The following is a 68,188-nucleotide window of genomic DNA, read 5'->3' as shown; positions in this document are numbered from 1 at the left end:
GGGGCAAAGGATACAGTACTCATCATCTTCACATCCCTATAGTTTCTGGAACAGGCTGTTTACCATCTTCCCGCTAGATCTTGGCATTTGCACAGTGGTTTTGGCAGTGCTGTGGGGAATGGCCAGGGCTGCCTGGGGAACAGGAAGGCCTGAGCAAAGCAGTGGGCAAAAATGTTTTACAAGCTCCTAGTCCACATTCCCTCTGCAAATGGGACAAGCTATAGCCCACACTGTGGAACCAGCCTTGCAAAACTCCACTCACCTGGCGTGAGTAACATTTTTTGAAGGATGCCAATCCTTTTTCATGGTCAACAACATGTGAAAAGGGTGGGTGATTATTTGATTATGGCTAGGCAGGACTGGTTTGCAAGCTGCCTGGAATTATGTTGCTATAAGGGACAGAAAGAGCAATAACTTCATAGATCCCACTTTTAACTATAACAGAGGTGGTACCAAGAAACTTTTATTGAACAGAATGATTTTTCTCCTCACGGAGTGTTTAGAACTAAGCATTGCACTGTGTAATTGTAAGATGAGGATTTCTGAAACCTTTAGGTACATTTTGCATAAAAGCCAAACAACGTCCATTGAAAAAGACTTCTCACATCTTGTAGAAACTGTGTAATACCTATCATAAGGTGATAATTATGAATGTAGCAGAAGAATTTTTAATAAACCAACAGGGTTGCTTTCTTTAAATACAGCTTCAATCATCTCCAATGTTGCTAGTGCACGGAATAATAAATAATCATTAACTTCTGTGCAAGATAGCAAGTTTCGTGGGACATGTGTATATGTGAAGAGCCCCATTCTGTCACCATTTGATAGCAGCAGTGTCGTTATCTGATACGAGCAGCTTTACAAACTCTCACTGCCATGAAATCAGGTAATATTGTTAAAGAGAAACTCAAGACATGCCATTTACTGCTTTGCAGACTTGAGGAAAATTAGTTTGAAAAAACATTTTCATCAGCTCTAATCTTCTGTACACAGCATATCCTGCATCAGCAACGTCACCCTACTGCGGTCTTTGAACTGTGGTTTTCAAAATACTCATTGCTCAGTTCCTCTACCAATTTTTCTAGGCTTTTCTGCCTGTGGCTCCCTCTGCCTTTTTTTTTTTAGCAGCTGAGAATGGAGAAAGCCCCACTCCCTCCATTCAGGAGCTAGTTATGTCTTCCATTCTGTGTCCCAGGTTCTTCCTTTCTTTCCCCACTGCCCTTTTCAGTGAAAGACAATTGACTCCCTTCAGCCAAGAGAGTAGAAGTTGTGACCTCCTCCTCAGTCCCCCATTAGTGCCTGTAGAGAATGGACAGCTGGGCTTGCTTATAAATGATCTCAGCACCTTCCTCTTCTACAGAGAGTGAACATAGCCCTTCCAAAGTGCACCTGGTCTTTGCCAGCTTTAGAACCCAGTCTGCTGCTGATAGTACAGCAGAACACCTGACCAGCTGCACCAGTTCTTTTCTAAAACATTTGCTGTTCCTGAAAGTGGCATTTGCTCAGTATAAATCCATGTTACGGGCGTGTGATTGAAACACCATTCACTTCAGATCTGCTTTTTCCCTCCTGCATTCCAGCCTCCTGGGAGTAATCCTTATAAAAATAGCCCCATTGACTTCAGTAGAACTGCACTTCTGGACTGCAGTACCAACTTCCTAGTGTGTAAGCTCCACTTGCCTTGTTAAGATATTTCATCCATTTTTAAAGCACTCACAGCAGACATGGCAAAACCCTAAATTACACTGAGGCCAAATTTTACAAAAGTAGTCCCGGATTTGTGGTGCCCAGCTTCACACACCATACACCAGGTCCTCAAAGATATTTAGGCACTTACCTCCATTGATTTCAATGGAAGCTAAGGGCCTAAATATCTTGACAATCTTGGCCCTTTGACCTGAATTTCAGAGGTCCCAAGTGTCTGCAGCCCCCATTGACTTTAGCTGGGTGCTCAGCCTTTTCTGAATGGCAGGTCCAAGTTGTCTGAAACTGGGCATAAATTTCTCATAATTTATGGCAAGATAATTCTGTATTTCAGTGCAGTATTTCCTCATTGTAAACAGTGATATTTTCTGCTCAAAGGTCTTCATGAAGCTGTCAGCTAATATTCAATTTAAATGAACCCATAAATACTGCAGCTTTGAGATGGGCTGCCAGGGAGATTTAAAAGCCACTTAGGGGAAAACCACTTAGTGAAGACAGATTTTTTAATGTGTTTTTTTTTAAGCTTCTGTGCATCAACAATTCAAACCGTGTTTAAGGTTCCCACAGAGAAGAGCTATGTATCAAGAGAGAGTTATGAGATATGAGCTGCTGGTGGCACAAAAAACATTCATCAGGGTGCTCAGACCACTTTTATTTTCCTATTAAGAAATCTGTGCATGAAGGTTGTTGTGGGCTGATGATAGTTTAATTGCTGCCAGTACTTCAGAAGTACCAGTATTAATATATCACCTTCATCCAGAGCCTGTTCAAGAAAACCTTGCATTCCTCATGAAGCCATTCAATTGGTCCCTTCCCCGCAGCCATATGGCCCAATTGCCAGAGTGTAACTTTTTCCCCACGTGAGATGGGCAGGTATGTGATGTGTCCAGAACTGGTCTGTGTGTGTGTTTGCAGAGAGAGTTAGGAGAACAAAAGACCCTGCAGTGCAATAGCTATGGCTGCAATAAAGAGGCAGGCATCCTCATTCTCCTTCAGGTTCAAGGTCCTGCTGCCCGTGGTCCAGGGAGGATGTGATTCTGCCACAGCTGTCAGCTAGGGGAATCTAGAGCCCAGTTCAACAGCCACAGAAATCAGTGAGTCTTTCCAGTGGGTGTTCAGCCAGGACAACAGCCCTCTAAGTCAAGCAGTAGGGAAGAGGCGTACACATTAGCTCTGTAGATTTATCCCTGGTGATGACCTAGATGGTGATTACAATGTTATCACAGGAGAGTGCTCTGCTAATGAGAGAGAACTTGTACTCCGTGCCTTGTGACAGTGGAGCATAAACATCAGTGGACCCCTTCAACTTCAGGATGGAGGGAGAGGCATCTGGTACTAGCTTTGTTTGATCTGATCCTGCTCTTTCATGGCTGACAGCATTTAATATCTGCTTGCAAAGCTGTGAAAATCAGGAAGCATCACCACTTGCTGCCTGGAGAGATGTAGGATCCCTTATATTTATAGTGAATACTATGGGAGAAAATGTGTTTGTTCTTGGTTGAATAGAATCCTTGACAAAGAAGCATGGCTGTATTTACTGTTCTTGGACTGGATCTCAGGGGCATAGCCAATGCTCTTGGCTCATGAGGGACTCTTTTTTTTTTCGTATGCAACTTCAAGAATACTTAATTGAATTCTATCTGGTAAACCTGTGGGAGACCGTTTGAAATGTGATGTGATAATCATACCCCAGCAGTGCAGGGCATTTTGTGGTGGAAGTCAAAACCACAAACAAGCATTGCATCCTTCTTCCTACTGACCTCTCTCTTGTTACTGATTGCGGGAAACTCAAAGCAGATACAGTGGGTAAAAGTTGGGGAGCAATGGGGTACACTCAGCACAGAACACTCCTTAAGGCCAGTGTTCCCAACCTTTTTTGGCTCGAGGGCCGCAAATATCATTTTTACAACCTTGAAGGGCGACCAGTCTATCAAATCATAAAAAATGTAGTGACGTACACACCGTTAAGGACTGCAAATCACTACATATTTAAAGTAAACATTTTGTTGCTACTGTGTTCATTTTTACATTCACTATTTTACACCTACAAATTACTCTCAGTATGTCACACACCTCACAGACAAAGCACTAGTGTAGATGAGTGACACACTGTAGCATGTGGCCTGGCAGCTAAGTCGTGGTGGGTAACCTGCTAAGTGAAGGCCACACCGTAAGGCACTGATTTTTAGAGTCACTTTGCTTTCTGCTGGAGCCAAGGAAAGGGAGTGCTGATCTCCCCTCCCTCTGGCTCCAGCAGGGACCCCCAGCACCTAGGGACCCAGGCAGAGCACTTTGCCGTACTCCCTGCAACAGCCAGGGGGAGGCAAGTGCTGATCTCCCGTCCGCTTGGCTGCAGCAAGGAACCTGCGCCAGTCTTGTAGTCCCATGGCAACGTGCTCCACCTGGGTCCTTAGGCGGCGGCTCCCTTCTGCAGCCAGTGGGAGTGGAACAGTGGACCACTTTGAAAGACCCCGGGGGCTACTTTTGGCCCCTGAGCCACAGGTTGGGAACCAAGGCTTAAAGTGTTCTTTTTCAAAGCTGAAACATGCCTCCCATAATGCAGATTATGCCATTCCGTGTGTGTCTTCTGCTTTCCCTGAGCTGGGACAGTTCTGGGGCAGGTAGCTAGTCAGAACAGTCTGCAGGTGGAGAGGGAGCTCCAGGGAAAGGGCTGGGAAGGATCCATGCAGGGCTGCAGCCTTCTAAAGTTCCTAGGAATAAATTCTGGCTCACTGAGGGGGCAGGGAGCATGGAGATTTTAGCTCATAAGCAGAGGTGCTGAGATGACAGACCCAGGGAGAATGCCCCATTGCACCTAGGAAAGTGTGATGGGGGGAGCACGCCGCACCGTTTTCTTATGGGTGCTGCAAAAATGTGCAACTATGCATGCCTCCTTATCCCTCCTTCTGAGTCTGTGAATGGCGGGGAAGGGCCTAACCATAGTCCCAGTCTGGCTGACAGCTGCACATCAAGAGCCATGGGCTGGGCTAGCCGCCCCCATGCTGTTAGGGAGTTGGCCAGGCAGCGTTCTGCCTAGTTCCTGCACGGCTGGATGGAGAAGATGCACTGTATTTCACCCAGTAAGCTGGCGGAGTGATTCAGCAGAAAAAAAAAACTAGTCACAGCCAGCAAGGCCTATTCCTTAAGGCATAGCCTTTATAACAAGAAATCAAAATATATTTACACGAACAAAAATCTCCCCAGCTTGGAGGCTTCAGCGTAGGGCCATGACTCCTGGGGCAGAGCCCTACCTTCTGAAAGGCATTCCCCTTCCAGAACAGCCCCTCTCATTCCCCTTTCCTTTGAGCAGCTCTGCAAGAAGAAGAGCGGCTGAGTGGTAGTTAACCCTTTGCTCAGCCGGGATCAGCTAATGCTCCTGCTGCCCCATCAAACACCCACTTTCCCCCAGAGCGCCTGCATAAGAAAAGACAAAATATAGCTTTTATCTTACAGTCAACTGCCTATGCAACTTAGATCAAACATTTCCTCCTTAAATTGATTTCCTGGGTTAGAACATAAGACCAGCCACACTGGATCAGACCAATGGTCCACCTAGCCCAGGATCCTGTCTTCCAACAGTGGTCAATGCCAGGGGCTTTAGAGGGAATGAACAAAACAGGGCAATTATTGAGTGATCCATACCCTGCCATGCAGTCCCAGCTTCTGGCAGTCAGAGATTTAGGGACACCCAGAGCATGGGGTTACCATGTTGGCCAATAACCATTTTTGAGGTCTGTTTGTTTAATTCTGTTTTAAATCACACACAGTGCCCCTTGGAGTCATTTGCACTTCTATCCTTGCCAGGGTGAATACTCACAGCTGATTTGTATTCTGAGTTAGTCCTAAAATGGTCATGCATAATAATAGCACAGGAAAATGAGACCAACCAGTTAATTTCAAATACATAATTCTTCATAATTTGAAATCCATGGAAGTTTGGTTAAACCTAACCCTTTGCACTTTCAAATACATTATCATGTCATCTGTATCAAAATGTTTCTGATACTACAATGTGTGGTAGAATCTCATTAATTCACACTCATGACTGGGAGACGCTTTGCAAATTGGTGAGTAAAGGAACAAGCTTAACAAAGAACAGGCATACCTCACCACTAAATTTTCTTCATTTATTTTGGCAATTTTAGTTCTCTTTAATTATTTATACTTCTTTCTAAAATACAAGTAAATTTATTGCAGCATAGTTTGTAAGGATAATTCAGTGTTAGTAATTCAAGATCTCATTACAGCACCTCTTCTGCTATTTAAATTTTGCTGATAAATGGGGAGATTAACCCCTTTTTGTGTGGATTATAAAGTGTGTATATTAATGAAGGCTGTGATTCTACAAAGATGTATGTATGTGAGGGGCCAACTGTGGATTTGAGAGGTTCTAAGCTGTTTGTTGTTATGTATTAGCTATCACATTCGAGTTGAGGGAAAAACAGGTACCAGATAGAATATATAAATATATATAGGCTTGGAAGGATTAGATTGTTATCAGTGAAAGTCAATAAACATCAAATTCGCTGTACACACAAACCAGTGGAAAAACATTCATCTGTAATAATCAAAATTTACAGATAGGTAAAGTAAGAAAAATGCTGTTTGAGAACCTATTAAAGGATATTTACTTGGTATATTTTCACATGTGATGTTGAAAATGTGTGGTTATAAAGCTTTAACTTTTTGAATCTCAGTGTCTACTGTCATTAAATAATTATTGTCTGACACTCCCCTCCATAATTTCCTGCAAGTATGAACATTTAAATTGGTGAAAATAGAAACAAAAATGCTAGAAACCCATAATTTTGTGCAATTGTGAAAGTTTAAATCAATAAAAATTGAAAAAAAAATGCTTAAAATTATGCTCAATATTACCTGTCGAAATTATTATTTTTTTAAAATCTAATTCTGCCAAGCCTAAATATACAATAGTAAAATACATGTTTTCTCTCTGGTTGATTTTTGCCGTTTCTTCCGCCTGCTATCACAGCCTGAGCAAAATTTCTTCATCCACAAGAAAGGAATTTCGGGAACATCTACACTGCAAAATAATCTCAGAGCAGTGAGTCTCAGAGCTCGGGTCAACTGACTCAGGCTTATAAATCTTGTGCTACTGGGCTAAAAGCAGCAGTGTAGACATTCCCACTTGTGCTGGAGCCTGGGCTCTGAGACCCACCCCTGAGCCGGCTTTCAGAGTCCAGGCTCTAAGCCAAGGGGGAACATCTGTTCTGCTATGTTTATCCCAGTAGCACAAGCACGGCGTGCCCAAGTAAGCTGAACTGGGCTCTGAGTTGACACTTTGCTGCAGGGTTTTTTTTGCAGTGTAGACTCTCATTCTCAGGCACATGTCCTTGGCGTTCCAAAAACTAGTCAGTGCAGATTTCTGCATGGGTAGTGCCACTTTACTATTGTCTCTTGAGACTGAATCATCACAGAAATGTTAGCTTTCTGAGCTGGAAGTTCAGAACCACTTAGGGTAACTAGATAGCAAGTGTGAAGAATCGGGACAGGGAGTGGGAGGTAATAAGCGCTATATAAGAAAAAGCCCTGAATATCAGGACTGTCCCTATAAAATCGGGAGGTCTGGTCACTCTAGAGCTTTAAGTCCTCCAGTTGTAAACTAGGCCTTGCTATCACATCAAGAAAAACATTAAGCTTAAACACAGTTAAATCGCTTTTCCAAAGCTTTTGTCCTGTCAAGCGTGACTGGGGCTGCCTGAAAACTATGTACTTAGTCTGATGTTTGAATAACACAGTTTTTTTAATCTCTTTTCTTTGGCTAGAATTATCCTGTTGTGCTTGTACTTAATGTCTTGTGCTTACTGTTAATAAAGTTACTTCCAAACTGAGAGCAGTTCTTTGGCTTGCATTTTTCTGTATGGAAGAGATTCACAAATCAAACCTTGATCAGGGTCTAGGACCCAGTCTTGTTCCCATTCACTATAGGAGCAGGCACACACCCCTACTCTCCAAAAATTCTCGATCACATGAGTAAACCTTACACAAGTAGTTCTACTGGAATCAATGGTTCTTCTTCAAGTGCTTGCTCATGTCCATTCCATGTTAGGTGTGTGCATGCCATGTGCACCGGTGCCAGAGATTTTTCCCTCAGTGGTATCCGTAGAGCTGGCTCTGGCACTCCCTGGGGTTGCACACATATGCTCAGGTATGAGTTGCGCCACTGATCCCTTACCCTCTCAGTTCCTTCTTACCACCCGTGACAGTTGCTGGAACGACTCTCTTGCATCAGCAAGCCTTCTCCAGTGGTTTCACTGTATTTTAGTGTACATAGTTATATATAGTTGTTATTTCTAAGTACAGTTGTAGTTTTAAAATTAATAGTCTCTATTGATAGCAATCCCATCTGGGGACGTTGGCCCAGGGACAGGCATGCCCCAATCCCCAGACTTCATGTCGTGCGCAATTTGTAATAAGCCTAGGCCCGTGAGTGATCCCCATCTGAACTGCCTGAAGTGCCTTGGGGAAACTCACATTCGTGACAAGTGGAAAATCTTCAGGGGATTCAGGCCACACATGAAAAGGATAGGGACATTCGATTGAAGGTCCTACTAAGGGGCACGGCTCTTAGACCTGCCTCTGAGCCGTACTGCTTCGACTTGGGGCCGAGCACATCGGCGTCTGTACGGAGTGCCCCTCCAGCACTGGGCTCTTCCCAGCACCGCTCACCGTCGCCGGTGCTGAGGAAGAGGCACAGAAAGCAGCACACCACAAGAGGGGGCTTCCTGATGCCCAAAACAGACAAGAGGGAGCAGGGGACAAGGTGAGCCCTGTGCTGGGCAGCTCGTCTTCTTCAGAACTGCGGTCGGTGGCAGCACCACCGCTCAGGGTTCCAAGCCCAACCCAGGACCCACCACCAACTCCCAGGAGCAGTCAGGGCACCCGGCACCAGAGGGTTCCCTCTACATTGCAGGCGTTCCAGGCAGCCAGAGACCTCCTGTCACTCCTGATATCACCTACACCTCAAGACCCCTTAAGTGATAAGATTATTGTTGAAGGGGTGGGGGCCATCCAGAAGGAAACTGGCACTGGGACCACCAAAGCAGTGGGCCCCGATTCCACGGCATTGTTCACCGGCTCTGAACCACCTATCTCTGGCCCCTGTGCACCAGTGTCCGACCTTGAGGCATCAGTGTCCGGCCACCCAGCATCAGTCTGTGGATCCCCAGCACTGGACCACTGGCACTGGTCTCTGGAACCCTGGAACCATTCTCTACAACACAGCCGACAAGCTGAAGCAGGAACGGCCCCACCATGGTTGCCAAGGGAGGAGTCCTCCTCAGACTTGGAAGGGGAGACTACTTCCCTACCCAGGAGAAACCAAAACCCCAAATACACACCAGACTTGAGTGTGGGGCCAGCTGTGGGCATTTGGCCACCAAGACAATGGCCAATGCTCTGGCAGTACTGGAACCCGTGGGGGTCCCCTCCCAGTACCAGGACCCCACTCCCAGCAGTCGTTCTCAGTAACATCAGAGAGACGACTTGCAACAGCCCCCAACCCTGCACCAGAACCCTACTCGGGTTCAGACCACAGGACTGAGACTCTGGCCATAGCCCCGGAAGGGACCACTCCAGCAAGAGAGAAAGAACCAGCCTCCTCCCGCTGTGCTGGCCTCGTCCTCATCCGTCCCAGATGAGGTTGTTGCAGGCCTGGCAAACCCAATAAAGATTCCAGAGCCACTGTACTCCTTGGTCCTGCATACACCCTTGGCCTCTAGGAAGCATTTTAGGCCACAGCAGCCTCCCAAGGTTTTCGGGCCAGGCCAGGCATGAACCCTACAGAAAGAAGAGAAAGGGTTACAGGGCCAACCTTCCACCATGCCTTCCCAATCGGGCTCAAGCCGATACCCTGGTGAAAATAGGCCTTTTGATGGCACACTCAAGGGCGACCTACCAGTCTCTGCACTGGATCCAACTCACCTTTTATTTTTTGACTGCCTTTCACTCTTCCTCCCTCCATAGTCATCTGTAACAACAGATGAGTGGGTACTCAGTACCATAGCAGTGGGATACACCCTTCAGTTTGTTTCTATTCCTCCCTCCCAACCCCTATCCCTGTCCCTCTTCAGGGACCCTTCTTACAATCAACTTCTCATCCAGGAAGTGCAAGCCCACCTACGGGTGGAAGCCATAGAGGAAATTCCCCAAGACATGGGAGGGAAGGAGTTCTACTCCCATTACTTTCTAATTCCAAAGGCCAAAGGGGGCTTATAGCCCATCCTGGACCTGCATTGCCCCAACAAGTATCTTAAGAGATTGATGGTCTCCCTGGCCTCCACCATTCCCTCCTTGGATCCAGGAGACTGGTATGCCACCCTCAACCTAAAGGACGTGTACTTCCACATCTCCATATTCCATGGACACAGGAGATTCCTCAGGTTTGTCATGGGCCAACACCACTACCAGTTCACAGCACTCCCCTATGGTCTTTCAACTGCACCAAAAGTATTCAAAAAGTGTATGGCAGTAGTTGTGGCCTACCTCAGACATCGGGGCATACACATCTACCTGTACCTTGACAATTGGCTGATCAAGGGCCATTTGAGAGCACAGGTCCATCTCAGCAACACTGCTGTTCGAGCCACATGTCAGGCGCTGGATCTGTTGATAAACGACTAGAAATCAATATTGATCCCAGTACAAAGAATAGAAGTCCTTAGGGCAGTCCTCAATTCTGCTCAGGCTGATGCCTTCCTACCAGAGGCCAGATTCTAGACTATGTTAGATTTAATCGCCCACGTCACTACTCACCCACTTGCTGCTAGGGCACATGACAGCTTGTACCTATGTGGTGCAGTACGCAAGGTTATGCCTCAGGCCCCTGCAATGTGGCTGGCATCAGTCTACTCCCTGGGCAGACACCATTTGAACATGGTTTTCACGATTCCATCGTCGAAACTAGCATCACTAACGTGGTGGTCAGACCCGTGTTACGTGACAAAATGGATACCTTTCACGGTCCCGCGATAGATGGTGACTTTGGTATCAGATGCATCAGACCTAGGGTGGGGACCCAAGGTCTCTGTTTCCAGGAGGAATTGTCCCTGCATATAAATTTCAGGGAACTTAGAGCGATTTGCCTGGCCTGAAGAGTGTTCTTTTCACAGCTTTCGAGCAAGGTCGTGCAGGTCTTAAGAGACAAGATGGCTTCAATGTGCTATGTCAACAAATAAGGGGAAGCGTGGTTCTCAGCCCTCTGTCAAGAGGCCCTCCAACTGGGATTTCAGCAGATCCTTTTCCTCTTACCACAACTGGTCTCTTCACCAGGAGGTTGCCAGAGTCATCTTCTAGAGGTGGGGGACTCCCCAAGTAGACCTATTCAGTACCAGGCAGAACAGGAAATGCCATTGCTTCTGTTCACTGCAAGGGCTCAGTAAGGGCTCGCTTTCCGATTCCTTTCTTCTTCCATGGACAGGAGGCCTGCTGTACACCTTCCCGCCAATCCCCCTGGTTCACAAGGTCCTGCTGAAGATCAAGAGAGACAAGGTGAGGGCAATCGTGCGTGGCCTTGCCAGCATTGGTTCGGTATGCTACGAGACTTAGCAGTGGTAGCCACTCAGGTGCTCCCACACTGCCCGGACTTGATCTCAGAGGACCATAGAGCCAGCTGCTACATCCGAACCTCATCGCCTTGCACCTGACCACTAAGCTGCTGCATGGCTAAACTCCAAGGAACGCGCCTGCTCCAAGCTGGTCCAGTAAGTCTTTCTAGGTCGCAGGAAACCCTCTACCAGGGCCACCTACCGGGCTAAGTGGAAACACTTCACCTGTTGGGCATCTGAACGGAACCTTTTTCTGGCTCAGTCTTCTCTGCAGTCCATCTTGAAATATATGCTCCACATAAAGCATCAGGGTCTGGCACTATTGTCAGTCAAGGTTCACTTGGCAGTCATCTTGACCTTCTACTGTCTGGTCCAGGGCAGATCAGTCTTCTCCCATAAAATGACAATGAAGTTCCTTAAGGGCTTAGAAAGACTCTACCCCCAGGTTCACGATCTGGTCCTCCCATGGGATCTGAATCTAGTCCTGTCAAGGCTTACGGGTCACCCTTTGGCACCTATGGTGTCTTGCCCACTACTACTCTTTTCGTGGAACGTGGACTTCCTGGTGGCAATTCCTTCGGCCAAAGGGTTTCCGAAATCAAGGTCCTGACTTCAGAACCCCCTTATACTGTCTTCTACAAGGACGAGGTTCAGCTGCACCCTCACCTGGCCTTTCTGCCAAAGGTGGTGTCACAATTCCATGTCAATCAAGACATCTTTCTACCTGTCTTCTTTCTGAAGCCCCACAGCACTGACGAAGAGAGGCGGCTGCATACTTTAGATGTTAGATGAGCCCTGGCCTTCTACATCAAAAGAACTAAGACCTTCCAAAGGTCTACACAACTTTTCATCACTGTGGCTGACAGGATGAAGGATCTCCCAGTGTCATCTCAGAGAATCTCATCCTGGATTACTGCCTGTATCCAAGCTTGCTACGAGTATGCGAGGATCCCGCCTCCAGCAGCCATGAAAGCTAATTTGAGAGCGCAGGCGTCATCAACAGCTTTCTTAACACAGATACCAGTCCAGGACATCTGCCAGGCCACAACATGGTGATCAATCCATACCTTCGTGTCCTACTACACCATCACTCAACAGGCCTGGGATGGGCTAGTTTCAGGAGAGCTGTGTGGCAATCAGCATGTCCATGAACTCCTATCCCACCTCAGGGCCACTGCTTGTGAGTCGCCTAACATGGAATGGACATGAGCAAGCACTTGAAAAAGAAAAAACAGATACTAACCTTTCGTAACTCTTGTTGTTTGAGTTATGTTGCTCATTTACTTTCCATGATCCACTCTCCTACCTTTTGCTGGAGTTTCCAGCAAGAAGGAGCTGAGAGGACGGGAGGCCGGCAGCGCCTCTTATACTGGCGCATATGTGTGCAACCCCAGGGGGCATCAGAGCCAACCCTACAGACACCACTGAGGGAAAAATCTCCGGCCCTGGTGCACATGGCGTGGAATGGACATGAGCAACACATCTCGAAGAACAACAGGTACAAAAGGTTAGTATCTGTTTTTTTTTTCCTCAGGATCAAGTGACACTCCCATTATTCTCAGTAGGAAGGGATATTAAACTCCATAAAATGCGAAGTGATGAAAAGCATTATGACATACATATGTGTATCATGTACTTTGGGAACTTTCCACTTCTGGTAGTCTATTTGAAGATTCTAATGGGATGTTTCAAGTTGTTTGCTGACAAGATGGCCCCAATCCTGAAAGCTGCTTAGCATCTAGTAATAGATGCAGACATTCAGCAAGTCAGTAGTTCCCTGTAAAGGTCTAATACCTGCTAACAGTGTCATACAACAGATGTTACAGCCTCACCAGCCTGTTACACACCTTCCACTCCAGAGCCATGCCCCAGTCATCACTGGTGCTTCCCTCCACGCAGCCAGCCTGGGACCCAACGCCAGAAATCTTACGTTGCTGCCCAGAGACCCAGTCTCCTCACTGCCTATGTTGTTTGCCGTGTCATTGCCCTGAGTGAGGCCCATCATCAGCTGAGTACTCCCTGAAATACAGGAGGCAAGAAAGTGCTCCCAATCCCTCCCAAAGGTAATAGGATACGAGAGAGAGCAGGATACCCAAAAATGAAGTCAATTCATTTGTTCCTAAGCTCATAAAGGAATGAAAGGAGAGGGATGCATCTGTGAATCCCCAAGGAGGCAAGTAACTCCTATGGGCTCTGTGGCCTGCAGTAGATCAGTCATGAAGCCCTTTAGTAATGTTTGGTCACTCCTGAGTCTAAGCCCTGACACTATCTACTGTGCAGAGGCCTGTGCTCTGAATTGTCCAAGATAACAGAAGTCCAGCTCAGACTCTTACATACAGTTGTTTAAGGCAGCAAAAGTTAAAGACAGACAGAAAGAAAGAAAGAAAGAACTAGTCCACCCCAAAAGGTCAGCTGATACCACCCATGGACTGAGGTAAGATTGTGTCTGGTAAACAAAGGAGAATGGAATTGGAAATCAATGGACCAACATTAGTGTGTTGGACATTAGGCCTAATTGGTGGATGAAATAATGAGAGGATGGGCTATTCCGACTATCACCCCTGTCTGGCTTCCTTAAAAGAATTAAGACTTTGTGGGGAATCAGAACACCAGGCAGGGGAGAGGTGGCCTGGAAGGAGCAAGTTTTACCCTTATGGCTGCCACCCCCACTCTCGCTTGGGACCCGAGGATCCACTGTGACATCACTGGGCCTTCATTGTTCTGATCCTGAAAGATTCAGATGGGCCCAGAGAGAGGGACCCAGATGACATGGCCACCTCCATCAGCTTCAGATAAATCCTGAACACCTGGAATGTGAGACTATGGGTTCTTTGAGTAGTGTCCCTATGGGTGGTCCACTGTGGATGTGTCTGCAGCCCTGAAGTGTTGATCCGAGACTTTTGATGACAGTCCGTCCTGCCCACGTATGTGCTGCTCCCCGTCTGCCATGAGGCAAGTCAGCATGCGTGGGCGAACCTCCTCAGTTCCTTTTCTGCCACAGAGTCAATGACAAGAACTCTGAAGTAGAGGGAAGACTGTGGGCTGTGGAGCTCCCACAGGGACACACATCTCGAAGAACCATCCTTACTGCACAAGGTGAGTAACTTTGGCTTTGGCATTTTCCTTCCTCACCTTATTTCTTCTCTTTCCTATTGCTCTCCTTTTGCCTTCTGTTTCATAAGAGCCTGGTTTAGCTGGCCATGCCTGTCACTTTTGCCATACTGCTGTGAGCACTTGACCAGCAAGGCAGCTGAAAGCAGTGCCATAAGCCTGCAGTTCTCAACCAGGGAGCTGGGTGCCGGGAGCAGGTTTCAGGGAAACCTCAAACGAGAGCATACAAAAAATAAAAGCCATTTCACCGTGCGCTATTTGGACACATTGCTTTTTTCTTTTTTTTTTAACCAGGGGGCATGTTAATTTTCCTGCATAATATGCTGAAACCTATTGGCTTCAGCATGGCCAGCATTAAGGGGCAGCAAGCAGGGCAGTTGCCTGGGGACCCCGCACAGCAGGGCTTGGGCTCAGGCATATTAATATTTTAATATAATATTCAGTTTTTCATTTTTGTACTTATGTTAGCCTTTTCTTTTTTATATTATAGAGGTGTGTGTGTTTAACTGTATATCTCTCAATTTAATACAGCTTTTAATCTACTGGCTATGCAGAAAAATAGTTGTAGTGGCACAGGTGGGCCGAGGAGTTTTTCTAGCATGGTGAGGGGGCCTCGGAAAGAAAGAGGTTGAGAACCCCTGCCCTAAACAGCCCAAAGCTGGTACATGTTTGCCAGGGCCTGGAGTGGCTGATAAGATCATGTGTGGTGCCTGTTTCTCTCCAGCAGCAAGGTTGCAAGTAAGGCCATGTCTGTACTGACGGCAGCAAATTTGCCGCCGCCAGATCGATCTTTCTGGATCAACTGAGCGCTCAGTGTAGACCCACTCAATCAATCAGGAAGTCGACTGAGTAAAACCACCCCCTCAAGAAGCGTAGCGCTGCATCAACGGGAACGCTGTTCCCATTGGCGCAGCGCAGTGTAGACAGCACGCAGAAGGGAAGCAGAGCAGTCAACGTGAGTTATGCAAACTACTCTGCGTAGTTTGCGTAACTCCCATCGACTGCCGCCGAATCGCCAGGTGAGTGTAGACCAGGGCTTAGACTCAGCACCAAGAAACAGAAGCTGCATTTCCTGTCTTTGCTCTTCATTTCTGGTGCCTTTTCTGTGTGTTTGTCTTAAAGGAAGTATGGTCAGACTTTAGCAACAGCTCCAGCCCAGCTCAACTAACTTTTCGTCTTGCCTCCCAAAAGGACAGTTATTACTGTTTTCAATACCATCTAAAAGACTGTCAGACAGGAGTTTTCCCTATAAACATTCTCTCCAGCTAAAGGGAAAGGGATACAGTTAAAATAAAAGCTTTACTTAATTCTTTATATTTCAAAATTTTGATTGAGATTTGTAATGGTGGTTGCTGCCATGGGACTAAGCAGGCCCTGGTCTCTGTATCTGAAACCTCAAACCATATTTAACTATTTGATATTCTAGAGTGACGTGGTCATGTTAACACCTTTGCCTCTCTGGGCCCACTTATTCCATCAGAAGTAACACCGCCCTTCCTCTCACTCACCTGCAACACTGTGACCACTTTTGTGGTCCTGGTAACACTTCACAAAGTACATCTCAGTCTGCCACATGGCAAACAAATGATATCTTGGGGGTAGTGGATCCCTTGATACAAGAGATTTTTAAGCTGCTTCAGTCCATGTAAGGAGATCAGCACCAGAGATGGCATTTAGCCCACACAGCTGGAAAGCAGGCAGAGGGGGAGAAAAATATCACTGGCTGTATCTGTTCTAATTAGCATAACAAAAGTGTGACAGTATCATAATGTTTAGGCATGTATAAAAATATAATTAGTTTTAGATGTAAGGCTTTTTATAAGTAGTAAATAATGATCATTTAGAGCAGGTTTTAGTTAGAAATCTAAAATGGTGGATGTGATGATGTCATATTAGAGAAAGAAACAAAATTAAGGTCGTAGGATAAATTGAGCCATAGCAAAAAGCTAAACGGGGGGTGATATAAAAGTCATTCTTAAAAAAATTGAAGGGAGGGGTCAGTCAGGTAGGAAGGAGGATATCAAGGTTCAGTCTGAGTAAACAAGTAAAACTAATTAGTATATCAGACAACTGATTGGTCAGAGAAGACATCACCCCTCTGGGAGGGACGATGCTGATGAGTGACATTAAGAAAGCAACCAATCAGAAAGGGTCAGGAATCCTATATAAGGCAGAGAGCTGACAGGCTTGGGATGGGGGATCCAAGGATCAAAAGAGCAGGCAACAGCAATAGGCAGACAGAAGGACTTGAGATGAATCAGAGGATTTTGACCAAGAGGAAGAAAGCAAGGAAGTATAACTTTTCTTAGGATAAGGAATGTGATTATAAATAAAGCTGGATGCTTGCATTTGAATGGCCCCTTACTCCACCAGTTCTATGATTGTCTGATCAACACTCATAGAATGTTAGTTTGTAGTAACATTGTTGAATGTGTTAGTGTAATGTTACTATATATATATATATAGATAGGGGAATTGTATGTTATTTTAATACAACATTGTATTGAGGCTTTATACATATGTACACAGGATTTCTTTCTTTGTTATATTATATGTTGCAACATTGTGTCTGCCACACCATGCCTCAAAAGTATTCATAATATTACTGTATGTTCTAAAATGTGCTAGGGAAATGTTGCATTGTGTTATGATATTGCACTGCATTTTTATTATTTATATTTGATTTGTGTCACATTAGGTTACATAGTTTATAGCATCTTGTGTTGTGTTAAGTGACTTATGCCATTTGTTAAATTGTGTTGATTTTCAATTTAAATTGTATTAGAATTAGCATTTAATAGAGACACTTTGTTTTTGAAGAAATTGCAATCTGAGTGTCAATCCTTTGAATGTAGGGCTGTATCCATGTCCTCCCAAAGGTAAACCAAAGCAGGCAGGTCTAGGGAGTTTTCCATTGTTTTAAATGGAAATCCCTGGTAAACACTTGTAAATCCCCTAGGACCACCTCCTGTTACTTGCTTATAGAGTTAAGGCTTGTGATTGATCCATTAGTATACCTAATCCAATATAGGGTCTCTTGGGTCCAGATTTTGGGGTAAGACCCTGATGGATTCAGGACATGTCCTTGTCCTCTATAATGTTCCCTTTGGTGCCCTACAGTCACTTTGATTTTTGTGACAGATCTGCCCAAATGATTGTACTCAATTCTAGACTATGGTCAAGGGCCTCATGGCCTCTTTTATGACTCAGTCTCTAGACAGTCCTCTATTTGCTCTACAGCTTTGACTAGTGTGGATTGCTGGTACCAGACACTCAAGTCCTAAACTGGCTTTCTAAGCACTGCTCCATGCTATTAGTGCCGTTACCACCATTGTCTCCGGCTTGAGTCACTGAATCACCCAGTCTTTTGGGCATTGGATGAAGTGGCACTGGATGAAGTGGCTCCTTTTCCTTGGAGATCCCCATACTCGGTTCAAAACAGTAGCATTCCCAGGGCCCAATACACCAGGAATGCCTCTCCTATTAGGAATGAGGTCAAAAGTGCAAGGTTATAAGGGATTTAGAGCTGGCCATAACTGCTGGGAGCCCAACCCCTGTGGAGAATAAAAGGCTAATAAAGGGGTTGCAAAGTTCCAAGGGTCTTGTGGTGTGCGAGAATGTGGCAGAGCTAGAAGGGTGTTTCAAGTGTGAAGGCACAATGCCGGTAAGGCTGTCTTGTTAATGAAGGGTCAATTGGAGGCAGAGGTTGGACTGGACCAGTTCACACATATGTGCCCCAAAAGCACTTTTTCCTGGCAGCTGCCTGGCTCTTGAAAGCTATCTGCAAGTGATGTCAGTACCCATGGCCACTCTGGGGGTCAATGGCCTCTGACTGTGGAACACGCAGCTAGGCTTGGAATCAGAAAGACGCAAGAGGCTTGGTTGTGGGAGAGCAGTTCACACTCTCCTGGAAGGGACAGAGAGCGATTTTCTGTGGCTGCTGCTTCAGCCATAACTACTGCCATCACTCCCATTGCAGCTGCTGCTTTGGTTCTCTCCATAACCCTCCAATCACTGCAACTGCTGCTTGGGTGTCAGTCCCACAACCCCCTGCTCTGACTTCAACTACTGCTCCAGGTCCCAATCTCAGATCTCCTTACTGCCACTCCAGATCCAGCTGCTTTTAAAGCTGCAGCCTCCACCAGACCTCCTGGTCCCACCCAGCATTCCTGATCTGGAGGGGACAGAGTCCCAGATTCAATGGCTGCCAACCTACTGTGCTGACATATTGCCTGTCCCTGCCTGGTAGCAGCTGACTGGAAAGAGCAATATCAGCAGAACAGCAAAGTGCCCAGCACGAGCAGCAGTCAGAACAGCATTTGCTAGCTAGTCTAGAAAAAGTAACAGGCAACTGGAGATAAGCCATGATGGAGCTAGGAAGCCACTTAGGGCATATCTACACTGCATTGTAAACCTGGGTGCGACCCGTGCTTGTGGACATCGAGTTTCCAAGCTCATACCTGAACATTCATACTGCATTGTAAACTGGGTTTAAATTGCTTGACAGCTGTGCTAACGTCCATCAGGGCCGGATTTAGGGGCAGATGACCTTCTGGAGTGCCAAGCTTGGGGAGGAGGGTGGGTGCCAGGCTCAGGGTGCTGTTTTTCTTGTTAGTGACAAAGGGAAAATAGAATGAAATAAAATGTTTCAGGTATTCCATATGCGGATTCATTTTTTCATTTAATTAAAATAAAAAAGTTTCTATAAGCTTAGAGGAAATTATTTTTTATTTCTTATATATGGCATGAATAAATACAGATTTACAGATCCTAGCATGCAAATTATCATCTTATATGACAGATAAATCATGCATGCAAATCATGCATCAAAATCGATTTTATTGCATTGAGCTACCAATGCAATAAAAAATTAGGTATTCAAAAGTTTAAACAAATGGAGGGTGATTTGGTTGATGGCTCTGATGTCCATACTACACTATACAGACCTTTAGACTCAGGTCTATGGCTGGAGCTGCAACCACACTGCAAAATGACAGGGCTTGGACTTATGTCTTAGCAGGCCTTGGGCTCAGACCCTCTTCCCCGCCCAGGTGAGTCCTAGGACCAAGGACCTGAGTGCTTGCTGACCCAAATCAGACAGATTTTTGGGGGTTGGGCTCAAACCTGAGTCTGAGCCCAGGTGTGCAATGCAGCATCACAATATCTTTAGAAAACACCAACCAAGCAAGACAGCCTAGACCAAGCTTGGGAAGTGGGGGTGCATAAGGAGGACAACAGAGTCTAAGGGAGAACACAGGCTACGACAGCCTGGGAGAACGACTGTGCCAGTGGCTACATGAGATTTAGGGGGGGGATTTAAATTTTTTTTTCTCAGCCTTTCATCCCAGAAGGGAAACAACAGCACAACACTAGCCAGTTTTGTGGGGAGAAAGGCATCTGCAGCATTGCTGGCCCAGAAAAGTCCAAAAAAGTTGAGCGGTGCCAATAAGAACCCTTTTTATGTTAGTTTTCCTCTTTTGTCTTTTTATTTTTTCTACAAATAGTTAATTTGCTAGTTCTGTTCTGCACTATAGGAAGCTGGGTCCAGGGAAGGCTACATATAGCAGTGTGTGAAATATCCTGCCCTCTGCTGAATTCATGTCCAATGTAAGAATCACTTTTGACATCGTCTGAATGCAGCAAGACAGCTGCAAAGAAAGGACAGAGTGAAGGTTCCTCGTTTGGTGTCAGGGCAGATTCGTTGGGTGCGGACGCACCAGGACCATATACAGAGCAGAACGAGCAGAATGGGCCAGCTGCACTAGATTGTTTTCTAAAGATGAACCACACTGTGGGAAATGTGCTTGACTTCATGCCAGCCGGCTATTCAGGAACATAGGAATCTGCACAGAAAGCACACTGATGGCCAGAAGGCCCTCCAGCACCTCAGCCTGTGTGAATGCAGCGAAATAGTCACTTTTGTATGCTATGAACTACATGGACCATTGAATGGATCACTACAAGGGTTCAGACCTTCCAAAGACTCTGGAGACACTGCTGTGCCTGGGCCTGAGAACAGAAAACTGCAATCACAGTATGATCATCTTCTCTCACAGATGAATGTGACAGATTCAGTACCATAAAAATACACTGGAGCCAGGTCACTCCATTCTCTCAATGACTATAGCACCTGCACAAAGCCTTGATAGGCAAACTGGCAGAAAATTTGATCTCAGAAATTGCAGCAAATAATGGCTTCTGAACTTTGATGACTGATGATCAACCAGTGTCACAGCATGCAAACGTTGTAAGAGAGAAGCTGGAGTGCACATAGATCAATGTGACCTGTTGTGAATTTGGTTTCATTTTAACAACATGAGTAAGTTGCTGGTGGAGCAGAAGGCATGCCAGTTTTTCCCATGCTGGTCCCTGACTTGCAGGGGTAGAGAAGACTCCTGTGTACGTGGGTAAGTGGTGTATACATTTGAATGCTGGGCATGTCACACTGTGTGTGTATGTGGTTTATATCCTCAATGTATAAGATGTATTGTATGGTGTACAGGCATGTAATTATCACGTGATTTTTGTCTTAGTGGGCAGAGCTACAAGTTGACTGGTTGATTTGAGACTTGGAATCTTCATGGTGACTTTAAGTTACCACCATCTAGCCAGCAAAAATGGATGTAAACCCAGTCCTGGGCCTTCGCTGCCCTGCCCCCATTGTCAAGGCACGCCAGGTTCATGTGAGATCAGTCCTTCGGGGCTCCCTGGGAGCCAACAGAGAAAGACTAGAGGGCGTGGTGTTTGCTTTCCATGAAGTACTGCACTCTGCTCCTCCAACCTCCAGGAAGGCACCCACTAATACTTTACATAGCATTTTATATGTTCAAAGTGAAGTACAAACCATAATTAATCTTCCCAGCTGTTCTGTAAGGTAGGTAGTATAATTATCCCCATTTACCAGACAGGGAAGCAGTCACAGAGAGATTAAGGACTAGCTTCCGAAAGGGAACTTAGACTTGGCATTGCAATGCCTAACATTTAGGTGCTCTGCCACCTAGTGGAATCCTCAGCCCTGAGTTAGGTGCCCAGGCTCCCTATACGATGCATAGGGGGAGTGAGGCTCCTAAGAATGGGATTCACAGGAGCCCACAAGATGAGCTAAACTAGTCAACAGGAAATGCCAAGGAGAGGAGTGTGACCTAAACCTTGCTCCTCAAAGGAAATTACACAGCTTCCTTCACTCAGGATTCACACCCATGAACCCTTTCCTTGAGTTAAGTGCCTAAGTCAGGTCATTTCTTTCTTAGGGCAGATCTACACTGGAAGTGCTACATCAGCAAAGCTGCATCTGTAGCATGTCTGGTGAAGATGCTATATGGCGACAGGATAGCGCTGTCCTGTCAGCATAATTACTCCACCTCCACGAGAGGCAGAAGCGTCTCCCATTGACATAGCACCAGTGTGGACAGTGCTATGGGAGTTGTAACTTGCGTTGCTCAGGAGGCTGTCTTTGTCACACCCCTGAGCAACATAAGTTAGATTGACTTAAGTGGTAGTTCTAATCTCCACTCTGCCTGTTTAGAAGAGGGACTTGAACCCAGCTCTTCCCTCTCAGGACACTGGCTACTGAGCTACAGCATATGCTGGGGTGGGGCTCTCTCAAAGTGAAGGTATTCCACTTAAGTATTTTTTTAAATAGAGAGAATGACTCTATAGCCCAGTGGTTTCATAGATGCACCAGAGACACACCAGACCCAGGTTCCAGTGCCTACTACAATGACTATTTAATTATTTTATTCAAAATGGAAGGGCTGCAACAGAAGATACTGAGAGAAACCCACAATGGCATATCTTGTAGCCTAGTGGTTGGGGCACACAGGTGAGCGACTTGGGCTTAAATTTCTGCTCCAAATCAGGCAAAATAGGGATTTGAATCTCTGTTTCCAACGTGCCAGGTGAGTGTTCTAACCATGCAGTTATTGGGAATAAAAGTCCACTAACTTATTTGATTAAATGTGACATCCTGTATCGGAAAACAACACCCCGAAAGCCCCATATTCACCAGTGTCATATAACTATATGTTCTGTACAAAGTATGCCTTGTGTGGTATTATTTTAAAAGTCTTGATCTGCTAAACATTAATATCTTGTTGGATTGCATGTGCTATCATAGTATGTTAAGTTATAAAATATTGTTGTAAATGCTATTAAAACGTTGTGAAGTGGGAACCACCTAAACCAGCTTTTCAGGTACAACAATGAAGTGGTCAGGTATGCTAATGGCCCATTGAAGAAAGATTCCACTGCCGGGGATTGCTTACAACAAGGCTTTGCTATAGGACACACGTTTGCAATGGGGTTGCTTGACCAATGGGAAGCAGCCACCATGTCACATGCATGGACTGTTCTAGCAAGCTGAAAAGACTATAAAAGGGGGCATGTGACATCATTGCTTGACTCCACTCCCACTCAACTAAACACCTGAAGGGTCATCTGGAAGACAAAAGGACTTTGAGAGGGGAGTCCCAGGCAGGTAAGGTTGCCCAGCCTGTGTTTAAGAAACTGCTTGTACCAGCTAACAAGGGTGAGTAATAGCTAATTCAAGAGCTTGTTAGTATACAGAATTTGGACTGTGACCTTATGTTTATTTCATTTGGTAACTTCTTTTAATCTCTTTACATTTGTCACTTATAATCACTTAAAATCTATTTTTTGTGGTTAATAAACTTGTTTAATAATTTATCTTAACCAGTGTGGCTTTGAGTAAAGTGTTTAGACAAACTGTTCAGTAACAAAAGCTGGTGCATGTTTCTTCCACTTTGAAGGAAGGGCAGACTGGATAATAATCTCCACAGGTCAGGCTTCTTGACCAGGGAAGATGGTGTGGTCCAAGATCCTGGACTGAGGAGCCAGCTGGAGTGTCTCTATTGTTGGTTCGTGAGTGGCTAGAAAGCACTCACTGAACTAAGCTGGATGTGGTTCCTGCCTGTGGAGGGCTCTGTAAGTGCAAAATCTGCCAGGGGCTTGAGGCCTGTCACAGTATTACAGTGAGAGAGGAAGCCCAAGCTGGTCAGAGGGCTCAGTGGTATCCCAGCTAGTAGCCCAGGGGTTCTACATATTGTCACACTAAATCTTCCAAAAAGGCATCCAGTCTGATCAAAATACTTCAACAGATGGAAAATACACCACTTCCCTTGATGGCTTGTTCCAATGATTAAGCACCCTGTTAAAAATTTGTGCCTTTAGGTAAGATAAATTTATCAAATATACTTATTTAATGTTAAACTCTGAAAAGGAACTGCAAAACACAGAAGGCACTCTGTCCCAAATAGATTATATCATACCTGAAAGAATGAAGCTAACAGATACTAAAATAGCACAGAACATGTATTTCTGAGTTCAGCCTGTTTGCAATTTGGTAGATAATAGATATTTGAGTTGTGTGATGTGCTTGCAAAATTGACTTGTATACATAAGTATTCAAAGAAAGTAGCCTGTTCAAGCAGTGCATGCAAAATTCTAATTATCAGATGCGAGTATATCTCACACAACTTAAAGCATCTGAAAAATATAGCTTCCTTGTTAAGACTATCAAAGGCAATCAGTGTGAAATCTAATCAACACCAACTGTTATTTCTATGTATTGGGACAGACAACATAAGATATCAATCTAAGGATAAACCTCACAAAGGAAAATTGCATGACTGAGTCTGCTTTCCTATTTTTTTCATTTTATTTTCATTTCATACATTTTATTAATGTTCTGAGATTAAGCTAGTACTTGAAAGATAGTTCTAAATGATTTGTCACATTTTTAAATTGGAAAGGCTCCTAACATGCTTTATAAACTCAGTAATACACAAACAGCAAATTACTTCCCAAGTTGTCACTGCAGCTTAGTACATTAGTGTCAGATTGTTTTTAACAGATAGGAATATCACCCTCTCTCTTCTAATGATTTCAGCCTCACAACATCCAAATTCTGCAAGTTACTGGTAGCTGTTTCATGGAGGATTTGCTAAATCAGACCTTCAATTTAATAGTCACAATCATAATTTAGACAGAATGGGTATTTTGAGTGACATTTCTGAGAGATGCGATTAACCTAATCAGGTTTGATCATTATGTATTGTAACAATCAGTCATGTTAACTATTAAAAGAAAAGAACTATTTCTAAATTTACTTTTGCATGTGACTGCACTTTGTCTAGTCCATTTCCCTGTCTACTCTGTGTTGACCAGTTTCCTCTAGTTGCCCCATCTCAAAAAAAATATTAGAAGTGGAAAAGATACTGAGAAGGGCAACAAAAATGATTAGGGGTATAAAAGTTTCCATATGAGAAATTAAAAAAACTGGGACTTTTCAGTTTGGAAAACAGACTATAAGGGGAGAACGTGAAAGAGGTCTATAAAATCATGGTGTGGAGAAAATAAAGTGTTCTACATCCCTTCACATAACACAAGAATCAGGGATCATCCAACAAAATTAACAGGCAGCAGGTTTAAAACAAACAATAGGAAGTACTACTTCACAGAATGCACAATCAACCTGCAGAATTCAGTGCCAGGGGATGCTGTGAAGGTCAAAACTGTAACTGGGTTCAAAATAGAATTAGCTAAGTTCATGGAAGACAGATCCATCAATGGCAATTAGCCAAGATGACTAGGGATTCAAACCCATGCTCTGGGTGTCCTAAGCCTCTAACTGCCTGAAGCTAGGAGTGGATGACGGGATGGAGCATTCAATAATTGCCCTATTCTCCCTCTGAGGTTTCTGGCATTGGCCACAGTCAGAAGACAGAATACTGGGCTAGATGGACCACTGATCTAACACAGTATGGCTGTTATGTCTGGGCCCAACAAATTGTTAACAAGCCAGAAAACTTTAAAAATAAGAAAATGAGATTGTAAAATCACAAAAATTGGCATGGGAGTTCTGGGGCAAGTATAGTATCCAAGGATACTGTAACTTTTTTTAAAAGGAACTGATTTGCAAGTTGTGTCCCTCCAAATGTTTTCACAACAAAAATCTTAGCATTCACTTTTTGTCTAATTGGGCTATCTTTCTTCTATATATAAATCTGAATTTTTTTAAAAAACTGTAAAATTACTATTTACATCCTCAAAACGGTATCTGATTTTTTTTAATTTTATTTTTTTTTTTAAAAGGTGGTGTTTCTCTCTCTCAAAGAACACAAGCAGTTTGGAAATACAGCAAAGTTTAAAGCTACCTAACCAGAGCTAACCATTTGAATACAGACACAGAACATAAAAATTAACATACAATAACTTCAAATAGAAAAAATAAAAAGGAACATGAGTTTTTACAAAAAGTTTGCTTAAAGAACACATATTGGTCCAAAATTTATACAAAATTTCTTAACCATATTTGAAATGAGAACCACCTTCACAATTCCAGAGACATACAATTGATGTTTAATAGATCCCTATCGGAACAATTTCTGTAAATAAATACATCTTATACAATACCCATACAAGAATAACAGAAATATTTTTGAACTGATACTTATCAGTGGACCTTACTAAGAGTTTGTACCAAAGTCATAGCTTAGTAAGTACCTATACTGTTACTTAAAAGCCCTCTACTAGAAAATTAGTTTTAATACTAAGAAAAACTCAGGATTTGTTATTTTGTGATATAATGTTTGGATTCTTAAACAGGTGAACTTATTGTTAAAATTGTTAATTTTAACAAATTGGAAACCAAAAATGTCCAGCATCAACCTGAGTGGATTAGATGCTATTTTTTTTTTGTAGGAAGCGCTTTTAAAAGGTTTGTTACTATAACTAAGTTCAACTTAGTTCTACAACTTGAATTCTAAATATTTTATTTTATTCACTTAGAGGAATGAAAACTCATGGTTTTCAACTCCAAGATAAATAGTATAATTCTTACACTGGTTCATCCAGGATAGGTCTCTTTATTCTAGTATCACTCAGCAAACTATGGTCCACCGTTTAGAAAAAGTAATATTTAAAGAATTGGTGGTCAAGTTCACGAGTATCTGATAATTGAAGGCCAAGTAAACAATAAAATAAATCTTGGGTTATTTTCTTTTTTGCATTCTAGTTCTTCCCTTAAATGGCAATTTCTCTTTCTATTCATTCTGGGGCTATTTTCCACATCAATTACTTTAAACTCCCCCTGTCACTCTGGTGACAGCCCTGTAGCACTTCTTTTAGACAGAATGGTTAAACACTTCAATCCAACTAGATTTGTGAATTATGGACACACACCAACAGAATCAACCAATGATTTGCACTCTTTATCTATTAGTGCAGCAATTGCATGACATTATTTGTCTTTAACTGTTAGTGCAACAGAATCTAATGACTCCAAGTCTCTTATATACCTGAGCAATATGCTACTATGTTATCTTACTGGGCTGGCTCAAAGTCAGTACATTTTTTTTTTAATTTCACAACTTCCACAGAAAGTAATTGCCTTTTTTCTTCAATGATTGTCATCAAAGAGTGACTACATTGAACTATGAAACTTTTCACATAGCAAAGTGTTTAGTTAATTTATAATGGAAGACTTTGGTAGGAGTAGGGGGTTGTGTAAAATTACTAATATAATTACATTTCTATAAAAAATTATGAATAAGTTAAATTTCTGAAACAGAATGGGGAACCAGATTCCTCCTGATTTGCTCACAAATTCATGGACATCCATGAAGCTCAGAACCCCAAAAGTGCAACCACAAAACAATACAGGTATTATACAGCAGCAGCAGCAATTTCAGTCTTCCATCTTAACATTTAACTGGCCTCTTTTCACTTATGGAAGATACATCTCCATCCAGATTGTGCTGCAGATCTTTGTCCCCATCACACAGGTGCTCCTGGAAACTGTTGCTGCCTTTGTTCCAAAGCCTGTTGACTTAACAGTTGTTGCTGTTTCTGCAGAAACTGTACCACCTCTGGACTTCTTAATAATGACTTAAAGAAAGAAAAGTGGATTGTTTTAAATTGACACTAAAATACTTAGAATAGGGACAAAATCTCATATTTATGAACTATGCATTATATCAGTTTGTTCACAATCCTTATAAATGGGAGTTCAATAAAATTAACATATTATAAAACATGCCCACAAACCACACCAAAGTGGGAACAGTTTTCATCATTACAAGATCTCCAGAAAAGGAATGGAGACATTAACTCCAGTTAATTGAATTAGGGCAAGAAGATATGCCACCTCATAATACTCTATACTTTTTTTTAAACAAAAATAAGTTCCTGCCATACAGACAATTTAAACATCTGCTTTAAAAATGTTTAAGTGCACTTTAATTTTGAACTATGCTTCCTGTATTCCCTACTCCTACTTCCTGTATTCCCTCAAAACCCTGTTTTAGTGGAGAAACACAGATCCTGTCATTGAAAGATTTCTATAAATATAGAATATTTATAGTTTACCATATTAGTTTGTCACCAGTTAGAAACAAACAACCCTTATGAAAGTGTGAAAGAAAATGCTGTTCTGTGACTAGTGGAGTGGATGGGAGTCAGGAGTTCTGGGTTCTATTCCTGGCACTATCACTAACTTGCTATGGACCTTGGCCAAATCACAACTTTTGTGATCAATTTCCCCCATTTGCAGCCTGAGAATAATTATCTAACTCTCAGAAGGAATGCTTATAAAGTTCTTTGAGATCTTTGAATATAAGGTGCTATAAAAGTGCCAGACATTATCTACTGCATTAGGAAATCTTTTCATCTTTTGCTACCTGAAGTTTCCCAGAAAGCCAGTTCTTTTTCCAAGTTGTACACTAACATTTTGTTAAAAAATATCCTTATGGTTTGAGATCATGTCCTCTACCCCATATATATGAAAAGCAAAGGGATCTTTCCTAAAGGAATATTGCTGAATGAGAGAAAGAAACTGGCAAAATACTGAAGACAGCAACACAACTCAAGCAGGACCCATGCCTCATTTCTCCTGTTTGGTGGACTGAAGCCTGAAGGCCAGAGTTTCAATCTTGTGCAAAGGCCTTTAAAAGGAATATTTACTTTTCCAAGAGTGTCTGGTTGCTATAATTCTAAGGAAATCATAAAGTGTTTTCAGTTTTCATTACTAAAAGGAACTTGTCAAGTATCGTTAAGAGCTATGAAGATACTGTCAGTCAGGAAAGAGAACCAAAGAGCTGTAATCCAAAAGCAAGACCCAGAGAGCAGCAGCCAATGGGCAACTTTGTGACTTTCCAATTTTTCTGCAGGCTAGTTTAAAGAACTGGAGAAAATAACTTCCCTTTCATGGACACTATTCCAAAGTTTGTTTCTAGATTTTAAATAGGTGCTTCTATATATCATATCACTGGGAGAGCAGAGACTCTATATGCAAAATAAGAGTATTTTGCTGTAAACCTAGGATTTTCTTTAAACACTTTAATCTTAAAAAATCTGAAATCTGGAGTCCTCAATTAGAATCATGCACATAGGTGCCTAATGAGACCTGCAGCACAATAATCATGGCTGGTTATGCTGCTTTTCATTGTTAATGGAGATAGTAGGTGTACACTTTAATCTCTTTCCATCAAAAGAGAATCAAAAACACTTAATGGTGAAAGTACATTAGAAATAGCCACAATAAAAGCCCAAACCACCAAATATATTAAGTTCTTTCCTCTGTACAGCAGCATTCCCTGAAGATCACTCAAGAGGAGCCACAAAAAACATCTTGTGCTTACTACAATGTAAGATAGATGCTATTGTATACAATAGCATAGTAAATGAGGTAGAGTCTATGGCTATGTCTATATGTACAGTGCTGCAGTTGCAGAGATACAGCTGCGCCACTGCAGCACATCTGATGAAGACGCTCTATGCCAATGGGAGAGAGCTCTCCCATCGGCTTAAAAAAACCACCTCTGTGAGCGGCATAAGCTATGTTGGCGAGAGAAGCTCTCTTACTGACAAAACGCTGTGCACATCAATGCTTAAGTTGGTGTAATTTATGTCGCTCATGGGTGTAAATATTCCACCTCTGAGTGACAAAAGTTTTGCTGACATAGGCGGTGGTGTAGACATTGCCTGGACTTCTACTGACTTATTTCTTACACTGCCATGACTGAAGCTTGCACTGGAACTATTTAAAGTGCACATCTCACTAAATGTTTTACAGGAGACTTTATAGCAAAGTTGGGTTAACAGATTAAAACATTCTAGATACACTATGAATACTAACTACACACTTTTCTAATAGTACAGAAAAGTCCATGTCCAGCTAACGTAACTGATTTATATAGTCTTGTGATTACTGTGTTCTCAGAAAATATCAAAATTTGCATCTTTCATTTCCACTGTAATATTTATTTTTAAAACTTGTTCATTGCATTGTTATATAAACAACAGCAATCTACTGACTTCCAAGTTTCCAGACAGGCACCAGTTAAATTTCAGTACATATTCTGTATGTATCTCTAAGAAAAGGTGTGTGCAATATAACTTTTTTTCAAAAATTGGTTTTCAAAGTGCAATACTACTACCTTCAGCCTTGTGATGATATGGTACTTACCAGCCTTTTCTGATTCAATACTTGTTCTAAAAGAGTAGGTCTTGCTGGGCGATCACCAATAGACCCTGTTCTTTGTTTTGTAACAGAAACTGAACCTTCAATGCAATCCTAGACATAAGAGACAAAATACAAGAGGAAAGACAGATGTTATACATTCTGTCATTACAATGCATTTTAATTTCTACAGGGGAAAGACCTCAGAATAAAACGGCCTGCTTCCTATTCCTAATCTGTGGAAGGAAATAAATTGTATCAGAGGAAAAGAATCCACTCAATGTTCTGTTTTTCCCTCCATAATGCTTCCGGTCTCCACTAACCTTAGTGAACACGACTCCGGAAACTGGTGAATTGACTTCTAAATTAAACTCCTAACCAAGTTACCACAGGTAGCTAATAAAACTGTAATCTATTTGATTAAAAAATAAGTATTTTGAATCAGCCCAATTGTTCCCTCCACAATTTTTAACCACATTTCCCTGAAAGTAATGTGACTCCCTAGAGTCAGTTCTAGCCATATTCCAGCACCTTATTTGTGCTACCTTCACAATATGCTGCAGATTCCTCACACTGGTTTCTCTCTGGTCCGAGGCCTCCCACCCTGTGAAGTTTGTTAATGACTATTCTTCCAACTGAAAGGTGTTATGCAAATAGCTATCCTACTAACTGTTTCTTCAACATTGTTCAAAAAATAAGAAATGAAAGAGACCTATTAAGACATCTAGCTCTCTTCCCCAGGGGATGAAAAAGATTGTTTACGGTGCTTGAAAGTACACAGTCTAATTTTAAATGTCAAATTGCTCAACCTTTACTAGATGCATATGTATATTCTACCTGTTGAGTCTCTAACTTTCAAAATCTAATGTACATACTACACACTTGTGGAAAGGAAATGTTGTCCCTTCCAAGACAGTAATCACCGCCTCGCTTCTTCACCCCCACTCCCAAAGTACAAACTGTTTCCATCACTTTTTTTTAAAACTCAGAAGAAATGCAGCTTCCCCCTTCCCAATGCTATTTCAAAACACATTCAAAATCTGCTTGAAAATTCTTACAAATTATGACAACTATCAGACTACATGGTCTAGAGTTTGTGATTAGAGTCAAAACTGCTAAAGCCAAGCTGAATGCTAATACCAGTTCTGCCAACAATTCACTGTGGGGATCTTAGGCAAGTCAAATAGCCTTCCTGTGCCTCTGTTTCCTGTAGATCACATTCATGAAAATGTTGTGAGGATTAGTATAGCTCTGAATGTGTAAAGTATTAAATAAGGACTAAGCATACTTAGGAGGATTTCATAAGTGTAACTGACTGGGGAAGGCAGATGGCCAAAAAAGTATTCCTTGCAAGGCTTTCCCTGGCACAGTGGCCTCATTCTATAAGACAGATGTTGATGTCCCTCTGCTACAGCAGAATTACTATTATTGGAACTACAGGGGCCACAAACATGCTCAGATAACTGGAACTCAACAGGACAGAAAATCACATCAAGCTCAATAAAAAACTCATTCTGTGGGAGGACAGGAGCAGACCAACAGATAGGCAGGCGATGTGAATAACTAGTGCCACGCTGCGCTGAATCTGCACCTTTGGTGAGGAAGAGAACTAGGAGAGTGATGTGGGTTTGGGGAGGCAGGGGGGGAGCTGCCCCCTCCCTCACACCTGTAACAGCAGCCCATAGTGGCATGCTAGGTAATGCCAGAGCCCATCGAAAGTTGAGAACCTGCACCTGACCATCAGCTCAAGTGATCTGGGACTGTTACTAAATGGGGGTATCCTGGCGTGGGCCTGATAGGGAAGTCTCTGGCCTCATACCGCAGCGGCCGGCCGGCCAGCCAGGCACTAAGCCCTCCCCCTCACCTCGGCCCGTGCGCCGCTGCCCCCCGCCGTGGCAGTCCCGCACTGCGCTACGGCCGCCCCAGCCCCGCCGCTGCCCAGGGCCTGGTCGCTTTTCTTGCGCTTGTACTTGTCCTTGTACATCTTGTTGCGGTGGCGCTTGCACATCCAGGGCTTGCGCTGCTTGGCCACCTGCGTGGTGGTCTCGCGGCAGCCCTCGTACGTGCAGCTCTTGCAGCCGCCGCCCCCCGCCGAGGCCTCCGCCGCCTCCTCGTCCTCCAGCTCCTCGGGGCTGGCCGTGCTCTCGCCGCCCGCCAACTCGCCCTCGTCCACGTCGCCCTCGCCGGGGCCCAGCTCGCAGACGAACATGAGGGGCCGCGGGGCCTGCGCGAAGCCCTGTTGCCCCCCCGCCGCCGCCTCCTCCTCGCCGCCGCCGCCGCACGGCTGCATTACCAGCAGCGCCAGCTGGGGGGGCGAGGAGGAAGCGGCGGCGGGGCTGGCCCGCAGGGCCCTGCTACCGCCGCCCGGACGCTCCGTCCCGCTTTCCTTCCCGCCAACCGGGCGCTGCCGCTGAGGGGACTCGGGAGCTCCGCAGCGCCTCCTCCACTGGGCAGCCACAAAGCAGTGAGTGCGCAGGCGCAGGGCATAGGCTCTGACAGGCGACCAACCGCACACGCCGCGTCCCAGCGCTGACACCTACTGCGCGTGCTCACGTACGAAGTAAACCGTCCCCCTCCTCCCAGCTACCTGATGCGCATGCGGACAGGCCCGAGCGCGCACGCGCCCTGACGGCAGTGAGGGACGCGCGACTGCGCCCGCTTTACAGCGGCAACTGTCGGACGGGGGAGGAGTGTGGAGTGAGTGCGCTTGCGTACTGTGGGAAGCTCGCTTGACAGCTCAGGAAGCGGGGAAGTCTCGTTGCACGCGGCACACCGGGGAAACAGAAAATGAAGTGCGCGTGCGCAGCGGTCCTTGAGTGGTGGGAGGTCTTACTGCCCGCGTGCCGCTGCACGGGTGCAGCTTTGCTGATGTAGTGCTACTAGTGTAGGCTGCCTTCAGTTGCAGCACTGGAGCGGTCCCTGGAGGGCCGTGCTTTAAAGGAACAATGTAGCCCTCAGTATGATAGTTCCTGAATGTCCACAGCTGAAGAAATGACTATAACAATACAGGAGAACATCAGAATGGCCATACTGAGGTCTGGTCTACACTATAGATCTATATTGGCATGCCTGCATCAGTCAAGGTGTGAAACGTTCACACCCCTGAGCAATGTAGTTATATCGACCTACCCTCCACGTAGGACAGCTACCACCTCTTGGATTAACTGTGCCGACAGGAGAGCTCTCTCCTGTCAGATTACAGCATCTTCATTAAAGCACTACCGTGGCGCAGCTGCGCCGATGCAGCGTTTTAAGTGTAGACTTGTCCTAGGATCTAGCCCAGTATTCTTTCTTCCGACAGCAGCTGGTGCCAGATATTTCAGAGGGGATGAACAAAACAGTTTTTCAGTGATCAATTGCCTGTGGTCCAGTTCCAGTTTCTGGAAGTCAGAGGTTTAGGGACACCCAGAGCATGGGATTGCATCCCTTACCATCTTGGCTAATAGCCATTGATGGATCGCACAGGGATGTTGTAAGGTTTAATTAGTTTGCAAAGCGCTTTGGTATCCTTTAATGAAAGGCACTTTAGAATTGCAAAGCAAAATATTACGTTATTTTGGGTGTTTCTATTTTGTTTTAACGAGAAGGTTGCTTTTTAAATGATTTGGAAGATCTGGGCATAAGAAGGAACATGAATGGAAAAGGAATGGTTGGCTAACAAATTTAGCCTAATTTTGAACTCATGGAATATTATGGATTAAAAATTGCAATCAAATGTTGCTTTGTTCCTGATGTTTCTAGGAGAGACTGTAGAAAATGTTGAGAGAGAAACATTCAAATGCAAAAAACTAATTTTATATTCCATATATCATTTGTGCCATCTTAGCTTTTGGGGAACGAAGGTCATATTTTGACAAATTGGTCCTTACTCTACATGTCCCAGCTGCCTAGTATTTGGCCTTCCCAGGTGAGTCTAACATCAGATGCCAAAAACTGCAGGCTTAAATCATAGATATTTATCTATGCTCAGTCTGCCTACTCATGGTTTGAATAGATTCTGTATATTTCTGCTATCTACATTAGTGCTCATAAAGTGGTTCATTTTGATGTGCCAGAGCTTCTGTGTCAATTTTTCAGTACCTAGTCCTCCGTACCTATCCTGGTGAGATACATTCATTAGAAAAGCAGTCATTGGGGACAAAATTCAAGAAGATGGTCATCATAATTGAGGAACTGGGGGAGCCATTATCGATTGGAATACACTAGGAATATGTTGACAGGCAGTGATGTTTATTCCAAAGATTAATGGGGTAATACAAGGGTGTGAACTAAGTTTTAGCACACCAACCTGCCTTCCACTATCCAGATGAAATGATTAGACTGCTTAAGCTGCTCTAGTTCTGGGATGAGATGGCAATGATAGGTATACTTGCAGCTGCAGCAAAATTTTCTAACTGTGGAAGTTATTTCTACCTTTATGAGGACAGAGCGTATCAGGTCTGTTTGCTTATTGTGTCTCAAAGTGTTTAGCACACAAAGTGCTTTTGCTGTTATCTATTAATGTGTGTATCTCATGAAATATTAAGAACTTCAATGGAAAGTGAGAGGATGAAATTCATACATCCAGTGTTAAAGTGGCCCTATGAGAAACCATAATCTAAATGCAAATGATCTTATAACCTTATTACACCATTATAAAATGAAAAGGTCAAGTCAAGGATAGTGCCTGAGATTTTAACACATAGCTTTGAAAGATATATGAATGATACAAGGAAATAGAGCCTTCTGAGTAAAGCTGAGATAGGATTGTTAATTTTGATTGGATGTATTCCTGGGAGGTGTTGTTACCTGGCAGCTCTGTGTTCTTGGGGAACCAGGGTGCAAAACCCCGACTCTCTCTGGCTCACCTGAATACCCCCCCGCAGCCCATGCTTGAACCAGAAACCAAAGGCTGCTTGAACCAGAAACCAAGGCATTTCAATATGAAAAGGCAGTGGAAAACCCTCCCATCAAGGGTGATACAACTCCACATTTCTCATCTACATCAAAGATGTAAAAAGGGGGCATACAGAAGCCTCATCTACACTGAAGATGGAACACGCACTGAACTCTGGGATTGCTGAAGCAGGGAAGCACTGCATGTTGGGAAATCTCTGCTCTTGATGTAAATAAACTAACACATGTACACATCCAGCTCCACAGTTATCAGACCATTCTAGTTATTGATATGCAAAACACTGAATCCTGGTTGCATTGTGAGCGCTCTCTCAAGGAAAGATGCTCTTTCAGGAATGATCAGCTCCTTTTGTCCAAACATTGTTTATCCATAAACAAACCTGGCATCTACAAAATCCCCTATCACAGTTCAAATCCCTGTTCTGATGCTTGGATCCAAATTCTGCATCAGTTCCACTGGAACCTGTCTTCTCTTCCTGACTGATCGTGTTGGGGGCTCTGCCAGACTCAAAGCGCTTCAGACCCTAAGTTGACCAGCCTGTTTCTTGGGAACTTCTGCGCTGCATGGAGTGGTGAGATCACACCCTCGTTCTTTCCCCAACACACTTTTTGTCTCTCTCCCTCTCTCTCTCTTAGTTCAGGTATAACTTTCTACTTTTGTAATCAAACCTGGGATAGCTTTCTCCAATACCCCAATTGTAATTGTGTAGTATTGTAAGCATTTGATTGTTTTTCTCTCCTTGTATGGTATTACTATTAGTATCATAAGTTTTATATACCTAGCAATAAAATAACTGTTATAATCAAATTTGTTACCACTTTCTCTTTTTCTCTTTCTCCAAACTGCATGTACTCCTTTGTGTTCTTGGTCCCTATCTTGCTCTGTAGCAACGCTTCTCTTATCTAAGCCAAAGATCTCTGGAGTGCCCAAAAATCCTCTGGGGTTTGCTCATCAAGAGAGTTACTGCTAGAACAATTGTGGTGTGAAGGGGACAAATGAAAAGTGCTACTCTGCCTAGCCTATGGAGTCCAGGGGCAAATAAGGGTGCGGCTCAAGGTGCTGTTTGACCCAGCCTGATTAAGTCCAGGAGCAATTAAGGGGAGTAGCCAAAAAAGTGCTGTTTGGACCAGCCTGCTCAAGAAGTGTGGTCTATTCTGATGCGTGGCAAAGGGGCATATAAGGGTGGCCACTGAGAGTGTGGTGTCATCCAGCCTGCTGAGTTCAGGGACACATAAGGGGTCAACTGACTGTGCTGATAGCCCGGTCTGCTCAGACACACTCAGTTAATCTGAAATGTGTGTGTGTATCTGTGGGGGGTTTATTTGAATCTGGTGCTGGAGGAACCTAGCCCTGAAAACCTTAGGTCCTGCAGGATAGCTCCATTGGGAGGGGGCTTGTAGCCATATGAATACAAGCAGTACATTAGTAGAATCACACCCCTTCCAGGAAGGTAACCCTAATAAATGAGTATATGCCAAGGTGAAGGGCAAATCTGGTAACAGTGTCATCACATGACATAATCTTTCATTAAAAATTAATCTTTAATTCCTGGAGACTCCAGGACAATCCTGGAGGGTAGGCAACCCTAAAACTGAGAACTAATCTCATTTAAATCACATCTCTTAACAAAGACATTTCTTTTTAAAAAGGATTCAATATGTTGGTATCAGAAAAAAAGGCTCCTTGTTCTTCAGTTCTATTGCTCATTTTACTGCTTAACAGCAGCCATAATATTGAGTCATATAATCTATAGAGAAAGCCGTGAGGAGATTCAAAAGCCTGGTGATAGGAAAATCTGATATACTTAAAAAAGACAAAACAAACAAAATTGTGAAATATGCCTTACTAATATTAATTCCTTGAAAGCAATGAATGTTGAACTCCCATCAGTAATGGCAATGCAAACTGCATTAGACTGACGATGATGAACTTCTTAAAGTTTGGTTTTGTTAACAAAAGTTGTGATGCTTATATTGTCAAATACTATAAACAGCCTTTCTCACAGTACTGAAGTGTTTCTGTTTACCAGACAAGCCTGGAAAGTGCAAAAGGACATAGGCTTTCAAAAATAAAAATGTATTACATTTTGTGAAACTCAACATGACAGAATATACCTGTGTTCACACTCTACACACTATTTTAATAATGTTTGTATGAGGTATGCCTTGTGAGGTATTATTTAAAAACTCATAACTTGCTGATCAAGAATATCATGCCAAAATGCACATAGTAACATGATATGTAAAGTTATGAACATAAGATGAAATCATGATTGAAGTATGTTTCCCAGATAACTGCGGTGTGGCTAAAAATCATTTTGTCAGAGACAAAGGGCAAGCTGAGGTCTCATCCAGGTGTCAACAAGGCCAATGGACCATTACCTGCTAAGTGGTCATTCTTTGGCAAGGAACGGAGCAGGGACAAAAATATACATTCTAGCAAAGAAGCTGCATGGAGTTTTCTTTCTTCACTAGACTTCCTGTTGCGTTGCTCCCAACTAGAAATGCTTCTCGAAGTGGGGAAGAGACTATAAAAACAAGGGGCAGAGTGTGCCCTAGTATGCCACACTCAGAAAAAAGTTTGGTCTGAGTTGTGGACAAAGGTTCAGATTGTAATAAAGAAGTGACATGTCAGAGTGCTGGTAAAATGCTAGTTTTTATTTCCTGGGCTATGTCTACACTGACGCTGTCAGATCAACTTATCTGGATGGACTGAGCGGTCAGTGAAGACCCGCTCAGTTGATCCAGAAATTGACACTATTAATCCACCCCCGCAAGTGGCGCAGTGCTATGAAGATGTCCTGCAGAAAAGAAGCACAGCAGTCGACAGGAGTTACACAAGTTTTCTGCGTAGTTTGCGTAACTCCCGTTGACTGCCGCCGAATCGCCGGGGTAAGTGTAGACCAAGCCTTAGTTTCAGGCACATGACATTTCTCGGGTATTTCTGTTCCATGGCAGGGCACATCCACTAATTCTAATGGTTACTGTTACATCTTCCTCCTCCCCTTTATTTATTTATTTATTTTTATATTAAATGAAAATAAAATGACATATCATTAAAACACATAAATAGAAATCTGTAGAAGGGAGGTCAGGGAAGATGATTTCAATCTCCATGACAGAGAGGGGGATTATTTTGCCTCTTATCAGACACCTGTTCTGAACTACTATCTCTGAACCTCAACAGCTTTTTGTTTACTTGGCCACTTCTTGTTCTCAACACAATGCCTTCTGTGATGGCCTTTCCAGAAGCTGGAGTGGATCTGACATCTGGAGCCCATGTTTGCTGCTCCAGGTGTTTTCTGTTGTCTGTGACTGGGTGGGCATATGTTACCTCTTTTAGCACAGAAGCACTATCAGAAGCATTTTGGGTGTCCTCAACAAATGCAGATGCATTGTCCTTCTTGGTTTTGCTTAGATGTCTTCTGTTCCTTTTGTATGGGTATAATCATATACTTATGATATAGATGGTATAGCTGTTACTTTGGCAAGGATCAGTATCTCTGATTCTAGTGACTATTGTTACACGGATTGGATCTTATTTTTCTGAAACATTTAATCCATTCCCACTTTACACTGACATGTCAGAAGGTCTCAGTGTTTGCAGCCCAAAGGGTGTGAACACCAAATAGAGAGAAGAATGATCTTGTATGGTAAAAGTAGACATAACTACTTTGCTTGATGAAATGGTAAGGCTAAGTAATGCAATGAAATTAAGAAATGAAAAAAATGAGTCTGAATATCAGGAAAATCAATGATATCCATTAGGCTGGGAAACATTCTCCCAACAGAAGTGATGAAATTCCAATTGCTTTGGACATTTAAAACTAGACTGAATAAAGTACTAGAAAGTGTACAGTAAAAAAGCAATCCTGCTTTGGCAGGGAGATGGGCCAGATGATCTATGAAATCCAGCAAGTCTTTCTGCTTCTAACATCTATGACTGTCATATGTCAGCTACTTATATAAACATTTTAAAGCCTTGGGGAATTTCAGTTATTTATGTTCTCTAATTCATAATAGTGGCTGGGCCAGGGGATCGCGGTTTTGGCTCTGCTACTTAACTTTCTTAATGCACCAGAGTTTGGAGCCATTTGTATCTCATCAGAGTCTCCAGCCAGTTACTAACAAGTTTTGCACTAGGTAGACCTATCACCTTCACTTTAGTCAGCCAGTGAAATGCTGTCTGTGAGACTTGCATAGTACATACCTGGGCATTGTGTGTCAGGTCAACCAATATTTCCACACAACTACTTATTGCAAAGTTTTAAAACTTCTTTCAGTATATTTAGCTCAGCAACTATATTTTATTTTGCAAAGAATTTGTTACATATAAGTGTTTTTAAACTCATCCAATTTTTCTGATATTCATTTTATTTGTAGCACTCATGATTCACCTCCATGGGTGAGAATTGTTCCATGTTATGTACAGAAAGTTCTTTTCTTGGATTGCAGTTATATTTCTTCACCTCTTCCTATTGCCTTGTTGAAGCTGTGAAATAGCAGTTCTCCAAATTCTTGTATGCAGGTACAGATGTTTGTTATTTGTTTTTCTTTAGGAAGCTGCTTTTTTATTATTATTAAACTGGTTGTCATGAATGAGTATCAGGGGATCACAGACTGCTATATGGGGGACGGAGGTTTGTCTCAGTTAAATTTTAGGTCGATAAAAGGAGGTATAGGGAGGAAGAGTGGTCCTGGTATGGAAAAAATGTTCCCGGTATGGAAAAAATTGAGACTCACTGGTTTATACAGTCACTGATTAAAACCACATTACTATCACTAATTAAGATTTATACATTGTTCATTAATGTGTTTTGCCAGCCTGCTGCTCTCAGGGCTTTAACTATCTTTGCCATTAGCTGGTTAAAAGCCTGCTGATGTGAATAGCAAAAAACTTCCATTCTCTTCAATGGGATCAGGTTCAGAGTACCTCAGAAGGGGAAGAGCTCCCGCAGGGGAGAGAAGGGTTCACACTACACAGGACTGAATCACCGAATGATCCTGAGAATGTAACATATCAGTGCTGAAGCAGTTGTGTGCTTCTTCCCTGTTTTTCTCCGGCTGATGCTACATGATGAATTTTCTATCAAAACATGCAGAAATGGCCAATGAAAAAAGAAACAGACAAATATAGTTTTTGCTATGTACCTGCAGCTGCTCTCTGACTGTGCCTTCCATCTTGGCTGTCATATCTCATAAGACCTCATTGATCTTCAAATGAGCTGTGTTTGTGTAGAGGGGCAATTGGAAAGGAGGGGAAAACATGATGCTTAAGCTGCTTTCCCCTCGAGTCTCAATTTTCAAACCAATTTTGTGCAAGTGCAGACTTGAGAGAAATATTTGGCTCTAAATTGTTAAATACTAAAAATATGGGGTTGGTAAGACTTTAAAAACACATCTTGCACATGCTCAGAACATCAACAACTCTGCTTTTTTCTCCACAGAAATGACAGTAAGGTGGGAATGGCAGCATATCTGCTTCTCCCCTTGGATTCATCACCAGCTTTAATGTACCTTGTTGTACAACTGTACAAAAAAGAACTTAGTTAGTGCAGCATTGGTTCTTTTCCTATTTATAAGTAATTTCTGTTACTTGAGTTGAAACCAATCTACCTGAAGGGGTGTTCCAGGGAGGATGGAGCTAGGCTGTTCTCAGTGGTGGTAGATGACAGAACAAGGAACAATGGTCTCATTTTGCAGTGGGGGAGGTCTAGGTTGAATATCAAGAAAAACTTTTTCACTAGGAGGGTAGTGAAGCACTGGAATGGGTTATCTAGGGAGGTGGTGGAATCTCCATCCTTATAGGTCTTTAAGTCCCGGCTTGACAAAGCCCTGGTTGGGATGATTTAGTTGCGGTTGGTCCTGCCTTGAGCAGCGGGTTGGACTAGATGACTTCCCGAGGTCTCTTCCAACCCTAATATTCTATGATATGGTATGCCAAGTAACATTCCAAGTTTGATTAAGGATTTGATTAATAGTCTGATCATAAACTCTAGTCTCATTCAGCTTTTGTGCAGCCATTATAAGGTAGCAGGGTATTGTCTAAATATCAAGAGCACATGATCCAAGCAGTGTTAGCCTTTTGCTTCTTCTGTCACTTATTGTGGGCCACGTTCTGCCACCGTTACTCAGGGTATGTCTATACTGATGGCGGCAAAGTTGCCGCCGCCAGATTGATCTTTCTGGATCGATTGAGTGGTCAGTGTAGACCCGCTCAATCAATCAGGAAGTCGACTGAGTAAAACCACCCCTTCAAGTAGCACAGCTCAATGAAGACAGCGCGCAGAAGGGAAGCACAGCAGTCGATGTGAGTTACGCAAGTTACTCTGCGTAGTTTGCGTAACTCCTGTCGACTGCCGCCGAATCTCCAGGTAAGCGTAGACCAGGGCTATCTCTGTATAATAACTTCTTTTGAGAGGCGTCCGTGTAAGGCTGGCAGAATCTGGCTCTAAACATTTGGTAAAAGAGATCTAGTGTACATGTAGTTGAAGGTTGAAAGCAACAGTGCAGTTCTCAGAGGATAAAGCCATTGCTGATGAGTTGGTCAATGGGATCTGAATTGGGCAACAGGTGAACATAGGAAAAAGAGATTGTGTGGATTTGGGATTTTGCTAAATTAAGCCATATTAATCTGCTTGTATGTTGTTACAAATTCTTCCTGTGCTATTTTCTGTTTTTCACTTTTGAAAATAATGTAAAGATCTCAGAAAGTGATATTATGTACAAATATGCCTGTTTTTAAAATAAATATACATATACACATAAAATGCTAAGGAACAAATTCTGCTTTGAGTTACATCCTGTACAATTGCATTAAGTCAGGATAGAATTTGGCACTCAGTATCATTTACTTGATGAATTTGGGGAAAGAGGCAATGTTTCATTTTATAAATCAAGCCCTGATGTCAAGAAGATCATAATGCGCTTAGTTATTCATACAGTATTCGGCTGATCTGTCTTGCTTTTGAAAAAAGCATAGCAGCAGAGAAAAGAAGCTACCTTACCTCTGTCATATCCATGAAAGTTAATAATTCTTTTCATTGTGTTAAGTCCCTCTAGCTTGCTCACAACCTCTCTTTCTCTAACCGCTAACGGTAAATATGTCAGATACCAGCAAAGACATGACCAGGTGTGGCTGTGTTTGGCCTATTTCCACTGGGATCCCAGATCTAAACTTGTACACAATATCTTAGTCTATTGTTGGCTGTCAGCTGGCCAGTTATATTAATGTAGTCCACAAGAGGTTCTCTTTCACTACCTTCTAGTCTTATCTTATCTGCTTCCTCACTCTCACATAATAAACAGAGTACACTTAAAGTAGCGGCCTTTTAGACATGTCCTAGTCGGGCAATTTAACATAATGTTTGATCCTTCATCTTCTGTGCAATAACAAATAGATGATCCTACTGTGTTAGAAGTGTACTGTGTCATGGAGGGAAATAGGACCCTGGTGACATCTGCTGGAAGTCTCAGGCAGCCAGTAGTAAAATATCATTAGCATTTCTAAAAATTATAGATGATAATTTTCTAAAGCAAAAGCTATTACACTCAACGCAACATAACTTGGACTTCATCATGAGGGTTACAGATGAATTAATCACTGGACTGGGTCACTTGGTAATCTGGGCCTGTTCAAACAAGATGTGTTTTAATACAGCCAAATGCAAAGTTATAGATCTAGATACAACCTAGGCCATATTTGCAGAGTGTGGGACTGTATCCTGGAAAGCAGTGACTCTGAAAGGGATTTAGGGATCGTAACTCAACAGGAGTTCCCAGTGCAATGGCGAGGTGAAAGGGATAATATGATTCTTGGATGTGTAAACAGGGGAATAGTGAGTGGGAGTAGAGAGGTGATTTTACCTCTGTAGACAGCACTGGTGTGACTGATTCTGGAATACTGTGTACAATTCTGGCATCCATATTGTAAAAAATATGTTGAAAAATTGGAGGGGGTGCAGAAAAGAGCCACAACAATGAGTTGAGGACAGTAGAAAATGCCTTACAGTGCGAGATTTAAAGAGCTCAGTCTGCTTAGTTTATCAAAAAATGAGATTGAGAGAAGACTTGATTACAGTGTGTAAGTACCTTCAGAGGTACAGTATACTGGTAGTAAAGGCTCTTCAATCTAGGCATAGCAAGAACCAATGACTGAAAGTTGATGCTAGACAAATGCAAATTAGAAAGAGGTACAGTATTTTAACAGTGAAGGTGATTCACCATTAGAACAAACTACCAAGGGAAGTAGTGGATTTTCCAACTCTTGATGTCTTCAGATCACAACTGCATGCCTTTCTAGAATATATGCTTTAGCCAAATACAAATTATAATTAATTAAACATAAGTTATTAACCACAGCACGTGGACAAGTTGGTGAAATGTAATGACCTGTGATAAACAGGAGGTCAGACTGTATGAGCTAATGGTCCCTTCTGGCCTTAAACTCTGAATCTGTGAATAGCTTTGTCTGCTGTATGAATACTATGATGCTTGCCTTGTGATAGTATCTGGGATATTAACATCAAGGACTATAGATCTTGTTACTACTGTTGGACTAGAATAGTTTGCACTTAGGCTCATATAGATTTTTTGGTATGCATGCGGGGGAGGGGAGGGAAGGAGCCAAATCTGGTGGAAACTGGTTGTGCAGATGGTTTCTCCCTTCACTTTTATCCTGTGAAAAATCCTCCATGCCTACTATAAAGGGTCAGGGCTCCACGACTGTGGAGGAGGCAGGATTACAAGAATGCCTCCCACATATAGTATCGTCACAGAGGTTTCCTTATGCAAGATAATGCTGATCCAGTGAACATCAGTACCTGTGGGTTCCCCCTCTGGACTGTGAAGCTCCTAGAAAGGGTTTTTGGGGTGGAAGCCATTGGGGAGCTGGTTGGGGAAGAGGGTCTGCCTCTGCAGCTGACCCTGCTATCCCTGCGGGTTCTGAAAGTTACAGCATTTCCTCTATGAGAAAGAAATAAGGACATTCTGAATCTGTAATAGCAATTACCTTCTTCACTGATGCCTCACTTAGCTGGTATGTGGGACAAAATGCACCTGCTGTGGGTTGTCAGCATTTCACATCATGCTGCTGAATTGTGCTGCAGTAGAGACTCAGTAATGAAGGGACTGATAACACAGTGTATATAGTTAATTAAACAGTTGTCAGGCTATGTGTCCCGTCAGTATTTCTTTCTGTATAACCATGCACAGAAGGGGAGGACTTAATATAAAATATATATGTTTGCTGGGCTGCCTCTGTTCCATGCTTTGCCCTGTCTGGGAGGCTGAGCCCACAGCAGTGCGGGTCAGGGAAGAGGCTAGGTTGCAGATCAAATGGGGGAGGCCCAGGATGCATAGGATCAGTGAGGGAAAACCCAGTAAATCTACAGGCAGGGACCCTGGCTCCATTTCCCTTCTGCCCCTCCCAGCATTGGGAAGATGGCTGGCAGAGGTGTCATGCTGCCACTGGCTTCCCAATGCTAGCCCCTCTCCTGATGGGAATAACAGAGCACAGAGTATTATTTACTGCTGATTATAGCAATAGAAATTATGAGACTTTTTAGGGCTCAAATTCCTCCACTTCATGAGTGCAATGTGTCAGTTAGCTCCCTAGCTTCTCCTTCAAGGTCATCCACATTTCCCAACAGAGGGGCTCTGCTGAATAGTTCACAGAAGGACCTCCACCAGCTAAGTAGTGCGATAGGAGCACAACACGTTTCTCAGTCCCTCCAGGCCATCTTCTACAGCTTTAAAATCTTTCTCCTCCCCTCTGAGCAAAGGGAAGGGAAGAGATGGGTTGGAGTCATTACTTTGGAAAACACTTTGGGTTAACTTGTCTATTAAAGGTACTATATAAATGCAAATTCCTTTCTATTCTACTCTGTCACTAATATTGCATTTGTCCCATTGATAAGTTTCCATATAAGAAATTCATCTAAGAAATTAAATATGTTTTCAAATGAGCTGTTTAAATTTTTAGTGTGATGACTGTTACAGTTCTGGCTATTAATGCGTGAGGTGCTTGCAGAAAAGGCAGCTGTGCTCCCATAGAAGAGACAAGGATAATCTGACCCCCACACTCCCTTGTTGGCTGTCCTTACCCAAGAGCCCTCTTGCTCCCTGACCCCCAGGTTCCTCTTGTTGCTGCCGAAACCCTTTGTGCTTCTCCTTGCTCCTGAATCCCAGGCTTCCCTCTTTGATCCATTCCTTTTACCTCCTGCTCTTAATTTTCTAGAGCATGGCACCCATTAAAGTGACTAGCTCTTTCTGAGGGTGTATGTTTTATTTCTGCCATGGTAAAGCATACTGTTAATTTGTGTTTCAACAGTCATGTTTAAATCTATTGAGTCGTTGGATGATAACCAGGAATGATATATTTTAGAGTGTTATCCTTTTCCATGAAGCAGACAAGCTCTAATGGCTACATTTCACTCTGTATACTTTGGATGGGGTTCACAAGGGACATTTAAGTGCCTAAGTCTAACATTTAGATCCTCAAAACCCTTGATCAGCTGCTGCCTAACCCTATAGCTGCCTAAACTCCCAAGGTGCCTAAACTTCCACTGCCTAAATTTCTGCCAGTGGGCATGTGCACAGCTGCCTCAATCCTTGCACTACAGAGCAGCTTGGCACCTAACTCATGCCTAAGCCCCAGTGGGATTCACAAAGTAGGCATTCCCCACCTATCTTGCCTGCAGGACTTGGCCCAGTAGACATGCTCAGAAGCCATCTATGGCATTTCTACCGGATTGGGCCCTGCAGAAAAGAGAGGTGGAGAAATCCCACCTGAATCTAATAGTCAAGTGGTAGCATTCACCCACAGTGTAGGAGACCTGGTTTCAAACTGCTGCTCCATGTCAGGCAGAGTGGGGATTTGAACCCAGGTCTCCCATAGTCTAACCCCATAGTCTAACCACTGGAATATTGAGTATAAATGGGGAAGCACCTACTTCACTTTGGTTTTATTGTAAAGAGGCTGATGGGGCTCATGGGGCTTAGGTGTCTAGTTCCAGGAGAGGGTTATCAAGTGTGAATCCTGCGTGGAGGAATGCACCTAACTTTGGGCCAGAGTCCACATCTTTCTTAAAGTGTGGTGCCCACAACTGGACAAAGTATTTCAGCTGAGGCGTTACTAGTACCAAGGAAAGCAGGACAGTTACTTCCCATGTCTTACATCAGGCACTCCTGTTAATATATCCCAAAATGACATTAGCCTTTTTTGCAATTGCATCTCATTGTTGGCTCATATCCAATTTGTGATCCGTTATAAGTTCCTGATTCTTTTCAGTAGTACTACCTCCTAGCCAGTTATTCCTCATTTTGTAGTTCTGCATTTGAGTATTCCTTCCTAAGTATAATACTTTGTACTTGTCTTTATTGAATTTCAACTTATTGATTTCAGACCAGTTCTCCAATTTATCAAGGTTGTTTTGAATTTTAATCTTGTCCTCCAAAGTGCTTGCAACTCTTCCCAGTTTGGTGTCATCTATAGATTTTATAAGCATACTCTCCACTCCATTATCCAAGTCATTAATTAAAATATTAAATAGTATGGGCCCCAGACTTCAGGACAGACTGCCCCCCCCCACTATATATATATATATATATATATATATATATATATATATATACATCTTTCCAGTTTAAGAGTGAACCATTGGTAATTGCTCTTTTGAGTATGGTTTTTCAACTAGTTGGGCACTCGTAATTTCATGTAGACCACATTTCCCAAATTTGCTTATGAGATGTCAAGTGTGACAGTGCCAAAAAAAGAGTGTTTAGGAATCAGCCTCTCCTCGTGCCAAAGCTCTTGTCTACTGCAAGAGGAATGTAATGTGTCTTTTTTGCAGAAGTTCAACTGTTACCGCAGAACATATTGTACAGCTAGCCTTCAAATATCATTGCATGATTCCATAAGAGAAATTTTTGAAGGGGCATTTTTCAATGTAATATATATTTATTGACACCACATAGGAGTGACACTGCATAATCCAGCCTTTAGAATAGCAATAAAAACTTGCCAACCACCTATCAAATGGTTTTAAACAATATTTTTTCCAAGGATTAATTTAACTTTGAGTCTAGCTAGCACATGCAGTAAATGTAATTTCAGCTAATGTGCTATACTGGCAATTAAACCTAAGTGCTGGAAGGCTATAGACTTTTTCCTGTAACAATGTTAGTGCTTAGTAAATAGCAATACCACTGTAAAATGGGTTAGGGCTTGAATCTCTTGGCCTAATGTTCATTGTGTTTGTTTCTGGATAGTTTTTCCATGTCCCCATTAGAACCCTGAACCTTCCCCTTTTCCCCTTATTTTACACTTCACTTTTACTCTTGATGCCCTGCGCTTCAGCCCCCAGTATTCTAGCTGAGGAAGACTGGACAGACACTGCAGAGCAAAGCTGTCAACTCACCTGTATATGGGGCCTGATCCAAAGTCCACTGAAGTCAATTGACAGTCTCTGGATCAGGCCACGAAAGGGCGATTCCTGCAAATTCCTTTTGCCCACTCATTCTCAGAATGCTTATCTAGCCTTATCTAAAATATGAGCAAGACACTCTCTCTCCCCTCCAAAATAAGAGGCTCAAGGAGAAGAGAAATAGTGAGAAGAGAGTAAGAGTGAGAGGACCAGGAATGGAAAGAATAGTTATGGAAAAAGAATGGTGGGAGAGAATGGGAGAAGAGAGAGGAAGAAAAGAAAATACCCTGAATTTAGACAGAGAAGGGGAGAAAGGAAAACAATCAGAAAAAAATGTCCTGAGAAGAAGTTTTAGGGTTTTTGCTAAACTCTCTTCTCTTTAAAAACAACGAGAGTCCTGCAGCACCTTAAAGACTAACAAATTCCTGCAGGCATAAGCTTTCATGGGCTGCAACCCACTTCGTCAGATGCACAAAAGCTTATTCCCGCAGGAATTTGTTCGTCTTTAAGGTGCTACAGGACTCCCATTGTTTTTGTTGTGTACAGACTAACACGGCTATCCCTCTGGGTCTGTTCTCTTTGTTACCTAGTCTTACCATGTACCTTCTGTGTGTTTTGTCCACCTGTAGCATCCTGTATAACACCTAGACTGTAATCCCTCTGGTCTGATTTTTTTGTTGTTTGTCTGTATAGTACCTTGCAAAAAGAGGTCCTGATCCTTGATTGATTCTAGGTGACATCATGAAGCGCAAAATAAGATAAACATTTTTAAAAGTATTACAAAATGTTTCTTTAAATGCTTCTGAGGAAAGACCAACAGTGGAGAAGACAGAATAAAAGACTCACTGAAATATAAAAGAAAATGGAGAATATGAAGGGACCATGACATCCTGCTGCTGCTGAGTGTGTAATTGAATCTGCCGCTCTCAGAGTTGTAGGGTCAGGAAGTGAGCTATGGTAAAAGTGAGTAAGCAGGTCACGGAATCACAGTGGGGTCAGAAACACCATCAATGTCAGTGCTCTTCAGCTGGAGGAGAGTTGTCCAACCTTCAAAAGTCTAGATTTATGAAAATTCTAGTATCATGCAGTGTGCCTGGCATCCTGTTGACACACCCTGAATCACTGTTGACAGTACCTCTTTCTGTTGCTGTACTCCTGAGATTTTGGGCATATGGGTTACCTCAATGAAACCTGCAAAGTTCAAGTCCCCCAGCTTCTTAACTCTCTCAGTGATCTCTCGAACATTGGCCACCTTGAACTCCCGCCTCTGCAGCACACTATGGCTTGCCCTGAAAACCTCCCCCAGAAAATCACCTGTCATACACCTTACATCTCCAAAGTGGTGCCCGCTGACCAGTGATTATCCATAGGGTGTTCACAGCACTCTGTCTCATGATGCGGGGAGTTCTCATCCTTGTGGTCTGGAACTGCAATGTTTGGGACTAGCTCACCCAAGAAAGTTTGTTTCCCCATTGTAAAGTTTTGCAGCTATTGCTGCTCATTCCATTTCATGAGTACAACTCTGTCCCTCTAGTCTTTGGTCATGAACAAGACCCAACGGTAGTTGTCTACCCACTGAAGATCACCCACAAGAACAGCATGCAGCTATCGACTAAGGTGATGAGCTCCATGAGCAATGCATGTTGATCACTTTCTCCCATCAGGAGCCATTTCAACAACCTCTACAGCTTCTTTGCTGCCATTTAAGATGCCTCGTTACTGCTTTTTAAAAGCTCCAGAAGAAATCTTTTTTGCTGTGCAAGGAGTGAAAGCTTGGCATACATCCTAGCCTTGATTCTGAGAAGAATATAAGGGCCTAGCCTAGTACCAGGGGTCTTATGGAACTTCGCCCAGGGAATGATGGTAGTTTTCCAGGGGATTACGGTTGTTTGACTTCTTTCAACACAATTCTACTGTGCTTCCCAAAGCATACCAGAAGCCTTTCTCTAATCTCCCAAAGCCACTGTTTCAGGAGACTATGCCAGGAAGTGTAAGATAGGTACCCAGAGGGCAGTACAATTGCAGTAGTGTAGAATAGTGCTAGAGTGGAAATAGGGCAAAATTACAGTGGACCTAAACTTGAAGCAGCATGGCTGGTGTGGACATACTGCATCATTATAACTACATACACCTCTACTGTTCTACCAGTTCAATCCCCAATAGTTCAGTTCTCTAGTGTAAACCGGACCCAACAGTTTGAACAGTTCAGTTAAGCTTCAGATCAGAGTCCACATTTCTGTATGCTTTTATAAATCAATCTGACCCTTCTATTGAAAATATTGAGGTTCACCCATCACTAGTTATAATTTGCTCATTTCTCCTGCTCGTCCTTTGGCTAGTTTTTCTTCTTTTGTTGGTTGTTGTCACTGGACACACTCATCTCTAAACGCCCCAGCCCCAGTCTCCTTACATAATCCCATACAAATATAAAATTGCTCACTATTTTTCATTCCTGTATATCCAGTCGTGTTCCCTCAAATAAGTGGAAAACACTAATAGTCGAGTCCTATTTTTGCCACCTGATTCATCTGATATTAATATATTTCCCTCTTCTTTTCCTAAGTCACTTGCATTCCCTTGTTTTTCCTGATTAAAATTCTGCTGGTCAGGACTCATAACACAAAGCCTAATCACATACTAAAGCTGAGGAATCTCACAAAAAATGTCTCCATCCTCACTGCCCCTCATCCTGCTTAATGGTACCATGTGTCTTTATTGACTCCCACCAGGAAAACTCCCAGGAAAACACTGAGATAATGGAATGATTTTAGTATTCAAAAGCCTTTTCCTGAATCAAAATGAGATCATGCTTGATCTCTGTAATTAAACTACCACCTGGCTAATTCATCAAAGTACTTTCTCACAAATGAAAAATTGTAATTGCTGGAGGAACATTCTTCTGAGCCAGCAACTAACAATGGCAGAATATGGTCCTAACATGTGACCCAGCTTTCGTGCCAGGTAATTAAAGTGCCTTAGGATGCTGTCCCAAGCTGAGAACCATGAAGTCTGGATCTAGCTCTCCTTCTGGCTCAGTAGATTATGAAATGCCCTTCAAATCATGACCTTTAAAATGTCGCAAGGCTTTCTCAGAGCACCGAGCACTGCCTACATATAAAGGAAAAGAATGAGGTTAATAAAAGCATTATCACTTTCGTAAAGAAAATCAATTCCATAGGGTTTACTAGGAGGCTATTATCTTTCCATGTTTCTTGCAGCCTGAATTATAAAAGTGCCGTGGGTGACTGCCTTATCCTTCCATCTTTAACTGCCTTGCTGCTACAGTGTTATGTATGCATATTGAGTAGAATACATCTCTGTTCATACACAACTGATGTCATGGGATAGTCCATGATCTTTTCTTGTTATTTCAATGAAATATTAGTATGAATTGTTATTGCTAATTATTATGTTGTTATTTATATAGCACTATTGCTGTGGCTGGATTTGTACTGATATTAATGACATTGTCCTTGCCTCAGAGACTTCATCTACACTAGAAAATTGACCCGTTGCTGACAGTTGTCATCAGCATATGCCTTCCCCTGAGCTGCCATAGCTAAGTCTGAAGAACAATACCTGTAACAGTATTGAAAATGATCGTGTCTCACCCTCACTTGTGGTTAAACTCTTCCAGCACCAGTTCAGGGAGACCCAATATCAGCAGAAGATCAATTTCCTAGGTGTAGATGAGATCTCAGGCAAATATCTCAATCATACCAGTGATACTGCATAAATAGTAAAATAACTGTTAGTCATAACAATTATTAATAGTAATATTTCATCAAAATTGCAACAAAAAATCATCTGATATCTGGGGCTAAATATCTACACCTCAAAAGCTGGAAGAACGGCAATGAAATAGTTAATGTTCTAATCATCCTGGACCTGGAACTTTAAAACTGTATTGCTATTGCTTCCAGAGCCCTAAATGATTGCCAATTAAAAATCCACTGGCTTATGGCCAACCGGCACTAATACCCTTCTGAAGATCATATCTGATATATACAATTATAGATGGAAAAGACTTATTTGTAATTTTTTGTTTTGTTGAAGCACACTACAGGAGCTCAATTGTTATTAGAATTGTTTCCATATGCTCCTTTTGGTTCCAAATATAAGACTGACATTTGACAACATAAAAATAAATCTCTGGGCCAAATTTGCTGCTGGTATAACTCCACTGAAGTCAGAGAATTTAGTCCTCTCTCTGAAGGATTGAGTCAGAGTGGCTTAGTAAAAACGAATATGAGATGAATGCAAATAACAGTACTATATTCTCATAGTCTATTGGATCATCCAGTGTCTTGTCCTTCTAATAAATACATAGTTGTGGGGGCTAGTATGTGAATGCACAGAAGACTGATTGGTAACCTTACCGTCTAGCAGATGAAGGTCATACAGTTGCACTGGATACATACTCCCTGCATTTCAATATGCTCATGCTTTGCTGTCTTTTTGTGCAAGCAGCCACTGCAGATAAAGCTGCTCACTGACAGGTTAACACTCCAGTGCTTGAAAGGCCTTAAGTAAGAACAGTAGAAGGTGGGCAGTTAGCAGCCAACATTTGCAACTTTATGCTGACTGTTGTCTACATTAGGGATCTTTGGGGTGGGGGGAGATAGAAGTCCCCCCCGCCACTATTAACAGTGGTTCAGCTGCACAGGTAGTAGCACTAGTATGGATTTCTTTCCAACTATCCCTAATGGAAATCCTGTTTGAAAGGGAGGTTCTCATGTCTCACAAAGCAGACGAAAAAAAGGTGGACAACCCAATTTAACAGAGAGCCACATGACCAAAATATACTCAGTGATTGGAGTAACAACAAAAAAAGCCACAAGTTGAGGGTGAGGTAATTTAAAACGGGGAAGTTTTAGGCAGAGTCAGACATGAGTCGTGTCTCCTGTAGGGGAAATTTTTGAAGGATTTTTCACCATTGCTCACACTGGTTCAGGTGAGCAGGTCTAATCCACACCATGCTGCAGCCAGAGGGCTGTCTATGCTAGTAATTTCCTATATAGCTGAACTAGTGTTAGCCAATAGCTTTTGAAAATTGCACACTAGGTCACCAGGTCAAATCTAGCCCAGGTTGTGAGTAGCCAAAAGTAGTTACAATGTGAAGGCTCTTTGATGATCTGTGTGAAATGAGTTAGTTGTCTCATCCCTTTTCCTACTATATAAATATTCCTGGCTCAATAACCTCTATACTAATTGTCAAGCTTGTTGGCCACGTGAACAGAAATACTGAGAACTGAATGTGGATGGATACCTGCTAATATAAGTGATCTCTCCAAATTCACGGTGAAATACATCAGAGGGGGAATTTGGAGAATCTTGCACTGTCTCTGCTCACGTCATTGCAGGCCTGTCATTCTACTGCTTACTTTCAGGAGCTTTGCATTCCCTTACTGCTATTCTTAAATACAAGGAATATCCTTATGCTGCTCAATACCGCCCCATTTACCTGCAGATGTCTAATTTCATTATTTCTCTGTAGTCTTCTCTCCATCACATATGACTGTGTTGTGAAGTCACTGAGAACCCTGTGTGAGGCTTACGTTATCACATGAGATGTGGTATCATAGTGTTCTGGTCCACTCTTGTGCATAACAATGTCATATCCAGAAAATACAGAAATCAGCTGGGACTCTTGTGATTTCTTCTGTACTGAGGCTGGTAGCTCTCAGGAACTCAGCTGGCTCTGGGCGTGGTTGTCTAGCAACCTAATGAGTTTGGCTGGGTCCAGTAAAGCCACACTTAGTGACTATGCTCCCTGACTGGACAGAAGGACCAACAGATCCCTATCTAAACCTGGTAGCAAGAACAGTACAGTGGCTAATCATTGCGTTCCATGCCTGCAGCTGTGCTAGGCCTGCTTCCTGTCCACCCCTGGTCCCTTGCTTCCTCTGAACCCCTAATTCTTAACTCCTGGTTCTGGCCATTGGCTTGTCTCCTGGCCATGCCTCTGATTCTGCTTTCTGATTCTGTTCCAACCACTAGGTCACACCACCTACACCTCGATGTGTACTGCTAGCTTGTGTGCTAATGCAGTGGTGCATTATTGGCCCGCATAAGACATGAATTACAATGGTGATGTCAGACTTTAGTGGGAGGAGACAGTAAACTATCCTTCAACTTCAATGACGTCTTTGTCAGCTGAATGCAGCCTCTGAGGTTTTCATTCATGTTGAAGGTTTTGCACTTCAGCAGTTTTTCATGATGAACTATAATAATGCATGTCCATGTAGTCTTACAAGAATCCTTTTTGGGGATGTCTGCCATCTGATTAAGTGCTTTGAAAAGTTCAAATATATTTGATGGTTATGGAATTTCAAAAAGTCAAGTCAATCAGGACACCAACTGGAACAGATTTACGTCATAATTTTCTTCCTTCGCTACCAAGCTTGGCCCCGAAGAGATGGAGTGTTCCAGAGGGCTTGGTTTTACAGTACATTAGTAAGTACAACTTTGAGAAATCAATGTTTTTAAAATCTATTAACTGATAACAATACACAGTCACCTCCCTAGCTTCTTTGACTCTCCCACATCTCTCTTTCTGATTTCAAATGGATTTTGCTCCTTGAGGAGTACACAGTAGTTCCCAGCAATGGTTGTTACTGATAGCTGATAATAGAGCTCAGCTGTATTGCTCCTGGATTTCTAATCAGCTTAGTAATGAAAGAACTCCTGTCAGATAATTGCTCTAAATAAGGCTATTTCATATTCAAAAGTAGAAAGGCAAAAATTATACAATATTTTTTAAAGTATTAGCTACAAAAGTGAAAAGTAAGGACACTGGCTGGTGTTTTGTTATGCACCGGGTCTTCATCTGAGCCTTGAAGTTAGCTGAATTTCAGATATAGTCATCACCAACTTGACCTCCTACCAGGATTCATAAGTCCACTTACTGGAACTCAGAAATAGGGAGAGGTGATCCAAAGAGCAAGGTTGGTTTTGTGGTTAAGGCCCTGGGCTGGCACTCTTCTGGGTTCATTTTCTGGCTCTGCTACAGGCTTCCTGTGTGAACTTTGGCAAATCACTTTATCCTTCAGTTCCCCAACTGTAAAAGGGGTGGGGGAGATAACATTTTCTTGCTTCTATCTTTTATCTGTTTTGTCTGTTCAGACTGGATGATCTTCAGGGAAGGAATTGTCCCTTTGTGTGTTTGTGCAGTTCCTAGAACAATGGCTAATTACTATTCTTTGCTGGGTCTCTTAATAAAATGTTCTACAACTGATTGCTTTGTGGTATTGAAAATGAGTGGAAAAAAAAATAAATGTCAAAAGAGATCCTGGAACTGAATTGTTTAAATACTATTGTTGTGATACTGTTTAGGAGCCCTACTCATGCACCAAGACCCCATAGTGCTAGGCCTGTACAAACTCAGAACAAGAAGATGGTCCCTGCCCCCACGCAATTTACAGTCTAAGTACAGTAGAACCTCAGAGGTACAAACACTTTGGGAATGGAGGTTGTTCATAACTCTGAAATATTCGTAACTGAACAAAAAGTTATGATCTTTCAAAAGTTTACAATTGAGCATTGACTTAATACAGCTTTGAAACTTTACTATGCAGAAGAAAAAGGCTGCTTTTAATCATCTTAATTTAAATGAAACAAAGATAGAAACAGTTTCCTTACATTGTCAAATCTTTTTTTTAAACTTTCCCTTTATTTTTTTAGTAGTTTATGTTTAATACAGTACTATACTCTTTGCTTCTTTTTTTTTTTTTTGTCTCTGCTGCTGCCTGATTGCATATTTCCCATTCCAAATGAGGCGTGTGGTTGACCGGTCAGTTTGTAACTCTGGTGTTCTTAACTCTGAGGTTCTACTGTACATGTAATGTAATCACCGCAAGCATACACAAAAGGATTAATCATGGGACAACACTGGAATCCAAACCAAGTTTGTTTCTGTAGCAAGCAAAAGGAACCCATGTGGCAAAGCAACACTGGCAGGGCTGAAATCGATCTCTGTTTATCTACAGATTGACACAGAAAGAGGCAGAAACGATATAATGTTCTCCAGTCTCTCCTGCCCATGTAGCCAACCTTGAGCTGAAGAGGTCGTTCTAAGGCCTTTTCTACGAAATATGATCATGTTCGCACATGATTGTGAGGAGTCAAGTCAACTGAAACACTGACCGCAACTTGTTCTTGTCTATATTGACCAGTCAGTCGTGGTCACAATTGTGTCAGTTAAAGTGATTCCTCACAATCATGTTTAAACATAAGATTTTCTAGTGAAGATGGCTTAAGAAATCTACCTGTTGTTGATCAAAGGTACAGCTGAACCATTGCTGAGTATGGTTTAATTACAAGTGTGAACAAGGGTAAATCCTGTACAGAACCATTTCAGAAGCAATGGTTGAATCCAGGGAAGACTGAGCTTGTGTCTTGCTGGAGAATATTATTGGTGTGGGAAACTGGGGAGAAAGTATAAATGTAAATGTTATTAGTGGTCTTGTAGGCAGAAAACGGGAGCCAGAGATGAGTGGAGAGGACTGAGCTGGGCCAACATGGTTAAAATCATGGTAGACGTGAGCCATTAAGAAAATGTGAAAGAACCTTTTCAGTGCTGAAAATTCTCAGTGATTAAAATCCTCTTAACAAAAAATTCTCTGTGAAGTTACTATTTTTGCCATGGAATATTTTGTGTAATTTAATTTTCTGAACTTCTAGGCCAGATAGTCTTAAGTTTCTCTGAAGTTTTACTTGAATGTAGCATCAACGTTCTAGATAAACTGAGTGATCTGATGTCAAGAGTAACCTTTTTCTGATAACGGGTCATCTTTTTGGTGATATGAACGCCAATTTACCAGAAACTGGACTGAGACCCTCAAGTTCATTTCACAGAGGCTACAGAAAAGCCATATGATGGTAAAAACTCTTTGGATTTGAACCTGTGCCTAATAAAGTGAAAAACTCTTGTGAACCTCTCCTGCCTTGCATTTTGTGTAGTCATTTACACCTGGGTAAAATGAGTGCAGCATCGGTGTACTATCAGATCAGAATGGTAGGGCCCAATTTAGGGCACATTGCATCCTTATGGCAGATAAAACAGCCTTAAAGTGCGTGAATGTGTGATTAAATAATAAAATTGTGTCTGAAACTCAATAATAATTGGGGATTTCAACTATCCCCATATTGACTGGGTACATGTCACTTCAGAATGGGATACAGATATAAAGCTTCTTGACACCATAAATTACTGCTTGTTGGAGCAGTTACTCCTGGAACCCACAATGGGAAAGGTAAATCTTGATTTAGTCCTAAATGGAGCACAGGATCTGGTCCAAGAGGTGAATATAGATGAACTGCTTGGTAGTAGTGACCATAAGATAATTAAATTTAACATGTTTGTGGGGGTGGGAGATACAAAGACACCCACCACAGTAGCATTTAACTTCAGAAAGGGGAACTACACAAAAACGAGGAAGCTGGTTAAATGACAATTAAAAGGTACAGTCACAAAAGTGAAATGCCTGCAAACTGCATGGAAACTTTAAAAAAATACCATAATAGAGGCTCAAATTAAATGTATCCCCCAAATTAAAAAACATAGTAGAGGATTGAAAAAGTGACACCATGGCTAAACAACAAAGTAAAAGAAGTTGGTAGGGCAAAAAGGCATTCTTAAAAAATTGGACATTAAATTCTGCTGAGGAAAATAGAAAGGAGAATAAACTCTGGCAAGTTCAATGTCAAAATATAATTCAGCTGGCCAAAAAAGAACGTGAAGAACAACTAGCAAAAGACTCAATAACTAACAGCAAAACAAAATTTTTAAGTACATCAGAAGCAGGAAGCCTGCCAAACAATCAGTAGAGCCACTGACCGAGCAAGTTGCTAAAGGAGCACACAAGGAAGACAAGGCCATTGCGGAGAAGCTAAATTAATTCTTTGCATCAGTCTTCACTGCAGAGGATGTGAGGGAGGTTCCTGCACCTGAGCCATTATTTTTAGGTGACAAATCTGAGGAACTGTCCTAGATGTCAGTAGAGGAGGTTTTAGAACAAATTGATAAATTAAACAGTAATAAATCTCTAGGACCAGATGGTATTCACCCAAGAGTTCTGAAGGAATTCAAATATGAAATTGCAGAACTACTAACTGTGGTATGTAACCTATCATTTAAATCACTTCTGTACCAGATGACAGCTGGTGACACCAATTTTTAAAAAAGGCTCCAGAGGTGCTCCTGGCAATTACAGGCCAGTAGGTCTAACATAAGTACCAGGCAAATTGGTGGAAACTATAGTAAAGAACAGAATTGTCAGACACGTAGATGAACATGATTTGTTGGGGATTAGTCAACACAGCTTTTGTAAAGGGAAATCATGTCTGACCAATCTATTAGAATTCTTTGAGGGAGTCAACAAACATCTCCATCATTGGAGATTTTTAAGAGCAGGTTAGACAAACACCTGTCAGGGATGGTCTAGATAATGCCATAAGTGCAGGTGACTGGACTAGATGATCTTGCAAGGTCCCTTCCAGTCCTACGATTCTATATGGACAAGTGTGATCCAGAGGCTATAGTGTACTTGAACTTTCAGAAAGCTTTTGATAAGGTTCCTCACCAAAGGCTCTTAAGCAAAGTAAGCAGTCATGGGATAAGAGGAAAGGTCCACCCTATCTCAAGATATATTAGAGTTGGAAAAGTTACAGAGGAGAGTAACAAAAATGATTAAGAGTATATAACAACTTCCATATGAGAAGAGAATAAAACAACTGGAACTTTTCAGCTTGGAAAAGAGAGGACTACGAGGGGATATGATACAGGTCTATATAATCATGAATGACATGAGAAAGTGAATAAGGAAGTGTTATTCAGTCCTTCACATAACACAAAAACTAGCAGTTACCCAATGAATTTAATAGGCAGCAGGTTTAAAACAAACAAAAGGAAATACTTATTCACACAGTGCAGTCAACCTATAGAGTTCGTTGCCAGTGAATTTTGTGAAGGCCAGAATTTATAACTGGGTTCAAAACAGAACTAGATGAGTTCATGGAGGATAGCTTCACTGATAGCTATTAGCCAAGATGGTCAGGGATGTACCACATGCCTTGCATGTTCCTAACCTCTGACTGCCAGAAACTGGGAGTGGATGACAGGGGGATGGATCACTTGATGATTGCCTATTCTGAAGCACCAGGCACTGGCCACTGTCAGAAGACAGGATACTGGGCTTGATAGATCATTAGTCTGACCCAGTATGGCTGTTCTGATGTTCTTAAGCCTCTTTACCTTGCGAGAGGGCATTCACTTTGCACAAGTGTCAATGACTACATAAGGTAGCAGAGGAACATGACTCATCACAGTGCCCTAAGTCTTCCAGGTTCCCTTATGTACAGCCTTAAAAAAGTCGGCATTTTAAAAAAGTTTCTCTGGACATCTGTCACTGCGTATATTTCAGTCCCTCTGCACTGAGGTAGTTTGGGCACATAGCACAATGATCTCCAAATTAGAGGAGCATGCTGTGGTATTTGAGAGTGACAAAAGTATACCAGATATTTTTCCCTAAATGATTTTCTGTGTGAAAAGAAGTGCACACATTTTAAATTGGTAGAAAATGTCAGATACTAAAGATCAGACATTCTTGTACCTCCTGCTGTTTGAGCCAACAAAATTATCTGTCATATTTGGTCTACATTCAGTGAAGAATAAAGCTGTCTAACTGACTCACTTGGATATCCACAGCCTTATATTAGGGCATTAATAAAATAATGAGATTATGTGTGTGTTGTCGTGCACGCACATACACACTCTGCAACAGCCTAATCTTATTTTCATTCAAGGCACAGTACAAATACCTCAGATGACAATTTAACAGTTATTAATCAGCGAGAAGGTTCATTCAGAATCTAAACTGGATGAGTCTCTTCTGTTTCTAATCTCCGCAGTGAGGCACCAAACCACATTTCATTATGACAAATGGGTTTCATTCTGGATCCTTATTTACATAGCATTGAGACAGCTTGAGATGGTGTTCATTTCTCTTACCCAGCATTAACCATTTCTAAAACTAACATTTTTAATTCCATATTACACACATCAGAGAGAAAGGGGAAGGGGGAAATCACATGATGACATTTATTTTCCACTACTTTGCAATTCTCTGTACATCTCATTCCCTGCTAGTTTTCCTCACAGCATTTTTCCTGGAAGAAAGTATCCCTCATTCAAGAAGCAGAGGGTTGAAAGGATATCTGTCTAAACTGAAAAGACCATATGTCCAGGTAAGTGGAATAAACCTAATTTTTCCAAGATCATTTATTCACTTAGCTAGCCCCCCTGTGTTTTACCCTTAACCTTTCTGTACCCTGACATCATGGCAGCTAAAGAAGTCTTGCTGCTATTGATTTTTTCCTCCTGAGGTTAGCAGTGACAGGGAAAGAGTTAATACTGCTATGAACAGCCTTACTCCCTAAGCAGATTTTAGTTAGGAAACCTGCATGGTGCCCAGATGAGCATGCTAGAGAGAGCTGCTGCTGCTGCTCTTTTGACTTCTCCTGCTATGGAGAACTGACCCCTGTTCCTCTGGCTCATCCATCCTCACTTATAATGTTAAGAAGCTAGTCTGACCAAATGTAGCAAAGCAAAACAACAAAGCTTACTGCATCTTAACTGAGAGCAGAGGGGATCCCCAGATATAAATGACATTCTTCCCACTATTTGGGTAGTGGAGAACCGTCCCTGATAGCAACAAATTGTATCCTGATGTATAAAAGATGCCTGGGGAGGAGGTCATCGACCACCCCAGCTCTGCTTACAGGGGTATACCCATCCTCTGCAAAGAGCTGGAGTCAAATGCTGCAGGCAGCATGATGTCATTGTTTGCTGACTATCTTAGTTTTCTGATGTATGAGACATTTCTAATAAAGACAGCTTTTGGGAATAGTTTGTCTCCTTCATTAAACAAAGCAGGGAATAAAAAATGACCTGAAAAATGAGGATGCCTTGAATTTATAAATACATAATTAGACCTTCCTGTTTTTTCCATTGTAAAGTTCAGTTAACTAAAACAGAATCTAAAATGTTATCAAGGTAACATATGAGATACTTGTTCACTAGTTCAGTGTGAACCCAGGCAATTAGCTGTGTGAGAAATAAAGCCATATATTATGGGACACTTGTGCAGGCATATAGAGGGAGGAAGTTGCCAGGTATTTCTATCTTCCCCCTGTTGAGTGACCTGCACAAAGACTAGACATGATTCAGTGCCTCTGTGTGCTGTTGTTGCAGTCTGTACATCTGGTTCACTCTTTTTACAAGACTATGATAAATTTTGTTCAAAGTATGCCTTGTGAAATACCATTTGAAACTCATAATCTACTGAACATTATTGTGTTGGTAAAGTGTGTGGCAACATTGTATGTAAAATTATAAGATTCTACTGTGTGGCATTACTAAGTTTAAAAAGTAGGCACAAACCAGTTCCTCAGAAACAAAAAATAAAATGACACCTCAGCCAGGTATCAACATAACCCAATGCACTATCACCTGGTAAAGCAGCCATTCTTTGATAGGAAGAAGGGTATGAGCAAGAAATTTACATATTGGCAAAGAAACAGCTCAGATCTCCTGTCTCCTGAACCCAGATGGAGATGATTTTTAAAGAGGAAAATGGCTATAAAAAGTGAGAACAGAGGACACATATCACTCCTCCCCCCCTTTCTCTCTGTTGTCAACATCAACAGCATCTGAAAAGACACTGGACTGGCAGAGGAATCATGGTGAAAGACTGCAAAAGCATGTAGTGAGAAAAACCTTTGCTTTGCATTCACTTAGTTTTCTAAGTTAGATGTTAGTTGCATTTTTACCTTTTATTTTCTTGTAACCAAATTCTGACTTTTAAGCCTCATTACCTGTAATCACTTAAACTCTTTCTTTCTATAGCTAGTAAACTTGTTTTATTGTTTTATTAAACCAGTGTGTTTGGTTGAAGTGTTTGGGAACCTCCATTTGAGACAGCAGGACTTGTGCATATCATTTTCTATTAATGAAATGACAGACTTTCTATGAGCTTGTATTGTCCAGAAAGAAAGAAACTGGGCAATACAAGATGCACGTTTCTGGGGACAAGTCTAGTACTGATAATCTGCTGGTTTCACTTTGCAATATAATTCATAAACGGCTGGCCATAGCATTTATATAATATAGGTGGAGTGAATTACATGCTGGACACTGTGTGTGAACTAATCAGGAGTGGTTGTTCTCATAGCAAAGCAGTGTAAAAGGCAACCCAGGTTAGAGAATTGAGGGGACACATCTGTTCAACAGTCCAGATTGTTCTCTGGGTAATGTCACAACCCTACAAGCACACACCACCCCAAGTGAAGTGGGGGGGGTTATGACTCCACCCTGTTCTCCACATTGGCTTACAAAGCAGGCAGCCTGCACCAGCCTGGCAGAGAAGGGAAGTTGCAGACACCCTGCACACACAGGAGTAGCGTCCACTAGGCATAGTCCCTTCCAGATCTCCACCTGAGGCAGCGGGGCTTCACAGGGGTCCTAATGCAATCTAGCCCTGCATAAGGGAAGGATTTAGTTTTGTTTTAATAATGCAGGTTCTAATGCCAGATTGAAAGCACTGAAGATGGAAAAGAAGAATTCCATATTGTGAAAAATTGAGGTTTTACATTTTTTGTTCCACTATGAAATAAAAACTAGACCTTTCAAACTTTTTCAGAAAAAAAATCACAGCCAGGACCCAGCCTAGAGTAGCCCATATGTTAGGGCACTCACATGGGACGTAGGAAACCCAGGTTCAAGTCCCTGTTCTTGTTGAGGCAGAGCAATTATTTGAAATCCTGGCTCTCCTACGTTGTACAGAAACTGATTCATTGAAACATTCAGTATAAATATAACAGCGTTTTCTGACCCCCTGTCCGCCCCCCAAAGTTTCATCCAAAAATTCCTGACTGGTTCTACTGGAGAACAAGGAACTATACCGACAGATCAGCTATTGGATGGACAGGACAAACTTAGTGTTAGAAATAATCAAACAGGTTGTCCCAGGTGTGGATTGGGGAGACGGAACCCTTTATTGCCTGTTCGTTCCACCTCGATGCCGTGAGTGAGCAACGAGGGGGTTACTTTACAATTCTTTTATCCATAACAGTATGTAAATGTATACATTTCCAGCAACTCCCCATAGACCCTTATTTGGTTACACTGACACCTATAAAATGAATATTAACAACTACATAATGAATATAATTATACCTGCCCCTGTTTGTTGTTTACAGGATTACTATACAGAGGTCAGGCACATCACCTTAAAACCTATAAATTTTACATTAACATTCTTTGAAGTAAAGGCATGCCAGGGGGAGAAGGAAGATAATGCTTTCTTCCCACCATAAGGCCTTGCACAGGAATGGCGATAGACTCATCCGCTGCGCAGATGGCCAGGAAGGAAGGAGAAGAAGAGAGAGAACAGACTCTAACTAAAAGTCACACCAATTAACAGAAACAAGGTTTGCTCTTGCCTTGACCCCATTCCCTGTAATTTAGGCCTGACCACTTGTCCAGTTTTTAACTCTTTACTCTCCTACACTTAGCTGTGCTATCCTGCCAATATGCCTCAACCTCAACCTTCGAAGGACCATCACAACGTATAATAAGAAGATTAAATCTCCATGCTCACTTAGTTCTTAGCATCTCTGCTGAGATTGACAAAAAAGAGTCAGGTCTGACAAAACCCCTTCCCACTCCAAAATTCAAAATGGTTAAGATTTGAGGTTTCATTTTTAGACTGTCTCTAATTAAACCTGAAAGGCTTTAAAATCGACGGTATTTTTATGATTCATGCTACTGATATTCTTTTTGCACTGCGTTGGGCTGGACAATGTAAATAAACTAGTCTGTTTCATGTTTGTTACTAGTCAGTTTTACACTTTGGCTCTCATACTGGAATATGTAGGTTTTATTGTATTCAAGTCCTGATACTGAAACTTTCATGGTTTCAACAATAGATTAAGAAGTGTGATAAGCACCTGGCACACTGCAAACACAGCAGGGGATGTTCAAATCCAATTAAAAACAGTTTCCACTGGAGTTTTTAAGAAATTATAGGAACATTTCTATTGATCTTAGCTTTTTGAAAACCATGTTTTTAAAAAGCTTAAATTTTGAGGCTGAAATGAACATGACAGTGTCACTTTAATACCACTTTAATACCAGAATTATTCTTCAGGTAATCTATTAGACAGTGTTAACAGAATCATGGATCCCTAATAAACCATATGACTGCAAGTAAACCCTTCCAGTATCTCATTACCTGCTTATATTCTTAGACTAATAGTACATCTGGCATACTGTGACGTGGTCTCGTAATCAGTTCATTGATGGGCTTGCATAAACCAGCAGTGGAAAAATGACACAAGTTAATTAAACAGAAAAGCCACATGCATTTATTGCTGGAAGAAAATACACAGATATCACACTTCCGGCTGCTGGTGATGCTGTTACATTTAATGCCAGAGAGGCAGAAAAATAGACACATACCTGATTACTACTCACAGTTATTTTCCATATGGGAGGACCCTGCTTTTGGGGACTGTGGATGTGTCAAGAAAGGCTCACGCACTGAGCTAGCTCAGCTGTGCAAAAAGCTTACACTAAGAGTGTTATTGTAATTGTACTAAAACTGACCTATCATTTGAAAATTTCAGGGCTGATAGTTTGCTATAAGGCATAAGTGAACCTTTAAGATGAAGTATTTTTCATAATGTGCCAAATATAGGACTGGAGTCATCTATTTATATTTTGATTGTTTAAAACTAGGGCTGTCAATTAATCGCAGTTAACTCCAAAGATTAATGCAAAACAAATTAGCTAGATTTAAAAAAATAGACATGATTAATCGCAGTTTAAGTCGCACTGTTAAACAATAACAGAATACCAATTCAACTTATTATAAATATTTTTGGATGTTTTTCTACATTTTCAAATATATTGATTTCAGTTACAACACAAACTACAAAGTGTACAGTGCTCACTTTATATTATTATTTTTATTACAAATATTTGCACTGGAAAAAAAGATAAAAGAAATAGTATTTTTCAATTCACTTCATACAAGTATTCTAGTGCAATCTCTTTATCGTGAAAGTGCAACTTACAAATGTATAATTTTTTCACATCACTACAATCAGAAACAAAACAAAATAAAACTTTAGAGCCTACAAGTCCACTCAGTCCTACTTCTTATTCAGTCAATTGCTAAGACAAACAAGTTTGTTTACATTTATGGGAGATAATGCTGCCCACTTCTTATTTACAATGTCACCTGAAAGTGAGACCAGGGCATTCACATGACACTGTTGTAGTTGGCATTGCAAGGTATTTATGTGCCATATATGCTAAACATTCATATGCCCTTTCATGCTTCATCTTGTAGATTGCACTATTCTTTTTTATCTTTCTTACAGTGCAAATATTTGTAATAAAAAATAATAATACATATACAAATTATAATACATTTAAATTGCTATTCTATTATTGCTTAGAAGTGCAATTAAACTGTGATTAATTGCAGATATTTTTTCAATCGTTTGACAGTCCATTTAAAACTAATATTTAGTATTAAAATCCATGTATGCATTTTCCTTGTAGCAGGTGCTTTGTTTAGTTTAAGGGCATTTGTGTTTTGTTTGTTCTGTTTTGCCCATTAAAGTCCATGGCAAAACTTGACTTCAGCTGTGTAAGATCAAGTTATTGTTGCCTATAGAAAACTGATCCCAGAGGGACCTCCTCCAGAGATGCATACACATGTGTTTTGCCTGCATTTTTAAATACACTTAATTTCAGAGAGGATTCTTTTTATGAGTAACAGCGTTTTGATTTGAGGTGAATAGGACAAGGGTCATTAAGGATTTCCAGCCTCAGAACTTGGATTACTGTTGGAATCTTTGTGTTTACAACCCAGCCATTATTGGAATAAACAGTATATATTTGGCTCTCATCTGTGTTTGGATTTCTATTTAAAATATAATTTATCTTGTTTTCTTTTAGCATGCGAGTTAAAATTTGCAGTACAAGGTTTGTTTTAAGTAATGTTTCTGTCTTGTTGAGTGCATTGAACTACATACATATAGATCTTCTCCTGTTACCTATATGTATGTATTAGTTAACCCATTTCAGTATTTATCTCTTCACATAAACTTTGTAGGCCGAGTCTTGAAGTCCTTACTCACTTGTTAATTTTTTTTTTTTTAACTCAGGCAAAAACTTTCATAGTCTTCATATTGAGTAAACACGAGTAAGGGCTGCTGAATTTGGTTCTGTAAATGGGAATTAACAAAACTCTTTAAAAGGAAGTTAATAATGAACAAAAACAGAGATATTCTCAGTAGATGAATTCCTATGGCAGAATAGACTGTGTTGCTTTGATCAGTATGTCCCTGTAATCACCTGTGTAAATTATTAATTGTTTACAATATTAATTTATTCTGATATAAGAAAATAAAGTGGCTTTGGACTTCATTTTGGTTGATACTATCCTAAGAACATTTGAATGGTAAACAAAGAGTTTGGGTAGCTTGCTGTGTAAGCTGAATGATGTGCAAATTCTAAAATGCCTGGTTTGAGTGTTCCTTTTAAATGTAAATGTAAGTCTGCCATTACTACTTGTGACCACGCTTCACCAAAACTTTACTTATAGAGCTTTCTCTCTCAGAAAATCAGTTTCTTGGAGCAGAAATTAGCAGCCTATTACCCATTTTACCACCAAAGGACAATATATTCTTTGTCAGATTGTTTCCAGCCCCCACCCTCCCTGAGAGAGGACAGGAAATCCACAATAGGCAGGCAATTTGGTTCAGAGAATTTAAAACTATACAGTATATGGCTTTTCTTCTAATCTAGGCCTTTTATACCAAGAAAAATTATAATAAAATGAAAATTGTATATGAGACTTTAAAAGCATATCTGACACAGGAACAATTCCGAGACATCTTAGAATTTTCAGTACAAGTATGATACAGTACCTCAGATTGACATTTTGATATATCCAACATTACCATCTCGATTAGACGGTGGTACAGATTAACAAGGATTTTTAAGAGATCAAGGGTTAAAATTTAAGGACCTTTAGGGCCCATCTACCCTAAAACCATATTTATCACATCAACAGTATCCCTAGCAAACCATCCTGCCTACAATATGTAGGCATGTCTGCTCTGCAGTCAAACATGTGCCGATGGCCAGGGTCAGCTGACTCCAGCTCCAGGGCTTGGGCTGCAGGGCTGTTTGATTGCAGTGTAGATGATCGGGCTGGAGTCTGTTCTTTGGGACCCTGCAAAGGGAGAGGATCCCAAAGCCCAGGCTCCAGCTCAAATGTTTATAACACAACTAAACCGCCCCACAACCTGAGCCCCATGAGCCTGAGTCAGCTGACATGGGCCAACTGTGTGTGTTTAATTGCAGTGTAGGATTAGGTCAGTATAACTACGTCTTTCATCGGTGTGGATTTTCACACGCCCTGAGTGATGTAATTATCCTGATATATGTCTGTACTGTAGACTGCGCCTAATATAAGGACTTTCCTTTTTTCCTTGGAAGCGGGTAATATGACCAGCAAGATTAAGGTCTTAATCCTGCAAAGATTTATACATATGCTTAACTTTATGCACTGTGAAAAGTCCCACTGAAATCAATGCACTAAATACTTTTGAAAATACTTCAGAGTAAATGCACTGTTGGGGAAGTTAATGGGACTACTCACAGTGGGTAAAGATAAGCATGTACGTAAGTCTTTGCAGGATTGGGGCCTAAATTACTTGGCCAAGATCACAAAATGATGCAGTAGCAAGCTGGAAGGAGAAATGTGTTCCTGGCTCCTAACCCTGTTTTGAAGATTCTAGATTATGCTGACTCCCATTAATTTGAAACATCAATCCCAAAGTAATTCTAAATCCTCCCACTGAAATACTTTGGTGAAATAACATCAAAACTGTGTCTAACTGATGTATAATGCCTTTTAATTCCTCCTGGCATGAGGTGTGAGATTTCTGAGATCAGACTCAAATTCAGCTGGTCTTCAAACTACAGTGCATTTTAGCAACTGTCAAGCCATCTGGTTAACTTTTCAACTATTCAAAACAATTCAACTATTTTTCTTTGCAGACAATCCATTTCAAAGGTTTAATGGTCTATAAAGACAAGGGAGCTGAACCTCAAGTGATCAGCAATTGAATCAACTGATGGTATGCTATATTACTGTATAATAAAAGTGCATAGATTGAGGTCTTTTCTGGAAGCTAATGATACACTGGGGATCTACATAATTGTGAAATGAATGTATTAACACTATATGAGGGAATATGGTTGCTTAATGATATTATTTCAAAGTCTGTGGCTAAACAGGGAGAAACAAGTTCCCTCCCAGACAGGAAAGAAGGCAGCTATTTACCTCTCTTCTGTGTAAATGAAACATGATGGAATCAAAACAATGGAAGCCCCATTTACATACAGGGAGATGGGAAGTCCAGAAGAAGGGAAGAACAGCATGGGGTTCTCCTGCCTCTTGAAACCAAGTCACTGAGCTTTGGAGGATATAAGCAAAGGCAGAAGCCATCTTTGGCATCCATCACTAGACAGACACAAGGGACCAGAGCTCTTGCAAGCTGAGAAAGAGAGGTCTCTTCAACTGAAGTGGGGGGTTGAAGTCTTGGAAAACTAAATATAGGTGAGAAACCATCTTGAACAAAGTATCTTGCTAGATTAAGTTTTAGACTTTTAGATGTGTGTTTTCACTTATTTGCTTGTAACTCTTTTGAAATGTATTCCTTTTACTTGGCATCATTTAACCTATGTCCTATTGTTAATAACTTTTTTTAATTTTTACTAGAAACCAACTCAGTGCTGTGTTTAAAGGGAAGGGTGTATTTACTCCAGTTTCGTTAATAAGCTATGTTGTGCTTTTGTGTCTTTAGAGGAACAGACAGATCATATTATTTCTCTGAACTGTTCAGTAGGGGGCTGGACATTAGAG

General features: G+C 41.9%; 1 protein-coding gene across 1 annotated transcript; it reads right to left on the bottom strand.

The window, feature by feature from the left end:
* Positions 1–25,450: 25,450 nt before the first annotated feature.
* RFXAP (regulatory factor X associated protein) lies at positions 25,451–48,501 on the bottom strand. Its single transcript, XM_067563298.1, has 4 exons — positions 48,316–48,501; positions 31,724–32,395; positions 29,866–29,973; positions 25,451–27,287 (listed from the first exon to the last, which is right to left on the bottom strand). The coding sequence occupies exons 1-4, from the start codon at positions 48,499–48,501 to the stop codon at positions 27,177–27,179; spliced, it is 1,077 nt and encodes a 358-aa protein (XP_067419399.1). The 3' UTR covers positions 25,451–27,176.
* Between the last annotated feature and the right edge of the window lie 19,687 nt (positions 48,502–68,188).

The sequence above is a fragment of the Emydura macquarii genome, unplaced genomic scaffold, assembly GCF_026122565.2.
Source record: "Emydura macquarii macquarii isolate MOO-44397 ecotype Brisbane River unplaced genomic scaffold, CSIRO-AGI_Emac_v2 contig_2473, whole genome shotgun sequence".
NCBI lineage: Eukaryota > Metazoa > Chordata > Testudines > Chelidae > Emydura > Emydura macquarii.
This window is presented reverse-complemented; position numbering and strand designations above follow the sequence as displayed.

Excerpts from the sequence above, each read along its gene's own strand:
- RFXAP (XM_067563298.1), bottom strand. The coding sequence starts at position 48,501 with ATGACAGGTGATTTTCTGGGGGAGGTTTTCAGGGCAAGCCATAGTGTG. Across the intron at positions 32,396-48,315 it reads GAGTACAGCAACAGAAAGAG|GTGTCAGCGCTGGGACGCGG; the intron begins GTACTGTCAACA and ends CACGCGCAGTAG. Across the intron at positions 27,288-29,865 it reads TATTGAATCAGAAAAGGCTG|TCATTATTAAGAAGTCCAGA; the intron begins GTAAGTACCATA and ends TCTTTCTTTAAG.